Source organism: Xenopus laevis, chromosome 3L (genome assembly GCF_017654675.1).
Source record: "Xenopus laevis strain J_2021 chromosome 3L, Xenopus_laevis_v10.1, whole genome shotgun sequence".
NCBI classification, from domain to species: domain Eukaryota; kingdom Metazoa; phylum Chordata; class Amphibia; order Anura; family Pipidae; genus Xenopus; species Xenopus laevis.
In genome coordinates, this window is record NC_054375.1 from 97,140,199 (window position 1) to 97,212,287 (window position 72,089).

Sequence of the window (72,089 nt, forward strand, 5' to 3'; positions counted from 1 at the left end):
ATATCTAGCATATTTCTGGGTGAAATTTGCAAGGCATACCACATTTACTGCAGTTTATAACCTTCTCTATCACCACCTCTTCTTTAAAAATGCACCTGTCTGGGTAATCAGTTTAGCAGCATGCAATGTACACCACAGCTATCTAAGAAATGAGTTTTAAGAGATTGTTTAAATATGGAGAGTTTAGGAGAAAGTCAGATAAAACATAGTAGGGAATTCCAGAGAAGGGGTGCAGCCCTTGCAGAGCCACCAGTATATAGATGGCAATGGAAACAATATGAATTGATTAATTTGCCAAGGCAGGAAATATACAGAGAAAATAGTAAGGACCGAGCCTTGAGGAACCCCAACAGAGAGAGGTAAGGAAAAATGTGATACTCTGTGGTAGGAGACAGTGAAAGAGCAATTGGAGAGGTAAGCGAAAAACCAGGACAGGGCAGTGTCACAAAACCCAAGAGAATGAAGGGACTGGTGGAGGAAAGGGTAATCAACAGCTGGTGAGAGATCTAGGAGTATAAGTAATGAGAAGCGATTTTTTGACTTTAGTTGATAATAGGTCATTTGTTAGCTGGGTTGGATAGATCCCTTGATGTGGTACTTATCAGTTTCTATAGGAAGTGTGGGATAATGTACATTACATTGAAAAGAGGGGTGTTGGCAACAAAAGTACCACAGTCACTGGGAAGGGCCTTAAAAAACATTTTTCCCTTGTCCTTTAACTTATTAATATTAGTTCCTATGCTGAACCATATTCTCTAGCTGCATGTGTATGACCTATTTTTTATGAAAATCAAAATTAGTCAAAAATATTATACACGCTTTAAAATATATATCTATATTTGAACTAGTTATCTTTATTGATACTGCAAGTATAATGTAAAATGGATTAATTAGTTATATGAATTACTGTCTGATCCCTAGGGATATCACCAAGTGGGAGGAGGCAGGTACCCAAGGGCTGCAGTCCCAGTGGCTACTTTTCTCTATCATTACATAGAAAAGAGGCTAGATAAACTACAAACTACAAAGGACCTTTACAAATAAATTAAAGACAAGATTTAACAGAAAAAATATATGAGTTCATTTAACTAAGCTTATTTAGAAAAGGTGCACTATCTGAGCTGCAAAAAAAGTTTTTTATTTTACAGCAACATACCTGATTCCACAGATTGAAAGGAAATCATGTTACTAGTAAGCACCATTTCCCAACAACCCTTTAGGGTTAGCAGTATTGAAAACTTGTACTGTAACTAACATCAAAGATGACTAATCAATAGGCAGTAAACAAGTAAAAAAATGCCTAAGATATTGCTTGCATTATAAACACTGACTTCTCAAAACTGCAGAGAATATTGTGAAGCAGATGAGTTTACGGGAGAGGCTGAGAATAAAAGCAGATGTCTCACTTGCACAAAGCTAAAAGAATATAGGAAAAACATATCATTGAAAGGGTACCCTTGCCTACTTTTAAGAATGTAATTTTAGTGCCATTTGACACTATGGGTGTTAGCACGGGGGGTGTTAGCACCGGCTGATGGCAGTACTATCCAGTCATCCACACAGAAAGTTAGCTTGTGTAGAAAGTTGCTAAGTTATTGCAATTGTATATTACAGTCACTGCCCTTTCTATGCAGGAATATGATCAGTGGTCATATGCCTAAACTGTCATAAGGAATGTTTAGCAACCATGTTTCGGTATAGGTAAATCTGTGTTCACCGTATTCAAGAGAGAGCGCATAGCATGTTTATGATTGTTCATTCTTTCTTTGTAAGTGGTCTTAGCAGTCAAAGGGTAGTGGTCACAGGGACACCAAATAAAATTAGGGATGCACCGAATCCAGGATTCGGTTCAGGATTCTGCATATGCAAATTAGGGGTGGGGAGCGAAAACACATGACTTTTTGTCACAACACAAGGAATTAAAAAATGTTTTCACCTTCCCACCCTTACTTTGCATATGCAAATTAGGTTTTGATTCGGTATTCGGCCAAATCTTTTGCAATGGATTCGGGGGTTTGGCTGAATCCAATATAGTGGATTTGGTGCATCCCTAAATAAAATACAGTGCCAGTGCATGCAAGGGCTGGCCAGGTGGCAACCCTACACCTAGGGTTGCCACCTTTTAAAATAATCTTTACCGGCAGGTGGAAGGGGCGGAATTAAAAGGGCGGGGCCATGATGATGAAGGGGCGGGCCGTAACGCGATATTGGCTGGGTTGTGTTGTCAAAGGGGGCGGAGCCAAACATGTGAATTTGGCAAGAAGCCCAGGAAAAAAGGTAAGTTTGGAGCAGGCTGGGGGCAGGCCGCAGGCTTTTTTTAGGTGTATTACAAATTTACCGGCAGCTACATTGCCGGTAAATTTGTAATATCGGCCTTGGCTGGTGTTTTACCGGCTAGGCCGGTAAAATACCGGCTGGGTGGCAACACTACCTACACCTAGGGTTGCCACCTGGTTGGTATTTTACCGGCTTGGCCAGTAAAAATGATGGTTGATCCCAATGTTATTAATAGGGAAAAAAGAGAAATATATAGTAATTCCGGTATTTTTTTCCAGAAAAGGTGGCAACCGTACCTACACCTTGCCAGTATTTAAGGTGGCAACCCTAAGAGCTACATAACTCAAAAACCACGAATAATAAAAATCAATTGCAATTTACTATCACTCTCTAGTATACATCATAGTAAAAGGCAATTTAAATTTAAATAATTATTATTTTTGTATGAGGTATGTGCCTGTCATTGTTAAGCATCTTATTTCAAGAGACAATCTGGTTGTGTTTTTTACATATAAAATAAAATGACAGTGTAATTTCAATATTGACGTTTAACGCCTCAGAGTGTTGCTAAAGCTCCATATTGTAGATTTGCCCACAATAAATATGGCCGCAGCCGATCTCCGCACATAAATAACCAGTGCAGTTCTGCGGAAACGGAAGTGATTGTTGTGTTGTTGATGGCCACGCGTGACAGACATGCCTGTAAGTGACAGCGCGTCACAAGTTAGGCGAATAAGCCGTTTTAGGAAAAAAGAAGGAGACTATGAAGCTAAAGGTTTTCTGAGAACAGGAGGGCATGTCTCGCTACGGAGTACAGGGAGGGTTTCCGTACGGTTGGGATTGAGAAGAAGGCGCTTTCTGTCTGGTATTATGGACTGCGTGACAGCAGATGGGAGTCGTGTTTTGCAATAAGAGCTGTTTGGAAGTGTTCGCTAGTGGCATGGTTATATTGCATGTATTAGTGTGAATGTGTTTAGTTAGTGCGAAATACTGCGCAGTAGTTAAATTGCAGTAGAGCCCTGATTAATGCAGCCTTTCCAAAACACTGTGGGGGTTATTTACTAAGCTCTGAAATCCAAAAAATTCAAGAATTTTTTGGAATTTATTAAACCCCGAGGGCTGAGAAGGCCGAATATAAACACACAGCATCTTAAACCTGTCGAGGTTGCATACAAGTCAATGGGAACAGTCCCATTGATTTTTGGTTGTGTTGGGGGTTTCGGACAATTTCGGAGCTTTCGGGTGAAAAATTCTGAGATTTCAGTGAAAATTCACGAAAAAATCATGAAAATCTGAGCTTTTCCCGCAAAGCAAATTTTCAGAAAAATTTAATAATAAATAAACGTTAAAAACCCGAGCAGGTTAGATCGGAGTTTGTAGCAGCTGATATTGAGATAAAGTTCGGACCTTGATAAATAACCCCCTTAGTGTTTGTGTGTATGTGTGTGTGTGTGTGTGTGTGTGTGTGTGTGTGTGTGTGTGTGTGTGTGTGTGTATATATATATATATATATTAGCCATTTAGCTTTTGAATGAAATCAGAGAAGTTAGTGTCTATGAAGATTTTCATTCATCCAGGTTGTGAGCTATAGTATCTAGTCAAATTAAATCTAAAGCAACTCAACTTTCCTTGTAATAATAAATAAATGTTAAAAACCCGAGCAGGTTAGATCGGAGTTTGTAGCAGCTGATATTGAGATAAAGTTCGGACCATGATAAATAACCCCCTTAGTGTTTGTGTGTATGTATGTGTGTGTAGGCAATGAGTAGTACATAGGCTCTGTCGAGTAACTGCCGATCTGCACGCTGGGATCTTTGTGTTTTATTATTTTTTGCAAATGCAAACTAGGCATTTCAATTGAATTTTCTGTGTACTTGGAGTGTGATGTAATTATCAGGTTAGGGGAGAAATACAATGCTCAGATATGGTTAAAGGCTAACAAGATGCACTGTCCATTCCTGGGTGTCTGTATATTATTGCTGCAGCCAACTTGCCAGATGTAAAATTAACTTCCTAAAACCATCAGGTTTCCTGCTTTAACAGCATTATGTAGCTGCTAGCAGGGATCATGTACAAGTGTGGGACCTGTTATCCAGGACCTGAGGTTTTCCAGATATGGGATCTCTCTGTAACTTTGATCACCACACTAAGTCTGTTAAAAAAAAAAAAAATAACCCCAATAGGATCGTTTTGCTACCAATATTGATAAATACAGCTCGGTTACAATGAACTACAAGGTTCTGTTTTGTTATTACAGAGATGGAAATCATTTTTAAAACTTCAAATTATAGTGTCTGTGGGAGATGGGTCTTCCAGTAATTTAGAGCTTTCTGAATAATGGGTTTGTCGGAAAATGGATCTCAATTGTAAATAAGAAAAAGATTTGGACCCCAAATAGAAGAGCAACAAATTGCTCTCTATTTAAATTTTAAATCATGCTCCGTCATGGCATGGGGTTGTTATAGCTAGATTGTGAATGTGTTCTTTCACAGAAGGGGAATTCGTATTTTTAGCTGTTTTTGTTTTTGTAGTTCTTGTGCCTGCAGGGAGGGAACGAGTCAGAGCTGATTAGTATGCACAGCCACGTGTAAAATGACCTGTGTACCTTTCTCTACCAGATACCACACCCTAGGTTTTCTCAGCAGTACAGAGATGTTCCATGACCTATGTATGTTTTCCTCTGTTGTAATTACAATTTTTTAAACTTAAAGGGTATAGCATTCATTTAAAGGGGCTGTTCACCTTCAAGTTACCTTTTTATTATGATGTAGAGAGTGATATTCTGAGACAATTTGCAATTGTTTTTCATTTTTGATGAAGGTGATCTGAGGTTTTCAAGTTAGTTTAGCTTTTTATTCAGCAGCCTTTAAGTTTGCAATTCAGGAAATTCCAAATTACCCTAGCAATCATGCACTGATTTGAATAAGAGGCTGGAATATGAATAGGAGAGGGCCCGAATAAAAAGGTGAGTAATAAAACGTAGCAATAACAAATTTGTAGACTAACAGAGCACTTGTTTTTTAGATGGGGTCAGTGACCCCCATTTCAAAGCTGCAAAGAGTCAGAAGAAGAATGCAAATGCTTTAAAAAATCTCAAATAAATAACTATGACTAATTGAAAAGTTCCTTAGAATTGGCTATTCTATAACATACTTAAAGGTGAAGGATTCAATGAAGCTACATCAGTGCATGGACATTTAAGTGCCAGGCTAAAACAAAGATACTCCTGGCATTAAAGCTTTGGCTTCTACTGGACAAAAAAAAAACACGTTTTGTCCTCTTCACCTAGCACCTGGTCAGTAAATGATGCTTGATGCAACTGTCATAAATGTCAGACATCAGGGTCTGCTTCCTCTATAGTAAAAAAAACCCCCTCCCCAGCTACTGTCCTATCTGTGGATGGGGAGCCGTGTAGTTCTCTCTCTCAATATTATTAATAGGGAAGAAAAGGAAAAATATAGTAAGGCCAGTTATTTTCTAGAAAAGCTGGAAACCCTAATGGCACAGCACTAAAGAGTGTAAAATGTGTCCTTTCATTTTCCTGTGATATAGTCTCCTCCTCCTGTAATGAATCTGTTCTACTTTGAATTTTTTTTAGTACCAAAAAGTGCAGCTAGAATGAAATAGAACACATTTCCAGAGCAAGCCCTTTTTAGTGGGTTTACATTGAAGGGAGTCCTATTTTACCAAATGGAGCAAATTCATTGCTTGATTTGGAATTCAGACTGTGATATTTATAGCACATAAGCATATTATAAGCTTATACTTTTTCATGCAAGAAAACATTGCTGCCAATTATAATAATTGTTTAAAAAAAATCTGTTTACAATAGGTTTGTCATGAGTGTGTAGCTGGGGGTTAATGCATGTCTTCTACAGAGGAGTGTGTTGCAGTACTCTTCCTCAAAGAGCCAAACCTCCAGTTTCTCTAGCCTAAGATATGTTATTTCTGGTGGATATAACTTATTTTTGTTCTACAGCTTTATCAGTATTTCCATCAGGGAATGTAGTGCTAAGTACCTTTCCTTCTTTCAAACAAAAGATGGTTTCCTCTCTCTCTAAATGAACCAGGAAATTGTTCTGCCTTCTTCCAGAATCAGAATCTTCATCTGACCAATAGCACATAAATTTGGGTTAAGCCATGGGTTGAGGGATCCAAGATTTTCTCATAAAATTCATTTTTGTTTACTTTACTTCTATAGTTAACTTGGTATATAAAAGACATTTTTTGGTATGTAGTGGTAGCGCAGGATTCAGATCTGCTGCAACCTCTCGAGTCAAACTGCAATGTAATGCCTGTTTGAGCCGCTAAACGTGTTTTAAAAAAAAAAAAAAAAAAACTCTCTCTGTATACTTACAAAGGATATTTTCTTTTCTTGGTGAACCTGTTTACCAACAAGTGAAATACATTAAATTGTTACTGTTAATTAAGATATAGTTGGAGAATGTTCATTGCATTTAACCGTCTTTATACTTAATTGGTTTTGGACTCAAAATTGTGCATGATGAAAGCAAATTTAAATTGAAGGAACTTTTTGATTTGCCATTAGTAAGATATCATGGGTTAAGTTATCTGTACTTGTATTTAATAATAAAAGTAGTATCTGGTCTTTTGTTATTTACTATTAAAGGAATTGTTCAGTGTAAAAATAAATAGATAGGCTGTGCAAAATAAAAAATGTTTCTAATATAGTTGGCAAAAAATGTAATCTATAAATTCTAGAGTGAATGGATGTCTAACATAATAGCCAGAACACTACTTCCTGCTTTTCAGCTTTCTAGGTTTAAACTGACTGCTCACCCTGGTTACCAGGCAGTAACAAATCAGAGACTTGAGGGGGCATCAATAGGGTTAGAAGGACCTAGAGATTAGAGTTTACAAACTAAAGGTTAGGTACAATAGAGACATTAGGCTTATATAAACACTTTGTCATTTTTGATACAGCAATGATTAAGGTACATCGAATAAGCCTCTTTAAACAGGTGGGTCTTTAAGGAGCGCTTGAAAGTTTGGAAAGAAGGAGAAAGTCTGACAGCTTGTGGCAGAGAGTTCCAGAGAAAAGCAGAAGCCTGAGAGAAGTCTTGTAGACGAGAATGGGCAGAAGTGATGAGAGGAGAAGTGAGGCGAAGATCAGAAGCAGAGCGAAGGTTTCGTGAAGGAGTGTATTTGGAGATCAGAGATGAAATATAGGGAGGGGTTTCATTATTTAGGGCCTTGAATGTGAGTGTAAGTAATTTGAATTTGATTCTAGAAGAGATTGGGAGCCAGTGAAGGGACATACATATGGGAGCAGCTGATGTTGAGCGGCGAGCTAGATGAGTCTAGCGGCCGCGTTTAGAACAGATTGGAGTTGTGAAAGGTGATTTGTTGGAATACCTGTGAGGAGTAAATTGCAGTAAATAAGGCGGGAGATGATGAGAGACTGAATCAGTGTTTTAATTGATTCTGAACTGAGATATGGTCGTATTCGAGCAATGTTGCGCAGTTGAATATGGCAAGATTTTGCAAGTGTTTCTGATTTAAAACATGTTTAGCAGTTTGTGAACACTGCACATGGAGGGGCAGACAATATTTGATTGACAGCTGCTGAGATTAAGGGCTAGTCCACACGAGGAGATTCGGGAGATTTTGTCGCCTGGCGACTAATCGCCTCGTCTTTTGCGAGACTATCTCCCCGAACTGCCTCAGTGTTTTTTCCCATAGGCTGCAACGCAAAGTCGCCTGTGCTAATGCCTCAGTGAGGCAACTTCGGGCGATTATAGAAAACGCATCGCCGCGTGTGCATTAGCGCAGGCGACTTTGCGTTGCAGCCTATGGGGAAAAATGCTGAGGCAGTTCGGGGAGATAGTCGCGCAAAAGACGAGACAATTAGTCGCCAGGCGACTAATCTCCCTGAATCTCCTCGTGTGGCCTTACCCTTAGGGGGTTATTTACTAAGCTCTGAATACCCAAAATTCCCCAAAATCTGAAAAATTCGTGATATTTTTTTTTTTATATATAAAATCTGACTTTTTTTAAAAAAAAATAAAATAAAATCACGAATTTTTCGGAAATTATTAAACCCCGAGGGCTAAAAAGCCCAAATGTAAAAACACGGCATCTCAAACCTGTTGAGGTTGCATAAAAGTCAATGGGAACAGTCCCATTGATTTTTGGTTGTGTTGGGGGTTTCGGGCTATTTCACAATGGTTTCAGAGCTTTCGGGAAAATGTAATAATAAATAAGCATTAAAAACCCAAGCGGGTTAGATCAGAGTTTGTAGCAGCCGATATTGAGATAAATTCGGACCTTGATAAATAACTCCCTAAATGTGTTTACAACAGCTATTAATGCTTTAATAGGAAAAAAAGAATTTGGATTTCATGTTTAATTTGAAAAATACTTTTTTTTTTTATTATTATACAGCTTTTTATGTCTGGATGACAGACAAATTTTTTTGAAGCATAGGCAAAGAAAGCTGCTGGTCACTACGTAGGTTCATGAAGTTACCTAATTTAAAGGGGTTGTTCACCTTCCAACTCTTTTTTTTCAGATAATTTACCAGAAATAAAGACTTTTTCCAGTTTCTTTCTATTTTTTTTTGTCTGTTTTCTGGGGTTTTTTTTGTGTAAAGTGTAATTTTTCACCTTATAAACTAAAGCATCTCTGGGAGGGTCGCCAACCCTGTAAACTGTTCTAAATTGATACATTTAGTTGATACATTTCTTAACTTTTGAGCAGAATCCCTGAATTTCATTAAAGCCAGCTGTTAGAGTTGATACAATAGTTGCTAATACGCCAGAGATGCTGCTGAGAAATGTATCGACTAAATGTTGCAAAATTGTAACAGTTCAGAATCTGCACCTGAATTACTGAGCTGTCAGACTCAAACACCAGAGACAGGGAAATTAAACTTGCTTATATTTAGGGAAAAACTTTAAAAAAAAAAAAAAAAGGAAAGTAATTGACAAAAAGCCTTTATTTCTGAAGAACAATCTGAAAACAACTCAACTGAAAAAGTGTTTGAAAGGGGAACAACCCAATTTTTCATCTAAAACCATGCGTAATATACAAGATTAGATGACAGTGTTAACTCTGTGCATGACTCATTTATGATTGCTCTTTAATAATATTGCTTGAATAATATCTAACCCAATATACTTGGGCATGAGACGTTAAATGTTTTTTTCTTGTTCTCAGTTGGCCAAAGATTTACTGTTGCCACCCTCTGAGGAGGAGAAGAGGAGACATAAGAAAAAAAGGCTGGTCCAGAGCCCAAATTCTTACTTCATGGATGTTAAATGCCCAGGTATGGAAGCTTTGCTGTACTCCTACTACAGTATGTACTAGTGTCACAGTAGAGTACATTCTCATATTTGTGCAAACATGAAAAAATAGCTACAGGCCTAAAAATAAAAGGCTAATCTAATAGTCAAATTTGCTAACGTGTTTTCCACTTTGATTTTCTCAGCATGTTTGTTTGTTGTAGCCTCTGTTGCATGTGTTAGAGCTGAGAATCAACATCACTGCACTCTATCCTCCTGTCATTTATACTTTGCTTCCCATAGAAATGCTCAGGGCTTCAGGGCATGACCTCCCATTCTCTTTTTTTTTAGTTTAAATACTTTATACCCTTAACAATTTCATCTTTTTTTTTTTTTTCTAGACATGGTTTGACATCCAAAAAATTACATTTGCAACTACTTTACAAATAACGTTTCCTATTCAGCTCTTTGCTTTACTGTTGCAATATTGCTTGCTCAATTTTTAGCCATCTCCACTAACCAATCCCTCTCTAGTGCATAGAGGCTTTATGTAAAGATATTTTTGCTGTTATCTCGCCAAATATGTTTATCTTGTATTTGCTATGTTTGTAAGTCTAAGAACTTCATCGATACATGCAATTGTCCATTGCAGGCTGCTACAAGATTACCACGGTTTTTAGTCATGCTCAGACTGTTGTTCTCTGTGTAGGCTGCTCTACGGTTCTTTGCCAACCCACAGGTGGCAAAGCCAGGCTCACAGAAGGTATTTCTTTATCTTGAACTTTTTCTAGCAAACCAGTTTCCAAATAGTTGCTCTTTTAAATTGTGTTCACATATATATATATATATATGTATTTAATTTTTACAATATACACTTCATATATCATTAAAGGGTTAGTTCACCGGTTAAGTTAACTTTTAGGATGTTATAGAATGACTGACTAATTCTAAGCAACTTCTCAATTGGTCTTCATTATTTATTTGTTATAGTTTTTGTATTTGCCTTCTTCTGACTCTTTTCAGCTTTTAATTGGGGGTCACTGATTAATAAAAAGCACCAATAACAAAATTCATAGCCTTACTCATCTTTCTATTCAGGCTTCTCCTATTTATATTCCAGTCTTATTCAAATCTGTGTGTGGTTGCTAAGGTAATTTGGACCTTAGCAACCAGATTGCTGAAATTGCAAACTGGAGAGCCGCTGAATAAAAAGCTAAATAATTCAAAAACCACAAATGATAAAAAAATTGCAAATTGTTTTAGAATATCCCTTTACATCATACTAAAAGTTAACTCAAAGGAATAGTTTGTTTTCACAAATTGCATTTTAAAATGTAGTTTTCTTTTCCCAGATTCTGTATCACATTAGCAGCTCAGTGACCTGGACTCTCTAAACTTTTGAAAATGTATACATTAGTTGCTGTTATTTCTTACTGAGGCCTCCCTACATTACAATTTAACGATTTGTGCCCCAACCTGTGGACTAAGTCACAGACTGGGACTAGACTCCACTCCATTTTGTATATATTTATATTATTATTATTTAAATAACACTGCTTATGTATGCAGTGTTGTACAGCAGAAAAGTAAATTAATAGAACAAATGGGTCATTACAATAATAATCTTTAATGTAACTGTACTTTGTATTTAAGAGGGAGATCCCTGCCACATACAGCTTACAGCTTAAGTGATCATATATGATATAGATAAGCTATGGAGATGGTGATTCAGAATGACCTTGTTGCCTAGGTGGCCAGGGCAGCTGGCCTCTTAAATTGAAAGTTAGGCCAAGGGCAAACTGGGCTAATTATCAGATAAACACAAGGCGAGAATCTGCCCCTACGCTTAAGCCAGGATTCTGTGTCTGCACCTTAAACCACTGCGTTGACCTGGGTACATATGGGTATTGATTGGTGCATAGGGGCCGATACTCTGCCTGCGTTTGTTCCCAGACTGAGAATTAGCCCAGTATGCCTTTGGACTTAGGGTCTTATATAAATCATAAATGTTGACATGTTCTAATGAAAATAAAGCTAAACAATTTAGAACTCCAGCACTGTTCTCTTTTCACGCAATGGGAAAAAAAGTTGCTGTAATAGGTGAGAAATGAAGCTGCAAGTGACAAACTATCATAACTACTTTCAGCTCTGATTACTTTTAATAGAGCCAGAAACAGCAGACCCTCATTTTAATCAGCAGAAATAGCTACAATATATGTTTTAAGGCCACTGTATAATTTTGCAAAGCTGTATCTTTATTTTAGTAACTGTATACAAAAATATTTTTGTTTTTCTGTATATACAGGATGTTCCTTCAGACGGAAGCAGCATTAGCCGGTGCTAGTTCCTTGCTTGACATGATGCGGATTATAGAATATATTCTCTGCTTCTCAGAATGATTTGCCTTATACCAGATTTCAGAGCGCCGTACTTACAATGGTACATGCAGTTGGCTCTTCTAATTCAGGGAACAATTTTGCTGCTGGAGTTTAATTATGTGGAAGCAGTTTCCTAAATAAAGTTAAATATGCAATTGAGCTACCTGTCTGAGTAGTCATTTTGTTACTTTTTCTTTGCTTTGAGTTATAAAGAAATCATTTAATTGTTTGTATGTTGGGGACATTAATTTCCCTAACATGCATCCAATTTTTTAAGGTGATATCTTTGGTACCATGCTAGCCAGTAAGACCATTACAGTGTAACACAATTGAAATGAAAAAATAACAAAAGTGACGGAAAGGTGATACCTTTATTTGGTAGCAAAGGTGATAACCATAGCATGCTTTCAAAACATTCTAGTTTTGCTTGGCAACAGTATGTTCTGAAAGTTTGCAATAATGCAATTACTTTTACAACGCTTTTTCATTCACCTTTGGCGGCCGCTATGAATTTGTCACCAAGCAACTGCTTACAGCAATAGAACGCACCTATTTGATATATGTTTTTAGAGAACTCTATACTTTTATTAATGTTAGTGTCATCTAATATGTGTCATGTATTTGGTGATGTAGTTTTGTGCAGCCTAGGGACTTTAATATGACACAATAATGAACCTATAGAACAGAATATAAAATCCACAATGTTTAGGGTTGCTGTTACTGGTTTTGCCTTGAAAGCAGCATTTTTTTCATTTTGGATATATATCGTTCTCCAGATTTATAGGCTATTTGTGGGCTACATAAAACAAGCTCAGTGGGGCTCGTTTATCAATGCTGGGCAAATTTGGAACTCTGCAGTAACCGATGGCAACTAGTTTTTTTTTTTTTTTTTCTTCAATGAAAGCAACAATTTGATTGGTTTCTGTTCTGTTACTGCCCAGGTGCAAATTGTGCCAGTGTTGATAACTTGGCCTCAGTGCATTGTGTCTGGACCATGCAAAGTGTCACCTATCAAAATTGTTGATAGACAAGGTGAAGATCATCTTCGGAACAGTTTTTATCAGGACAGGACAACAGTCTATTATATTTTCTAACTTGATAAGTAATGTCCTCCCTACTTCATAATGTAGTTTTAAAATAGTTTACCATCCAGACAGTGTGGACAATTTGATGTGTTTAGTCATCTTCCCTAGTCACTTCCTCCACTTCTTAATTACTAATCAACCTTATATTGTGACATTTATATTATGTGTACTATATATTGTGAGTTAGTGCCTAAGCTCAGTAACTGACTGCAGCACAGAGCATGTGCAGTGAATCAGCAGAAAAGAAGATGGGGAGCTACTGGGGCATCTTTGGAGACACAGATCTTCCCTCCTAAAGGGTTGTGATTGCCTTGGGCTGGTACAGATGCCCAATACATAATGTACAACATTTCAAGCCTTTTTTTTTAGTTAAGCTTTACTTCAAGTCACCTTTTGGCTTTATCCAAGCCAAGCTTTACTTCTCCTTTAAGTAACTTTTTGGCTTTATCCAAGCCAAGTAGATATTCTCTTTCAGGAAAAGGAGTGATGAATTCAGTCGGACGCAGTGGGTTGCTGCAAAAACTGTGTTTTTTATTTTAACACAACATGTTTCGAGCTGTGCTCTTTGTCAAATATTCTCTTTCATTAGGCAACATTTTGTGTTTGTAACATTTTTACAGCATTGACAACATTGCAGCAATATGCAATGTTGTCAATGCTGCCGAGCATCAGGCTGGAACTAGGGGGTAGGCAGAAGAGGCATGTGTCTGGGTGGAGGGGCAGTAGGCAATAACATCTTCTGTCTACATACCCCTAGTTCAGTTTGATCCTTTCTATAACTCTGGCAGCTGCTGAAGGAGTAATGGAAGTTTTTGCACAGACATTGACAAGTGGGTATGGAGTGATGATTGGTGAACAGGGGTCATGGAGATAGAAGGGTTGAGTGCTTGCTTTGGGCACCCTTGAAACTTGGCATGGCACAGCTGATAAATTCACAGTACAGCATTGTATGGGCCATTCTTGTGTATATCTATATGAAGGCTATGTCCATGTTTTTATTAAGAAGAAGGAAATAAGCTCTGCAGGCAAAGGGACTAATTAAGGCAAATGTTTTTGGGCTTCATACTGTCATCAATCAACAAAGTTTTGTAAAATAACATGTGCACTGGTCATGTATAAATAGTACTGTTTTGTATGCATGTATGTGTATGCACATCTGTCCTAGCTGGATTTCAGACTTGTCTGCTTGGCATAGGTGCTCCCTCTTTCACTAGTTAAATTGCATACAAAAGAATTGACCAGTTTCATAAACCGTTTGTATATACCTATGTGACACATTTGCTATATTTTCCATTGAAAGCTTCTACTTAGACTTTGTGTTTGGTGGGGCATCAGAAGAACTTGCCCACCTGCGACGCCAAATGTGCCAGACTTTATATAGATCAAAGCCCTTAAATTTCCATCACTAACATGAAACTGTTGTGAGAAACGTTGCTTTTTTCATAAGAAATAACAAGTAGCTTAATTAATGAGACGCAACGTACAACATTATAGATGCAAAGCATCACTGCTAGTTAGCCCTGTACTTAAAGGGATACTGTCATGGGAAAAAAAATTTTTTCAAAATGGATCAGTTAATAGTGCTGCACCAGCAGAATTCTGCACTGAAATCCATTTCTCAAAAGAGCAAACAGATTTTTTTTATTTTCAATTTTGAAATCTGACATGGGGCTAGACATTTTGTCAATTACCCAGCTGCCCCATGTCATGTGACTTGTGCCTGCACTTCAGGAGAGAAATACTTTCTGGCAGGCTGCTGTTTTTCCTTCTCAATGTAACTGAATGTGTCTCAGTGGGACATGGGTTTTTACTATTGAGTGTTGTTCTTAGATCTACGAGGCAGCTGTTATCTTGTGTTAGGGAGCTGTTATCTGGTTACCTTCCCATTGTTCTTTTGTTTGGCTGCTGGGGGGGAAAAGGGAGGGGGTGATATCACTCCAACTTGCAGTACAGCAGTAAAGAGTGATTGAAATTTATCAGCGCACAAGTCACATGACTTGGGGCAGCTGGGAAATTGACAAAATGTCTAGCCCCATGTCAGATCTTAAAATTGAATATAAAAAAAATCTGTTTGCTCTTTTGAGAAATGGATTTCAGAGCAGAATTCTGCTGGAGCAGCACTATTAACTGATTCATTTTGAAAAAATTTTTTTTTCCCATGACAGTATCCCTTTAACATTAACCCACTCCACTTGCCCCACACTTTACCTCCTCTAGCACAGGGGACTAATCTCCTTTGAACTCTTCCCCACCAGAAATAATGTAAATTGCCAGTGGGAAAACATACAAGTCGCTTCAGCTTTCTCAGGTTGGCTTGCAAGGAAACTTTGCCCAACTTCAGTGACCCGTATGTGTTCCCACCAGTGATTTACATTATTATCAGTGGGAAAGCATTCATAGGAGATTAGTTGCCTGCACTAGAGGAGTAATCAGAGGCCATGTGTAAGGCACATTTCAAATGTTGCTCATCCCTAGCTCACTCCTATGTGCTCTACACCCAATATAGCAGGCTGTAAACTTTGCCATTTTAATTTGAGAAGCATAGAACACACTACCACTCATTTAATATTAATTAAATGAATGACTAAAAAGGGAACAGTTAAAATTTAAGCAAGTAATTCCTGTATGAAAATATTTGGCATCGTATATGCAGCTTTCCATAAAACATCATCAAGTGGATTATTTTACCATAACGCCCTTCTTTTTAGGACAAACCAATTTGAGAAGCCAACTACAAGCCACTGCCTTTTATGCAAACCAGAAAGCTGAAGGCAACCATAAAATATAGAAAGACATTCAAGATAAGTTCATATTCTCCCAGCTGAAATGGGTTCATATGGTTAAATATTTAAAATTTTGCAAAGGCATGGAAACATCTACATATTTTTGAACGTAATAAAATTCGAATTCACCTATAAAAACGTTATCTATAATGGTGGCCTTGCCTTCATTTTCAGTTACAGAATTCTAAAAGATTACAATTGTATTAAAATGAATGAATGGAGTGGCTTAATGTTTGCTGGTTTTTAAAGTCAATGGGGTCATTTAATAACACTGGGCAAATTTGCCTATGGGCAGTAACCCATGGCAACCAAATAGTTGCATTCATGGTTCTACCCGCAGCTGGCTGAAGAAAGCCAATCACTGATTATTTGCTATGGCTTACTGCCCGTGAGCAAATTTGCCCAGTGTTGATAAATGACCCAAAATGTCTGCCACTGTACTTAGAGCATAGTGGAGGCACATTAATAAGCACCCTTAGTGGTCAGAAGGACTGGCAAAAGACATATTTTTATGAACAAGACTTATTGTCTTTTTGAAACTCTAGTGCAATCTTAAGTGCTGTGCTGTTGAGACCAACACCCTGCATATTATTGCTACCACAATCCCATTTGGCGGTGGTGTCCTCTCATTGGTCAAATGAATGGTATTTTCCTCTTCAGGCAGGATGAGTATAGCACTACTTGCTGCTACTCCTCCTGTGTGCGACACATAATGCTTTTGATGCTTGCAGTTACCACATTCCTGCTTCTCTTCTACTGTTCCCCAGCCCATGGCATACTTGCCATCTTTGTCCCAGGACATCTCCGTATTTTGGACTTGTTTAAACACCATTGACAGGGTGTCTTTTCAGAAACCCTGGCAGACGAGAATATGTTGTAGAAGCTTGATAGCTGTACAGTAGAACATTACCAAAGGTCAGAAGATCATCAGTTGTTGAAAGGAATCCTTCTCCTGCCCATTTGCATGAATTGTCCACATATGGTGCATTTATGAGATGCTTCTTCTCATTAAATGTGTAGAACCTGCAAAAGTCCAAAAAAATAGCTTGAGTTCCATTTAGGTAATCATTTGGAGAAGATTAGAAAGGTTGTGGGCAGGCTGAAACACTGTACATAGATAAAAAGAACACACTTTGCTAAGGAAGCTAATATTACTGAACACTGTTTGAATGCTGAGTTGATAGGAGCACTTAGGCACAACTTTGCAACTAACTGCTGGGATCCTTTTGATTGGCCCTTACTTAAGTCTGGGTCATACAAAATGCAGGCTGTTTTGTCCCAGTGTGCAGAGTACTTGATGCACATTGGAATTCCTTGATTAGAGAGCAGTGCACTGCACATGGAGTAATGGAAAGACTATGGCAGAGGAACTTTGAAGGCAAGTATGGGTTGACTACATAATCATGAGACTGCAAACAGCAGTTCTATGCCCTAGCAGTGGTTAAAAAAAATCATGATATCCTGTGGCTTGAATTGCGCTTAAAAATATATTTTTATAGGAATTTGTACATTGGTTTTGAAATATGCATATTAACAAGAGGCCTGTGATTTTTTTTGGAGGGGGTCACTCAAGGACACAAATTCTCTGGTCATTCTGTGGTTTCTTAACCATCTCCCTTTGCATTCCACAATTTTGAATCTCACACAAACATCACTCTTGAATATCTTATTACTGTGCGTTGAAAAAGCTGGATTTATGTAAGAAATCTGGCACATTCAGCACTTCTGAATCTTCCATTTCTCGCTGGGGGAGGGGGGGGGGTAAGGTCTCTCTATTTAGAAACCAGAAAATGAGAAATGTGTGCAATACTGAAAGTGAACAGTCTAAACAACTTGTGACTGCTAGCGACTGGGTTGGGGGGGAGAACATATTTGGGTCCTAATATATCTGTCACATTGTTTTGCCAGACAACATACAAACAACAGTTCACTTTTCTAAAAAAAAAAAAAAATAAAAACCCTTGCAAAGATCACTGAGCTTGTCACATCCTTCTGCATAAACACAGGGATATTAAACATCTGGGAGAATTAATCTGGTTATTCTTAGTCTCTGTATATGTGGCAGATAAGCATAGACAGTGACATCTCAACATAGAGCATGGTTTTACATCTAGATTTCTGTTCCTTATTTATTTACCAACAGCTAAGCAAACTCGGCCAATATACCAAAACAAATCCTTTGCTTAACAGGGCTATCCCAAGTTTCAGCAAACTCTGTTAGGGAGAAAAAAAATCTGATGAGACAAGTAGGACACTGGGTGGATATTAATGGCAAATTGGATGTTTTGATAGGTGTGACATTTTTGACCTGAGGAAAAATATCCACCCAGTTGTTGTGTGGCTCCTCTGAAGCCTTTAACCCTCCTTAGCACAGTAGCCATTTTTGCTGTATTTGAAAGTGAAGTTGCTATTTATGGTGAAGCTGGACCCATGACAAGAACCTGCACAAAGCAAAAGGAGATTTGTTAAGATTTTGATTGTGAAAATTTGCTTTAGGGTGCATGAATGTTTTTTTTAATGTTTTTTTAAGGACAGGCCTATGTGATTTAAAGTTGCTAAAAAAAATGATATTGCTAAGTAAAATTTTTTTATTGCTCTTTAGATCCCCTCTTTGTTCATTAATATTAGACCCAAAACCATTTTAAGAAGGTTGAGTAAGGGGGTGATCCTGACCCCTCTGCCTCCTGCTGCTGCCTCCCTCACCTGAACTCACCCTTTTGGCACCATAGGGGGTCCAGGGGTGGTGCCGTCACTAGTGCAGAGACCGCAATTTAAAACAGGAAATTCAGTTCCAGGACTAGGTTTTCTCATTATTAATTACACACTGTGTAAAAATCATGCATGCACATTATCCTTCCTTTACTGTGTTTGTACCTTGCTCTGTTATAAATAATAGATTCCTGTTCCTCTGCTATCGTGTCCTTCATCCCCATGTCCTTGAACATCTTCATATACTCCCAAGAACTTTTGCCCAGATGCCCGCTCCACTACAGCACTTTGCAAGGTCCAGGCATGTGTGGAATAAAGGAATCGTGTCCCTGAAAGAAGACAAAAAATGTGTTTGGGAAGCGGAAGATAACAAATGGCAAGGGTAATACTGGATGATGACATTTGGGAAGACAAGGAAAAGGAGAAAATGATTTTGATTTATTAAAGGTCAGCATTAGCAGAGGCAGACTTCTCCGGAGGCCAGCATCATCCGGCACCCCCCTCCTTCCCACTGGATTGAGCGTATGTGCATCCTTTTCATACTGGAGCACAAAGCACCTAGTGTTCAATGCTCCAGAATCGAGCAAACTACACCTACGACTGGGTGGCATGCCTCCCCTTAACTTATGCCTGAGCATTAGCTGCATCTGGAGAGTACAATTAAGTTATCTGATCTGAGGTATTTTGCAGTACAGTTGTGTAAATCTGCAACATACTAGAGCCTTGTAAAATAAAAACCTCTGTTTTGTGTCTTGTGTACCCACCTAGTTTAAAGAACAAAGGATCATTTTTGAAGAGTTCCAGTGCATCTATCACAGTCTCAAACTTTTCCTTGATATCAAATTCCTCAACTTTATCCTTCTGACCTTTCTGTGCCCCAGAAATATCTTGCTCCTTTGTTCCACATGTTGCTTCAGCTTTGAAGGCTTCCTTCTCATCACCTGACTTCTCAGTAGTTCTCTCAGTGGATGTGGATTCATGCTGTGAAGATTTCTTGGATATTTTTCTTTCTGACTTTATGGATATCCTTCTCATAGTGCCTAATCCCACTCAGGTGTGAGACCAATAACCTTGTAGTTATTGTCACCTTAACAGTAAGGGTACAAAAACTACATTTTGGAGTGATACTAATATGTCCAGAATAAAAATAGCAGCTACATGACTACATGCATTCAAATTAGCTGGGACAGCAGAAACGTATCAGGTACAAAGAGGCCAATAGAACATGCAAAAAACAGGCAAGCCAAAATACAGATGGAAAAGGGTATTGCTGCGAGGAGTGAAATAAATCCAAAATTATCTTTTAAATATGTTAAAAGTAAAAACAAATTAAGCAAAAAGGGGTGGGACCCTTATCAGATGGAGGTCAGATAGCTAATGAGAACAGGGAAAAAGCGGAGATTTGGCTCTGTCATTGCCAAACCTCTTTACTTCATTTTTCAGAATTCCTTGAGGTCTGGCTTGGTGCAAGAGACTAATTGCTAATGTGGTGCCACTATTCAAAAAGGGATCCCATTCTCAGCTTCAAAGCTATAGCCCTGTATGTTTGACATCAGTGGTAGGAAAGCTTTTGGAAGGGGTAATAAGGGAAAAAAATACTTGAATACACCGAAAATCACAATACTGTGTATCTGGTTTTATGCATAAAAATTCTTGCCAGACTAATTGAATTGCCTTCTAAGGGTAAGGCCACACTGGGCGTTTTGGGGAGATTTAGTCGCCTGTAATCGCCTTGTCTTTGCAGCGACCACTCATCCCAAACGCCTTCCCTCACTCTGCGCTGGCTAAAATGAAAAATCGCCGGCGCTAATCACACGCGACGATACATTTTCCAAAGTCGCCTCGTGAGGCCCAGTTTGGCCTTACCCTTAGAAGAAGTGAGCAGGATCCTAGACTCTGGAGTGGATGTGATCTACTTAGACTTTGCTAAAGCTCAGCAATCTTCATAGGTTCATAAATAAAAGTTGCCCACGTTTTTCTATGTTACAAAAGCTTGTTTTGGCAAACCGAAGATTGCAAAGCTTTTTGCAGAAAAAAAACACCATTAGGAAACTCACTTGGAGTTTATAAATGGGCCCCTAAATATTAGTGTGTTAGGGTATCCTTAATTGAAAAGGATCTAGGGAATTTTGTGGATAACAAGCTGTGCCATTTAGTGACTACTACAGAAAATATTGTACGGTCTTGCAATAAAAAAAGGACATTAACTTGGGGGATGAAAACTTAATTTTGCCTCTTTAAACTGTAGGTCTTTGGTAAGTCCTCACCTTGAGTATGCAGTGCAGTTTTATCCTCCAGTTCTTATGAAGGATATAAACAAGCTGGAGAGAGCACAGAGAAGTACAAGAACTGGTATAAGGGATGAGGACTTTGAACTAAAGGACATATTGTTGCATTTTTTTTGCTATAGTGTAGCAGCTTTGTAGATGCTGACAGGTTTCACACTGAGAAACTGCAATAGTTGTGGGAAACTAAATAAGGTAAAGAGCACTAGGTTAAAAAGCTGGCTACGAGCACACTATCACAGCCCTGAGGCTCTATTAATTTAAGTGTTATATGGAATTTTGGGTAATTAATGTACATCTGCGGAGGTTAGGTGAATCCCTGCAATCTGGTAACTAGTATGGCTATTTCCTATATTGTTTAGCAATGAATTTTCTGGCACACAAGGTTGTAGCAAAGGGGATTAGCCTGTATGACTTTATTATGCCAAAAGAACACAACTTTTCAGGGCATGTCCCTTCATCAGGTGATAAACAATGAATTAACCTACCCCTATTTAACTGTGGAACAACCCACCCTGTCGTTGATATGTAAATCAGTCCAAAAATCCATATTATAAGTCAAGCATTAAGTTCAAAAAAGCAGAATCTTTTACTTTTAATATCAGTGGTCTGCAGTTTGTACAAGAGGCCGGATGAGGAGCTAGGCCCCTTTTCACTTCCTCCTGTGTTGAAGCACCTGCGGAATATGTTGGCAATATATACAGGATAACAATAATAATAAGGCTAACAGCACAAGCACTGGAGTCATTCCAAAGTCAGTTTCAGAAAAAGCCACTTGGACTGTGGAAGAGAACATTTTTCATGCGCTATATACAGTAAATAATAGAGCTGGATGCAAACAAACACATAATATGGGGAAATTGACAAAATGTTGTAATATAAGAATCCCTAGAGTAAGTAAGAATGCAGCCCCAGTGAGTGCCACACAGATCCCCCAATTCACCTTTATCCTCCTCAGTAATTCCTGACTTCTCTCGATGGCTCTACTGCAGCAGGCTCCAGGGCCTTTCCTGTTTCTCTGCTATTTGAGCTGCAGCCATTGCTAAACCAAAGCCCAACACCATACCAGGCAGGGCCCAGCCAGGCCACAACAACCGTGACAACATTTTGCAACAAAATCGCAGCAGCACACAGAAAGCACTCGGCGCAAGGAAAACTTTGGAGGTTGGGCCTAGTATCCTCCTCCTTAGGGCTAGTCCACATGAGCCCTTTAACACCAGCTGTGCAGAGCTGTCAATTTCAAAGTAGGAGAGATCAACAAAATTTTCAGACCCAATAGTGACATTGGGAGAAACACAAGTGCGCCTGAAGCCTGTTGCTCTCCTGGCTACAATCCCAGCATCCTCTTGGTGTCCCAAAATGAACACAAATGACTCTAGAATGCCTTGTAACATCATGTAGGGAGGTTCCATATAGTAAACAGTGATTGGCTCTTATACATTCAGAAGATGGTGCCTTTTCTGTGCTGTTTCATCTGGGTGTAGTTATGAATAACTGATCATGTATGTGTGTTGGGGGGGAGGCAGTTGGCGGGAGCTGGGAGTTATAAACCTAGAGGTAATTCATGTTTTTAAAAGATCAATTCCTTTAGGCTTAGCCTGCACCAAAAGCAGCTGAGCTACTTTGGGTGGCCACGCCAGAAATTTGGCAGAATTTGCCTTTTCTACATGGCCCCCAGAGCCTTGACCTCATGGCTGGAGTGCTTGCCCTCCTCCAGGCACTGGCAGCACACTGGCATCTTACATTGCATGCAGTACATGTGATTCTCCAGCTCATGGATCGGTACAGGTGGAGATCTTGCAGAGACTCAGCCTTCTTCTCACCTGGCCCTTCACAGGGGCACTAGGCGATGCTTAGCGAGTGGGCCCCCAAGGCTGCTGGCTCTGCATGGGACTCTGAGTCTGGGGTCTCCACAAGGATGTTCCTGGCACAAGAAGACAGGCACAGGCTGTGGGAACAGGGCAGGATTATGGGTTCCCGGTAAAAGGAGACGCGCACCGGGTACTTGAGTTCACAGACGAGCTCTGCCGGGGGACCAGAGGCAGGCTCTATGCTGATCCCCTCCCGCCCTGCGCCCTAGGTTCGTAAAAAAAAATCCAAGATGGCCGTGCGTTCCACAGCAGAACGCACGGCCCTTCGCCAGTAGCAGGAGATGCGCCAGCAGCAGATAGGCAAAGACGATGGCACGGAGCCCTTCAGGACTCGGGCCCCCCACATTGCGGGGTCTGTGGGGGCCTTACTTATGCCACCCTTCAGTAAAATCCTTTCCGGGCCCCCTCTCCTCCCGGGCCCCCCGCAGCTGCGGGGTCTGCTTCCTCGGTAGTTACGCCAGTGGGTAGCTGCTTGCTTGGCCCTGCAAACAACTGGTCATTAGATTTCACTGTGACCGATGAAAATTTTCTAACCTGCCGATTTTCTGACGAATGGCAGACGAATTATCCTTGGATGCACGATCGTTCAATTCCCACTAACCTCACGATAATTTGACGGATTGTTTGGATTGCAGTATAATCAGTTGTTCATCAAACAAAAATCTTTGCATCTATGGGGGCCTTTAGTGCTGCTTTTTTTCTGCATTCCTGTGATACAGTTCCACCCCCCCTCCCTCTTGTCATAAGTTCATTCTTGGCACTTTATGTGTTAAATAATTAAAGGCTGAAATGAACAGAAGAAAGTGAGAGGGTAAGAACTGAAACACACAATTTCATTTTCGATTTAACTAGTGATTGACTGTTTCTTTGGTTGGGGAAAATATTTTTGCCCAATAGGTGCCCTTTAAGATAGTAGAACACGCCAAGCTGACACTTTCATAGAATTGTTAGCACTGCTGCATTGCATCACTGGGATCTTTGGTTCAACGCTAGCCTGGGCAGAACCTGAAGGAAGTCCTGTGCTCATGTGGGTATCCTCACACTACAAAAAAACATACAGCAAATCGAATTGGTTCCAAATAAAATGGACTATAGTGTGTGGTACTCAGGTACTGATATATAATCTATGTAAAGTTTTGTGGCACATCAGTGCTATACAAAAAATAGCATATATCATGTCTCTATGTCTTAGGCACTGTTCTGTGTCAGCTGCTTTATTGGAATAAAAAATGTGTGGTGGGCAAGTGTCACTGTAACTGTCATGGTGTGCGCTCATAACTGACACATTTGAAAACCAAATTAAAAGGATTCATAGAGATACAATAACTTGAAACCATGGGCACTTTTCATTCAGCACTTTGTACAGTAGAGGTCACTGCACTCCTCACTTTGTGTACTTGTGTAGCCTGTGCATGGGCATCAGATGCAATATTTTAGTGCATACACAAGATTTTGGGGTGATGCAGAACTTGTCTCAATACCAGTGTCCACAAAATGTTACCTGCCTGTCTGCTGTGACTGTGAATTCCAAGTCTAAATGAAATATAATGTAAATAATTTAAATAGTATAAATCACGTTTATTTCGCTCATGATCACTTATATGATATAAAATGATATGGAATTATTTCTTAGGGTGACAGGGCCCCTTTCACCATGAACTGAAGGTTTATAGATCGGTTATTGTTTTTGTATATAATCTGTAAATTCAATGTACAAATCCATTTATTCTATAGCTGTGCAATATGATATCATGGATTATATGAATACTGGAGAAATGTACTTCCTTTGTACAATAATCACTGAGGCAAAAAATCTCTAATAGTGTAGGTCTTCAGAATGTACTCACAAACTCATCCGGGTTGGAGATGGATAGGACATCACCGTGAATTTGTTTCTCTTCACTTTTCAGCGGAAGCCTCTCATAAATAAGTAAAAGCCTATGTCTCTTTCCAGCTGTGGTCCTTAAACTAGGCAGGCATTGCATAAGGAATACTAACCACACTAGTTTTCCTGGGTGGAGCACAGGACTGCTCATGCTCACTAGTCCAGTCTATCTTACTTGTCTGTTACTTGCTAAGATTCATTCACAGGGTCACTGCGTCTTCACCTCCTGCTATTATGGAGTACATAAAAGAAAAGTAAGAACAGGTTCCATCATCCTTTTATACACTAAGGAACCTGGAACTGATGAAAAACCCTTAGACAAATGAAGGACACAGGGCATAGATGACAGTGAAGGACTTCCTGTGAAATTAGGAGACATTAACTATCATTCCCCTACTCTATTTCAGGTCCTCTTAACTAAATTATGCATTTCCCACAAAAGGCAGAACCCCAGTTTTACTTGGCCAAAAGAGCGCTACAATATTCTTTTGAGATTTTTTTATGGCCCTTTTAATTTCAAAGAACCATACGACACATGCATGCTATTTATAGTCAGTACATGTCCAGGTACGGTAGGGGTCCCCAACTTTTATTTTTTTTTACCGGTGAGCCGGGTTAGAGAGCAACCCAAGCATGATAAATGTAATTGGGTTGTGCAACCAATACTTGCCTCCAAGCCTGGAATTTAAAAATAAGCACTTGCTTTAAGGCTACCGAGCACAATCAAACACATTCTGTGCAGTTCCATGCCAAGTTCTATTTGCGTCAAACCCAGATCCTTACAGTAGATCTGCAGCAATACTGTGCATCTGCAGAAAAAAAATGTCAGCACAGGGAATGAAGACGCTAGGCAAGATGCGACCGAGAAAAACGGGAATGATTTAGAAAGGCCAGTATGCCAATACTGTAATGATTTGGTGGGACAAATTATAGCAAATCAATAGAATGTAAGCGGGCAATCTATATAATTTCATTGATTATCTACATTTTATTCTCTTCTAAATCCACTGTAATTCAATATTCTTTGATAATAAAACTTCCAGGGGTGAATAATTTTTTTTATAGGCACGTTAACTGTAAGATTGGATTAGTGTTTACTGTATGGGTGAATACAATTTAAATAAATACTAAAATATAGCCAAGTCCCAAGTACATAATGACAGCACAACTGTCAGTAGTCAGAAAATACAAAACCACAATGCACACAAAACTGCTATGCATACAATGACAAGAGTATAGAAAAATTTCAAGTGTGCATTTTATTTCATATTACAATGTTGTACATTTTTGGTTGTAATCTTAAAAACTAGTGTAAAAAAAAAAAAAGTGAGGCTTCGCAAAAAATTTATATCCAAATCAGGTATAAAGCTAATTTCTCCCAATTGTAAATTATTCTGGGGTTAATATGATTTTTTTGTTTAACTACCGGATCAGAAACAAAACAAAAAAAAGTACAGGGAAATGCAACTAGACCATACAAGAACACATGTTGTAAACTTTGCCGATAAAGGATCTGAATTTCGTTTTGAACCGTCATAATATAATTTTACACCACTTTTCAACCAGCTTCATATTAATAAAAACACTGCATATTTTAAATCAGACAAACCTTTAAAAAAGATTTTGCAAACAACTGTACAAGCTTTGTCAAGTACTTTGAAGATTTCTGTAGTCTCTTGGTTGAGCCTCCAAAACGGTAGACAATTTTCCTTGGTAAATAAATTCAGCGTTTATGAAAAGTAATTGTCATATTGGTAAATATTGGCTTTCCCCCCCAAAAAGAAAATCTGTTTTTTTCTGCCTCCCCACATATATTATGCTGCTTCAGAAACCCTTACAATTTAATGATATACCTGAAATTTTACCTTGTAGCAAAAAGCTACAGAAAAAGCTGAATTGTGTTGCATAGATTTGTCTAAAAAACAGGAAACAAATTTCCAACAGAAGCCTATTGCGACAGTGGCGAAAAGGGAACCTGCATCATCAGAATTTATGGCAAATATTTTATTTAAAACATACAAAACACTTGCTGTTTAGACATAAAATGTTTATACCTGTGTGCAATTTTTTTGGTCATTAACAAGAGGCTTTGTTTAATTGGCACCATGTCTAACTGTATTCAGATCACCCATTGTCCCAGTCCCCACTTTAATTCCATCGGCAGAATGACACCCATTCTTTAGGCTGCATAAATTAAAAAAAAAAAAAAAAAAACAAACAAATAAACCTAACCCTCCCATTCCTTCCCCCCAAAGATTTTTTTCTTTAATAGAAGCCTTTGAGTGCTAGAATGGTTCAGCAACAACTAACAAGGGGCTGATTCAACTGGCACTCAAGAGCAAGAATTTTGACAACCAGGGACTTGGAAAAATCAAGAGGAGGAACACGCCGATGTCTTTTACATGTTATTTAATTCCAACAGTGTCTGGTCCAACATCTGATGCATATTTAAGTTTTCCTCCTTAGCATGTGCCACTTTCTCTGTAAAGAGATAGAAGGAAAAAGTATTAAGTGTAGAGTAAGAACAAACGTTTTGTCAGTGACTAATTTAACCCCTGTGGCAGCACTTTGCCCAGGGCACTTCAATGAACAAAAGAGTTGGATCTATTAGAAGAGTCTCTGCAGTTTCCTTGAATTAAATCAGGTATCTGAAACCTTTTGCTGAACTAAACTGCAGCGGATGGGGAACAAAAGGCTTCAGATGACTTATATGAATGTTATGAACAGAGGAGTGTCAACCTTTTGCATTCCATTAACCAGGCAGTGGTTTAAATGGCAGACTGGAAGATGAATAGAAGAAACTAAATAGAAAGATACTCTGATTCAAACAAGGCAAGGCAAGGACTGGTGCTCAGGGCCAGATTTACATAGTGGGCACCCCTAGGCTCGCTGACGTTTGTTGCCCAGTTTGTTCCAGAAGCCAAGTATCCTAGATAAAAGAGGGGATGATAGGAGATTTAGTTCCACAGCAGGTGGAATGCAAAGAGGATGGAAACTGCAGGAAGCACTCAATGTTATATGAACTCCAATATTAGTAGCAGATTAAGTTTTACACATTTTAAAGAGTGAAATTCCTCTTGAAAACAAAACATGACAGAACACGCAATTCAAAGCAAGTAGCGACTGCTGTATTTTTTGTAATGTTACGCTGTAACAATGGTTAGCATGTATAGTAATGTATGATATTGTACGACTGTCCATGCATCCTATGAATTAAGCAATGGATTTCACTCAGGTTCTGTTTAAATGCACAAGCATGCCAACAGTTAAGATTTGATTTCCAATCCATATAATTACGGTTAAGTTGCAAAATGCTGGTTATCACACAGAATATTTTTTTGGTTAGATAAAAATGAACCAAGAACTACAAACGTTATACAATACCTTAAGTATGGAGACATCAGTAAACATTCCGCATCATGGGAATTGGTGTAAATAATAAAAATTTTTTGGAACCCAAAACACAGGAATGTCAAGATAGTGTGCTGCAAACTGAGCAGTGGGTGGCTATAGTATTTGCCTCCAAATTAACGCATTCCAGTAGAAAACGCAGTACTTATTGCCAGGCCAAGAGTACAACGTGCCACATCTCCATATGTCTGTTGAGATCATGGTTGATCTCACAGTGTGAGCAGGTCTATCAATTTGAGATGAAATAGTCCAGTGTGTCCAAATGGAGGCTTTTAGAGTACAAGTGACCCTCTATAGACCTCTTTGTCGGATATACCAGTAGAGTAATAACATGGCCCACAAACCAGTGAGATAGTGGCTAGCTGGCCCATGGAATAGAACATTTTGGGCAGCACTGGTATAAACAATACCACTAAATGGACAGACAGACTGCAATAACCAGACAATCAGTATTTATATGGGTGTTGATTAGCACACGACTGCGATGACAGTCACTGGAAGCAAATGAAGACAGACTGCAAATGCTGGACGCTAAAACAGTTTGGGATCTACAGGCCATTGAACTTTACGACATTTATTTTCCCATGGGGAGACTATAGGCTACTTGCCCCACAGAAATCAATGAGATACATGTCTAGCCAGTGAAAAGTAATAGGCTTATATCACACAGGGAAATTACTATGACATAGCTAAATTAAAACAAAGCACCCCCCAAAACTAGTATAATCAGAGAGAAAAACGAAAACAATGAAGTTCTGCCTCCCAGCATCGTTGAAACCGCTATCGTGTTTTAATGCCCTTCTGTTCCTTCAGATTATATGGACTCTGGAAAAATGGATTAAGGGCATGGATCATTTATAGAAATTATGAGCAAGTGCCTACTATGCTTGCAGACAAACCTATATAACCTCAGCACAGGCAAAAAACAAGAGTGTCAGCCAATGCCCTGGCTCAACACCAGAGGTTTATCATAATGTGGTCCATAAAAGATATACCATGAGGAATAAGACATTACATCCTACACTGCAAATACCAATGTTCTGCTAGTAACACACTTCCAATGTAAAATCTGTAATCATTTATAGGTGTTGTATGTACCATATTGGGTATTTTGGGTATTTTGGCTAAACAAACTAGTGTATTTCCTTGAGTACATGTGGAAACAAAAGAACTGGTAACTGAACATTTGACATTTGTAACGTGCAGAAACTGCAACAAAATGTAAACTTTTGTTATAGCTTTACTATGGTTTCCTTTAAATAAAATGTATTTAACCTCTCACACTGCAAGGGTGGAGCTGTGCTTACAGATAAAAAATATCTTGCAATGAGTCAACATCTGGTTGCTGAAAAGAAGTGAATCACTAGTATGCTGCCCATTCACAGAAAATCATGCAGTTTAATTGATCTTTAACAAACTGTATAATTGCCTGAGACTATACCAAAATCCTTTTCCTCTATACACCGACTAGCTTTATGCTCATAAATATACGGAAAAACACCTTTTCACAATTAATTTAAATATCACACTTTATCATGGCACTATTCTATTAAGCCAGATTCTGTGGCTAAAACAAGCCAAATTCACACTTTTTGAAAAATACTATTTCTTTTGTATTAAAAGTAGCAAACTCCTTTAAGGCTTAGAACAGACGTGCCCAGGCCTGGACTGGGAGTCAAAATAGACCCTGCCATTCCAAGTACATAGAGGCCCGAGGAGCCCCCTACCAGCCCACTATATGGTAACTTTCTATGGAACCATACAGCAGCCCCTCTGGCATTTGCCAGAACACACAGATTGCCAGTCCGGGCCTGGACGTGCCTGTACAGTTTAATTGTTCTTGTGCATCCCGAACAAGGGATCATAAAACTACATTTTCCATTTGACTTTGCTGTATACGGGCAGTAAATGCCTAACTGTGTAAATGGTGCACCCATATGTATCCAAATATGAACAGCTTCTGAAAAGACTGCCAATTTCCTTTACAGACAGGGTAAATAAATAGCAGTTTTTCTGGTAAGTGTAAATTTCATGACAATGATTGCATAACTAACTGCTTCTTTGAGCAATGGCATGTGCAAGGTTGCTCTAACAGAAGAATACATAGCAGTGTTACTGTGGTGTTACACACTTAATGCTTGATTTCTAGCTCATACTGCAAGTCACCAGTACTCCAGTAACGAATGAAGCAGAAGTTGCAAGTCTAGGTACCAAGAATGCTGCCTGCATGGTTTACTAGCACTGTGCTACTCTAGGCACATTTTCTGTTCCAATCATTCAGCATTAAAACACCATGAAAATAGCACCAAACCCTAGAGACATTACCTGTTAGCAGTTGTACAGCAATAGCACAATAGCTGGGAATTGCTACACAATTGTACTAGTCACATTTTCTCCAGTCTAGCTTTGACCCAGTGAAGCCCAAGTTAGCTCCCTTCCCTAGGCTTGCTTTTCAATTCCACTCTTTACATCTAATTGCACCGTTGCAAACAATGGAAATCCACATAAAGATTTCTTTATTTTGCCCTGGCAGGAAACAATTTATTTAGTCAATTGACATGCTCAGGGCAGTGAGTTATTTAGTTTGCAGTTTACCAACTACAGATGTGGGATCTGTTCTCCAGAAACCTACTATCCAGAAAGATTTGAAAAGGGCAGCACATTTACCTATGTATGCCTATGGCACACAGCATTTTCAACGCAACGGCCAGAAAACAAGGGGCAGCCAGGACACTGATGTCGGCCTGTCACTAACGTTAACGAATCAGTTTGAGTGCAACTGAGCAGAGGCAGCCACCTACACACCTTGTGCTTCACACAGGGAACTTCTGCTACATCGAGAGTAGCAACACATTAAGTAGATGCCACTGTCCTCCACCAGAGGGCAGCTGCAGTAAAACAGTGTGCGTACCATAGGCCTCTCTGACTGTTATTTAGCTAGGTCACCTATGTGTCAGGAAAACTGGAAAATCCTGTTCAGCAAGAGCCACATTGAGCCATGGATTCAGTCCTCTGATGGCAGGTCAGTACAGGTTACTATGTGTTTAGCTCTTTATGGCAGTGGCCGACCGGTAGATTTGTCGCCCGCGTTAAAAATGCACGACTGCGGGCGACTAATCTCCAGAAAATGTGTCTCCATTGGAAAACTGAAATCGCTGGTGGTAAAACCAACGCATTGCTTCGTTTGCCTGAAATCGACCTAAGTTGCCTTCATAATATATTGGGTTTTACTGCCAGCGATTTCAGTTATTTCCAGTGGATGCATTTTCAGGTACTTTTCGCCCACAGTTGCGCATACAAATATCCCCGTTGGCCACTGCCCTTATTCTGTGTACTAAATTCCATTTGCTCAATTTAGCCTACCATCTGGGTGGCCGAAACATGCAAATGTGCTTGTTTGGCAATCTCCTAGGATCTTCCAGTTCCAGTAAATGGCCATCTTTAGGGCAATGGCCTGCCACAATCTCCAGCAAATGCTTTCCCACTGGCAGTAATGTAAATCATTGGCGGAAAAACAGTTTTCCAAAGCGCCGCACAGGTTTTCACACTGGCGATTTATATTTTTGCTGGTAGGAAAGCATTTGCTGCAGATTAGTTGCCTGCGGTAGTGAAGATATATCACAGGTGACCAATCTCCTGGTGTGCCATTGCATTTAAGATTTAACAGTCAGATATGCAGACCCACTGGAGAGGAATGCCCCTATTACCCAACGTGGTGCTCATTAGTCATGTATTGATCAGGTAGTGCATTGATTTACCTTCTGACTGGATGCTGACTCAGCAAAAAGTGGCCAAGTTGGCAGTAGGCTTGTATATGGCAAGCTTCTTTTTTTTTTTTTTTAATGAAATGGGCACCCAAAACTTTTACACTTTTAGGTGAGTATAAAGCAGATACAAAATGTACTCAAACTACCATAGTCTTTCTGAGGCAGAATAGCTTCAAACTAAATGTAGAGGTTTTAAAAAAAAAAGAAAAAAAAAAAAAACAACCCTTAACTGTACAGACCAAGTTACTTCTAGGGAACATATTGGTTCCGACTCCAGAACACAAAACATCTGCATACACACTTGTACGGGGGGGGGGGGGGGGAAATAATACTATGAAGATAGCCTGATGGCCATTTAAGTACGGTAATTGCTCTGACTTAATGACTTGTATAGAGCAATACATAATATGGAAAATATATAGTGCCAGCAACGCACCAAATAAAAGTTGAACACAAAGAGAAATGTCCTACAAAATATTAAAAGTATAGATCTGCAGTTTTATTAAATGTTCTATTAAAAGATTAAAGCAATAAATAATGCAGGAAAGGCGAGAGAAAATACACAGTGGGTCCTTTATTTTACAGAGTGTCTGTACAACAGAAAAGTGATTCTTGTTTAATGCAGCAGGACAGTTTGAAAGGTTCCCAAGAAGAGACTGGGATAAAAAGGACAGCTCAGAGAGGATTATCCAACCCAGGTGGGATAGAGGTGACCATTGGAAGCAAAGCATTTTATCTGCGAGGAGAAGGAAAAGATGGAGAAATAGTAAGAAAAACAAAAAAATATCAGACTAATGGCAATGTGAAAGAAACATGCAGGCAACACATGCTAGAACATCCGCTCTGTATGAGGACTTATGCGGTTCATGTTTAGTTTAGGGACTGGAATGTGTGACATTGAATTTAGATTAGTCTGTTACAGCTGTATTGCTTTTTCAATAAACCTCAAAAATGAATTCATGTAAACACACTCAAAATGCTTCCACCAGGCTTTTAGCTCATAGAGTCAGCAACCCTAAGGTTAACCGAATACAGGAAGTGCATTGAAAGTACAGGGATGCCGACATTCTGACCTTCTAAGAGAGCTGTGGAAAACTAAGAAAGACTGCTAAAATCTTGAACCACAAAATATAAATTTCAAGTAGAGTGCTCAGGACCACTTTAAGTTTACATCTTTTCATTTTTGTGAGTTTAACTCTCCTTTAAAGCTTTACTCTTCATGCAACACTGGGGCATCCCTAATACCTACATACTGAGTAGTGCAGTACCACTTGCATTTCAGTTTTTCTTAGGGGTCCGTAGTATTTTGCTTTACAGTATTATAAGGCTACCCTTTCAAGTAATGTCAGCTGGCCCTAAGAAAAACCTAACTGTACAACTGCAAGGACATTGCCAGTTACTTCTTTGGCCTTTTGGGTACAGTTAGCAAGAAGCACATAATCTTTATATACTCATTTATAATTCTGCCCTAATCATGTAATATTACTCACCCCCCCACCTTAAGGCAATGTATACTTACAGATGTGTAATACAGTATGGATGCATTTGGCCTATGACGTGGTCTATCTAACTAGATGAACAGGACACCATTTCCCCCTTTTCATTTTTTTTTTTTGTTTAAAGCAAAATTCATGGTTTATTGTTCAATTAATTAATACGGTTTTCTTGTAAAGGAGTAGCCATCTGTCTATAGAAGTGTGCATACTGCTGCTTTAGGATTTACTTACTTTTATTTATTTTGCAAACTGAACAGTCCCAGTCAGCAGATATTGCTCAAGTCCTAGCAGTCGCTATTTAAAGCATACATCAGAAACGGAGCAAGCACATAATCTCTTAGGTCCCCGATAATGATGTCCAGGCAGACTCAATGCATTTGGGGCATTTCACAACTGCCACATAGAACATGGCATGGACAGTTTTCCCTTATGAGTATTAAGAATTATAAGAATTCTTGCCCTGTATGATAAAGCAACAATATGGGCATCTACCACATATGTGTAATTTCCAATTATGGCTCCAACTTTCTTTTATGTCACTAGCAATGTTGAAACCAGTGATAAAATAAATAAATAAGAAAAACAGCTTTGAATATCTTTAAAAATATATCCTCTGGGTTAAAACTGCCAAATAGTTTCCCCTATTGGGCTCCACAAGGATCTAGTGGCAGAAGCTGGGAATTACGGGAGCTACAACATGGAGTTGCTATGCGGGTGTGACTTTCCCCTTACCAACTGGTCAGCAATCTTTATTTGTGCTCCAGAGCTAAACTCTATAGGTCACTTGTAACATGTGTGTCCTTACTTAGGCCTTACTAGAACTTTTTATAATTTTGGAATTAGTCAATTAGGAAGTGACTGTTGATAATATTACGCTACACTACGGGCATTCGGCCTAGTTTAAATTTGCTAGCAAAACTGCAACAAATAAATAATTGGTTGGCGAGATACAACTGAACATCCATGATTTTCCTGTTGAGGTCAGGAATTCACCCTCCTCTTAACAGATGCAGGCCCCCATCAGAGAAGCATCTTACTTTTCAGCAAATAGCATTGCCTAATAGCAGTTAGTTCTTTGCACTGCAGCCCTTTGTAGCAGAACTATCATCGATCATAGACGATCAAAATCCATATAGTGGTGTAAATTCTTTTCAACGTAAACATGAAACTAGTCGTTTAGATATATTAAAGGTTTAACAAAAAAACGCAACAGATTTCAAACATAAGATTAAAAAAAAAAATACCACATGCATAAATGGCTCCATCCAAACTTTTAGTGGATGTACTTGACAATTTCTAAAATTTGGCTTGTACATTTTTACACTGAGACAAACTTGCTATGAAACAGGACAGGAATTTACAAAAATATAGATCAGCTCAGGGATACTTGGGCTTTAGTCATTTCCAGAATCTCTACTGGTTATGCTTAAGCCAAATGGGTGTTACTATGTTGCTAGAGAATTGTACAGATAGCAGTCCCTCGCTGACTTTGTATTGTTAACTGGTTAAAGAAACAGGAACACCAACAAATAAGAGTTTTAAAGTAATGAAAATATCATGTAATGTTGCCCTGCACTGTTAAACCCCGCTATGTTTGCCTCAGAAACACTACTATATTTCATATAAACAAGCTGTTGTGTAGCAATGTGAAAATTAAAAAAGGCTATATGGCACAGGTTAAATAGTGGATAACAGATAACACCATTATGTTCTACAGAGTTTATCTGCTATCTGCTGAGTAACCTGAGCCTTTTTCTCCTTTGAATGGCTGCCCCCAGCAGCAGCTTATTTATATAAACAAAAGTAGTGTTTCTGAAGCAAACACAGCAGTTCTACCAATACAGGGCAATACTGCATTATATTTATATAACTTTAAAACACTCATTTTTTGATGGTACTGGTCCTTTAAGCATTGAGGTGCTGCTTTGCGGACCATAAAACAACATTAGTCAGGCTTGGGTGTCAGCCTATCAAATGTAACATGTTTCTGTAATGTTCCATGGACTGCTAAGCTACTTCCCTCCTCTGCCTTTATCAACTTGCATAAGCAAATACCATACTAGGCAATATAAAGTTGATCATGATTAGCCGGCCATAGTGAGTAGCCAGCTTGTTCTTTAGAATGTTCCATGGACTGCTAAGCTACTTCCCTCCTCTGCCTTTTTCAACTTGCATAAGCAAATACCATACTAGGCAATATAAAGTTGATCATGATTAGCCGGCCATAGTGAGTAGCCAGCTTGTTCTTTAGAATTAAATTATTCAGCAGTATAGCTCGAGTGCTTTGGCCAACCTCTCTTGGAACCAAGTAACATTTTGTTTATGAAAGCAACCCATGGAATGGAACCACAAACAAGTCTTAAAGGGTTTGTTCACATTTCTGTTAACTTTTAGTGATGACGTAGAGAGTGATATTCTGGGTCAATTTGCAATTGGTTTTCATTTTTTATTATTTGTGGTTTTTGAGTTATTTAGCTTTTTAATTCTGCAGATCTCTGGTTTGCAATTTCAAAGCTATTAGGTTGCTATGATCCAAGTAATCCTAGCAACCATGCATTGATTTGAATAAGAGACTGGAATATGTATAGGAGAGGGCCTGAATAGAAAGAGAAGTAATAAAAAGTAGCAACAACAATACAGTTGTAGCCTTACACAACATTTATTTTAGGTCAGTGACTCCCATTTGAAAGCTGGAAATATCCAGAAGGCAAATTAAAAAATAAAATAAATGACAACCAATTGAAAAGTTGCTTAGAATTGGCCATTCTATAAAATACTAAAAGTTAACCTAAAGGTGAACCCCCCCTTAAAATATAAGGCTGTATATATGGGTTTGATGATATTTCACATTTACTACCACCACAGGATTGCTACATTTAACAAGAGAGTTTGGGAAAGCACATCATTGCAGGTATGTCTGTATTGATGATGATGATGATGAATATAGCTGCATAGTTATTTCTGGCAATCTGACATTCTTATGTATTGCTTAGCTGATTATTATAGACATATACACTGCAAATGGAAGGCACATATGTGTATGAGAAGAGGCATGCAAAGCGGATTGGTAATCACCCATTCGCCTACAAATCCTGAAGATACTTAGTTGAACTGCTGAAACTTTAGGTATAAAAGGACAGCCATCATGTTAACATGTTCCTAGTTAAATTTTTGGGAAAGCGTGAAACAAATATTGGCATTTATGCAGTCTTGTTTTCTGTAGCCTTTAAAAGCAACAATTGTGCAGGTGTCTGTATTAAATTAAGACATAATTGTTATGCATCCTACAGAAAAAATAGGAACGGAATTTTGGAAGGAGCCATTAGTGTCCAATTACTGCAATAAGTATACAGCAGGGCTTTGCTTTTCTTTAAATTAGTGTGCAGCGAAAAACACGTTTTTATACACAGGAAAAGCAAAATTAAAAAAGGATGTAAGAAAACACTGAAAGCAGATTTTACGACTGTTTAAGACACTGGCATTTTTGTTGAACATTTTACTTGCAATTTAGGATATTTCATGTGGTACCAGACTAGAGATTTATCCTTTACGCTAATTAAAGAGATTGCCCAAGCTATTATAAAACATGTAGCTGCCTTTGGGCAGCTATGATAGAATAGCAGCCTAGAACAAAAATTGATTTGCTATAATGGATATGTGGATAAGAATCATAAGTAATCATATTGCCAGATGTCTAAACAGGGGTAAAAAACACCCAAAAGGTGAGCAAAGAAAAAACTGAAGGTGTGAGGGTAGGACGTGAGTTTTATTAAGTGGAAAGGGTACGGACGTAAGCGAACACACAGAAAAGTGAATTTACATTGAAGTCATGTCATTGAGAGCGTGATCCAGTTCTTCACTGATGGCTTTGTACTTCAGTTTCTGAGCATACAGCTCATCTGCTCATAGTGAAGGTGGCACAAAAGAGGAGGGTAGTAGGGGCAAAAAAATGGAGGGGTAGGACAAAGAAATGTAAAGCAAATAAAATAATTTAAAAAAAACGAGTAGGGAAGGCAAAGGTAGGGAAGAAAATTTCAGAGGAAAGGGTTGGAGACATTGGCAAGAAACCACCATCCAGGAAACAAGATGAGGAATCAGACAGCGTGGAAGAGAAGCGGTGAAGCGCCCAGGTCAGAGAATAAATGGTGTTTAAAGAGAGAGAGGAAAAAAAATTAGAAGGAGAAAGGTAGAAGGTATAAAGCCTGCAGAAGAGATAACAGACTTTTTTTTTTTTAAAGCATTAGGCAGTTTCCATAAGAAATTCAGAACCCAGATTATAGTTTAAATGTATGTAGCTCCTCATTCATACCAATATAATTTGTGATTTTTGGAATCAGTAAGACTGTTATTGCTAAAGTCCCTTAATTTACTCCAAATAATCTGACAATAGTAACAAAGTAACTAGATTTAAAAAATAAATAAATAAATATTGCACATCTGGATATACAATCACCAGATTTTTTTTCCCATCGCCCGATACAGAAACCCCAAAGATAATCCATATACGTAGACCGAAAGTTCATACCTTCTAAATCATCAATGGACTTTTCCAACTTGGCTACTGTCCTCTCTGCAAACTCAGCACGTGTTTCAGCCTGAAGGATAAGCGGAAACATGGAGTATATCAATTTAGCTACTTCTCCAGCACTTGAACATCTTATGTACAAATTTCAAATATGTAGAGAATAATGCACTCACCTCCTTCAGTTTATCTGTAAGAACCTTAATTTCCTCTTCATATTTGTCCTCCTTCTGGGAGTACTGTAAGCAAAATAAGAATAGTGTGAATAATCGATGTATGAATCCCAAAAAGCCATATTTATATTTAAAATCCTCTGGTGTAATGTCTATAAATGTTCTCTAGAGTTATACTCTGCATAAGATCACATTCTCTAGATTGCCAACATCCTAAAACAATGTCTGGCAATTTGTATAAGTCTGTCCAATTGCCACTATAATACATAAATAAATACATACTGAAAGAAAATAAAAGGTTGAGTAGGTCAAAATTAATGCAGAAGGAATCATGATCAAGGCAAAATACTAATAGATTCCACATAAGAGAAATCACGACAAAGAATAAAGGAGAGGGAATCTACCACCAGATAATTGCAATAATTGGAATTCAAAATCAGGGATTATAGCGCCAAACTTCCATTCACAATATGGAGCTTGCAAGATTTGCCATCCAGTCACTGCTTTGCGGAGGATGCTGGTTACACAAATTCAGACCTGAATCCACTTGTAGGTCATACTACCATTCTAACTATACAGAATATAATTCATTTTAGCTGCAGCACTAGGTCTAGGAATATTGGATGTTTATAAAGTTAAACCACTCTTTAATGAAAAGCTCAGACTGGTAACATCACTAAGTGCCATTATACCTTGGCAACTACCGTAAGTTAAAGTGAATAGTCTACAAATTTCTGGACGAATGTCATGCTGTTATTTATTTTGCACCCTGTGAATATGAATTAGAACTGCAAAGTAACAGAATTTGCTCTAAGTTCCATTTTCAATGGTGTGGCCAATATAAGTGAAGTGCATCTCTGAGCTAATTTCCCCATCCTACCTTCTCTGCCTGGGCCTCCAGAGATTTCAGGTTGTTGGTAACAGTTTTCAATTCCTCCTCAAGCTCGGCACATTTGCTATTTGGATGGGGCAAGGGAAAAAGGCAGAGGGAAAGGGAACATATGGAAAAAGGCAAAAGAAAAAAAAAAAAGAAAGAAAATTGAAAGAGAAAAATGAAAATTGAATTTGAACAGGGGAAATCCATCAACAAGCTACAATAAAAAACTGGTGAAATATAAAATGAAAAGCAGGGCTGCATTTACCAGACATTATGCAAGGGAAAAGCTTTGCCAATTGATTTCATTTTAAAACAAAGGCATTTTGGTTGGGGATATTTACTATAAAATATATTCTATTAATACTGTTGATGCAACATAATTTAGCTGTGCAGGTCCATTAAAATACACATGGTAAATGCCCCAATAATATTTTATATACTCAGCTTTTTACAGATAGCTCAAAAGATTAGTATAGAAGTAAAAAAAAAAAAAAAAAAAAAAGTCTACTAGAAGACCACAATAGCCAAAAGGAAAGTGTGAATACTACAGCAAAGCAAATCAGGATTCGGATACCCAGCAGCCAGGAGAAGGAAAGGGCACAGACTAATAGCAATACCTTCTCTTCTGAAGCTATTAGTGCTTTCAGCGTTTGGTCCATTATTCTCTGCTGATCTTCCAACTGCCGGTAATGGCTGTTAATGAGTGAGTAAAATAAAAGGGGAACGAGCAAGCCATTTGCAACACGTGGAGCATGCAAAGAAAAACATACTGTTATAAAAGGTAAGGGTGGCATATATACTACAGAGCAAAGTGTATAACCTGCAAGGTGCTGGCTCTAAAGCAACAGGCTGTAGATTTTTAATACAATTTAGGGTTTAGTAGGCTTAATGTATTTTAGGATTTAGTAGGCTACAAACTGGTATTTGTTCTCAGTATTTTATTTTTACAGAACTTATTAATTTTAGATCTCACTTACAGTATACACTACTGACATGGGTGGTGGTCATATTTCAGTAGGTAACTGAAATTTATTTATCGTATTGAGTTAGCACCACAACAAAATTACCACTTTGGCTTAGTAAACTCCTCTATAAGATATGGTGGATATACGATTTATTTTTGCCTAACATTTGTAGATAGGACCAGATACAAAGTTGGAACCCTTAATACACAGAAAAAAGGTGTAGTTATTGGAGGAGTAAGCTTAGTATAATGTATAGAGAATAGGGTTTTGTAACCCAAATATAAATGGATTCCACCATGTAAATAAAAAAAAAAAACTAAAAGCAACTATTTATTTTGGTTATTAGTCTATGGTATAATGAATATTCCATTATAAGAAACCAAATGTTCATCACAACTGATAACAGCAATTTTGAATGGGTGCTATTTAAACATTAAGGGGCACATTTACCTAGGGTCGAATATCGAGGGTTAATTAACCCTCGATATTCGACAGTCGAAGTAAAATCCATCGATCGAAGGATATTGTTAGAAAGATAATTGTTAGGAAGCCTATGGGGACCTTCCCCATAGGCTAACATTGGCCTCGGTAGGTTTTAGGTGGTGAACTAGGGGGTCGAAGACATTTTTAAAGAGACAGTACTTCGACTATCGAATGGTCGAACGATTTTTATTTTAATCATCCGATTCGAAGGTCAAAGTAGCCCATTCGATGGTCGAAGTAGCCATATTCAGCCATTCAAAATTCGAACTATTTTTCCTCTATTCCTTCACTCGAACCAAGTAAATGGGCCCCTAAGTGTTAATGTGCAGTGAACGGCCACAACATGCATGTGTTAATTTTCTTTTGTCTAAAAGGAAGAAACATGCATACCTTTCTGAAAGTTCAGCACGTTCCTCTGCACGTTCCAGATCACCCTCAATGATCACCAGCTTACGAGCGACCTATTGAGAAAGACAACAGAACACTGGTTCATTTGGACTATAGTACAAAATGGCAAATACAGAATTAGATGGGTTCCTCCTATTATATTGGTTCAGGCCAAGAGTATGTTCTAGGCAAGTATTTACTTATCTTTAAACATAACAGCCCAGGATATGGGCAGAATATCTTGGGCTGCTTTATACTCTTTCCTTTGGGTCACTAGATGGCTATGAAGAGCTTATCTATTAACAGGCTTACCTCTTCATATTTGCGGTCAGCCTCCTCAGCAATGTGCTTGGCCTCTTTCAGCTGGATTTCTTGCAGCTCCATTTTCTCTTCATCCTTCAGGGCTCTGTTTTCAATGACCTTCATACCTCTGAGATAAGAAACAAAATAGGTTGGATAATCTTTATGATCACCAGCTAACTTCCATACAGTAATGATTGCACAGTTGACCCCTAAAACAAATGCTGGTATACTAGCTCCCTAAATAATTCACTCGTTTAAAAATAGTGGGTTAAACAATAATTTACATATGAAAACTATTGATAATTGTCAGAGTTAGCCATTTACGTGTATTACTTTTGATAAAGCCACCCACCTCTCACTCTCATCTGCAGCCTTCTCAGCCTCCTCCAGTTTCTGAAGAGCTGTGGACAGACGCTCCTGAGCACGATCCAACTCCTCCTCTACCAGTTGGATGCGCCTGTTCAATGAGGCTACATCTCCTTCAGCCTATGGGAATACAACAGATCACAACAGGTTAAGTTACCAGATAACCTCCAATTTCACCTGAGCAAGAAGAAAAAAACCTTTTAGAACCAAAAGGTCACAGGATACCTCTCAGCAGAAGACAAACTTTATTTACAAGGTTCAAAAACAACAGTATAGCAAAGTAGCACTGCATTTCTTCAATAGATACACCAGAGTTTTCTGATTTCTAGCTATAATGGGTCACTCATTCATACAAAGTGTTCACAACAACAAGAACAAATATAAGGAATGGGAGACTCAGTACCAATCCACCTTGAAATAGATCAACTAGTAATTGATGTTTTTTTTCTGGTTGAAAAACTCAAAGAAACAGCTGCCTGATTATTATGTTCAGAGTTTTAGTACATCAATTGGTGGTGGTGAGGTTACAAGTGGACCACCCCAACCATAATGCGATTATTAGATAATGAAATATTTTGTAGAATGGAGAAAAAAAGGAGTACAGAGTTGTAATACAAATGCAGGTTTCACTACGCGTTGATGTTTAATCAGATGACACGCCTAGAAGAATAAAACATTAGCGAAGAAACTGTACAAGGGAGTGTCTGTAGAAGTGTGCATAGCACATAGGATGTGGTTAAACATTTTTTACTATAGTTTAGAAAAAGAATTTCTACTTCCTCTTTCTGTGAAAAAGATGGGAGAAAATTTGTACCCTAAATGACACCCTTCACTGAAATGCTTTAAAGATGGATGGCAATGCAAAAGTACAACAGCTAAACAGTCAATCAGCTGGTAACATGCCACAAACTTGTGGGCATTTGCGAGGTCATCCACTGTACTTCATTTTATCGCTAAACACAAACAAGAACTGAAGTACAAATACAATAACCAAACCTATGGCAAAGAGGAAGCAGACTACTAGCCTGACTTCCCACAGTCACATAGAAGCAAAAAGAGTTCTGGGTTGCACAATGCAATCGATCACACCCAGTATGATCATATAAAACATATCCTCAATGAATGGCCAAAGGGGATGCAATGAAGTGTTTGCAGAGCAGTGAGGAACCCGCCCTGTATAGTTATGTGTGTGCAGTTACCCATTAACCTGTTATTACCCGCAACTGCTATGTTCTGCTGCAAAGCCAAACCTATTTCTTCCCCAGAATCCCACCCACAAAATCCCTGCAGCATTCTCAACTGAAACACAAGTTACAAGTGACATGATTGAGTGACATTGTACACACATATAATAAATCCAGCAGGGCCGGTAAACTGCCAGGCGTGTTTACTCATGTATGGCTGCTCGAAAGATCAATGCAACTTGTCATTCAAGGCCAATACCCTAACACCTGCTCCATTAGGGATCTAGAAGACATTAATATTAAATGGAATTCTCACTGTCTGCAATGTATGGGACAACCTTTCTAAATGTTTTTATGATAGGAGTCTCAAATTGTTTCAAAAGCAAATGAAAATATGTAAGACAGTGTTCTCCCTGGTGGTTCCACTTAGTGGCCCTGACCTTGGTAAGCCAAAGGCTGCAAGAAGCACTGGGCTGGTTAGACAGAATTTGCAAAGTTCATGCAAAATGCCAGAGCCAAAACGGATGCTATTACTGTAGTACCTCCCAGGCCTTGATGCATACAGATTTGCTTTTGAACTAGAACATATTTGCATGCAGCTTGTACTGTTTAATCTACCCTATATTATATTAACCTTTTCTTATTAAAAGGAAAGCAGCACTATACCAGGGCCTCCTTCAGACCCACACTACCGGACTATTAAAGGTTTGCAGTGTAGGTATCACTGGCCAGATCTGCAAAACATTGTGATCTACGAATACAAGTGAACAGAAACCAACAATTCATAATACAAGTTTTATAGTGCTGCTTTGCACTTTGAAATAGAAAAACGTGGCTGCAGAATTATTAACACAAGGGAGCATTTCCTCATGTGTCACTGGAGTAGTTGTGGCCTGTAGAGGGAATGACACTTTCATACAGACATGACAGGGCAGTCTTGTGGCCTTATAAGGCAAGGAAAGTTCAGAAGATGCTATCAGCCAACTCCCAGCTGTGCACAGCATTTTGACTACATCTTCATACACAGACAGCCAGCTCTCACTGCTGTACAATATAAGCAAGTGTTTTATTTACTGTACAAAGATAATAGGATAAACTAGTTCATCCCAAGTGTTGTAAACCGATGACTACAACAGAAAAGAAAGGGAAAAGTGCATGACAGGCTAGCAAACTCTGCCAGTTTCACTTGTGCAGGACAGAGCAGAAGGCTGTTCATCTTTGCTATACACACACTTCAGATCTGTTTTTTAACGGGGTAGTTCCTCAGAGTTTACTTTTAGTATGTTATAGAATGACAAATTCTCAGCAACTTTTAAATTGGTCTTCATTTTTTATTCTAGTTGTTTTTTAATTTTTTTGCATTCTTTCCAGATTTACACCGACCCCAGCAGCCAAAAACGATTGTTCTGCAAGGCTACAAATTAATTCTTATTGCTACTTTTTTTTTTTTATTACTTGTCTTTCTATTTGGTCTCCTATTCCAGCCTCTCATTCAAACCACTGCCTGGTTGCTAGGGTTCTTTTGTTCAGCAGCAGAGCTGCTGAACAAAAAAAGCTAAATAATTCAAAAAAGCACTGAAAATTAAAGGTGAAGACCAATTATAGCTTGTCTCGGAATATCAATTTGTACATTATACAAAGTTAATTTGAAGGTGAACAACCCCCTTAAGTGCATATACTGCTTGCTCAATACAAGCGCCTGGTCATACAGTCCTGGGGCATTCTATTTGCAACAAAAAAACAAAACAAAAAAAAAAGTAGATTTCATGCAACACATAAAGCAAGTCTACACTCTAGGAAAAGTGAATCATTTTTCACAAATGGCTGTGGCTAATCCCACACTGGTATTTAAGTGGCTGCTACTTGTAGCTGGCTAAAAGAAGAAATACTGGTTTTCTGTGGGGCAAGTAGTATTTTATGCCCTCATATGAAACCTTTTTCAAACTAGTTTGCAAATGGGATTTTCTCGCTTTGGTAAAGCAAATTCCCCCCTGCTGTTTCCGTAGATTTAATTAGTCAATGCCTAATTGCACTTTTTGGCCTGAAAACCTCATCCTCAGAAACATACAGCTGTTTTTACAATAGCCTTTCAATAGGAAGCCAGCAGCATCCTTTATATCAGCTGATAATCATTTTTTTAATGATATCAATAAGAGATACCTTATATTTCCTGTATATGCTAAATATAAATTGGTGCTATTGGTATTTGAGTATAGTTACACTATAACTACATAATGATATATCATTCCTCCTTTTTCGTCACCGTTGCATATTCAACAATGCACTGTAATTAAATTTGAACATGCGTCAATCTGAGTTTCTGTTTCTTATAGTATATATATTGTTTGAGTGAGTGGCCCTGGCCTGCTTCCATATGAATGTGGACTTTGCTTTCAGAAAGAATCAAGAGCACGGCAAGGCTGATCACATGCACAGGAGAGAGGCCATTACTTCTATTGTGCAGCACCCTTCCTACCTGCTTCAATACTGCACTTGGGCTTTACCAGCGTAATCTGTGCAAATGTCATGCACTTGCTTTACAAACAAATCTTACACACTATTGTGGAATCCCATTTTTCAAATAATTATGGCTTAACTAGTCAGATGAGCAACACCCTACACAGCAGCAGGCCAGCCCTGAATATACAGCAAGAGCCACTTTCCCAGGGAATTCTCCAGCCAGAACTCAAAGTGCAGGGCTGAAAGTGTTAATATCTCTTAGACCAGATGAGCCCTGTTACATGCTTGGAATTCCCTACCACATTCACAGCCCCTTGTCCCCTCCCTACCTGCCTAGATACAACCTGCCTTGGGGGTGGCTGGGTAAACACCTAACAATTTCACAGTAAGCACAGGAACGCAGTAAAAGGGTTACAAACACACAAAGCAAGACTTGCATACTTGGTAATGCTAAAAAAAAACCTTTCAGACAACCAGATCCCTGAAAAATACTGTTTCTTTGGGGGTAATTTTGGGGGCATTTATAGGTTTTACTTTTCTGCAACTTCTTGCCACACATTCAGTTACCAGGAGATAATTCCCAGTACAACAGTAGGCCATGCCACTGGATCAGATTGCTGTGTAGCAGGCCTCAAGCGCACGTCACTACATTTAGGGACTATTTCCCACTGTTACCATTACAAACTGATGGAAACTGCGCGTTCTTTATCCATATATAGAAATAGGTGGAAAGTCAGGTTATGTCAGGTTAAAATGGGGGCATAATGTGGCACACAGAGTTGTATGCTGAAGTATAAAGGGAGAGGCCACAGAGCCAATGTGATTGTTAGATAAGGACACTCACTGTAAGTTTGGCACATGGGAATCTGCCATTGAGACAGGTGTGACCAGATCATTCGAATGTTGATGTGTATAAAGTAATGTTGGCTATGATTATTTAGGAGGGGTCACTAAGAGAGAGGGGTTAGTGGGAGGAGGACCAGTGACACACACAGGAGAGGTACAAGTTGGGAAGGTGTACAGAGGCCCTCATATACACATTGTATGTAACGGGACACCCTGTCTCATACTAAAAAGCACAACGTATTATGGGTTTTGTGGGCAGAAGGGATGCCAGTTGTACCATCACACACACCTACAAGAGCTAGAAGTACTAGGGGGAGGAGGATTAAAGACGGGGTTTAAAAACTGCAGCCCAGAGTGTGAGGGCGCAGCGGGATATAGTACAGGGAATGAGGGAGGTGTAAGCTTCGCAAGTGAGCCCACTAACTACTATTAGTAGATGTCTTGAATAAATCTTACTGCTTCTCTGAGCTTCCTTTCCATGTCCCGCTCCCTCTGGAGCTTCTCTGCCCTCTCCTCGGCCTCATCTGCCTGGTCCTGTAGGCATTTGATCTTTCTCTTAACGGCCTCCAAAGAAGTTATTCCGGCCATTTGTCTCACACAGCAGTAGCGTCCCTTCCGCCTACTTTCCCTTCAGCCCGGCTGTACAAAGCTTGTAATCTCAGTGCTTCCCCTGTGTCTGCTTGTGACTTGCTCAGTGTGCACACAGGAAGTCTCCTCCTTACATAGGATCCGGCCCCTTCAATTAACCCTATCATTAAATAACTGCGCACATCTCACACACCTAGAAATACCTGCAGCCCCACATCACTGCCCTCCGACTGTACCGCGGGGAGCGGAAGGTGGGCTAAGTGCTGTAAAAATATCTTAAACGAGAGCACAGCACACAGGGAAAAGCTACACAGGGTTCCTAGTTACACAGGTAAGGGGCTGCTGCTGCCGGCTGCTCGACGCCTAGTGGCTGCTTAGTGCAATTACTAAACCTTCCAGCTCAAAGCAATTCTTTCTTTTACCACAACGTCTTCACAAATCACTTCATACTCCCTTCAACTCCATAAAGTTATTTGACTTTTCTTTTGAACTTGTGAAGCTGTTTCACTTACTAAAACACCACAGATGTGCCATTCTGTTTCTCATGGTAGAAAAATACAGGTACCCATAGGTATCCAATCATAAATCCTCCAAAGGAAAGTAGAAAATAACTTGAAAGATTAGAGCACTGCTGGGAAACAAAGTTCACCTAAAACACATAGACAAGGGCATAACTACAGAGGACGAATAAGGGCACCCAATTCATATACAAGTTCAATAAATATTGGTAAAATATAAACAAATAATTTCCTGTGGGGCCCATTAATATCTACTTACGCCACTGCTTTCCAGCCAGGCCTGGGGCAATTTTGACTAAATCTTGAAATGGCATGGATTCTGCCCTCATTCTCCTGCAAGTATTCCTCTATATTTATAACAATAACAAGTTTCTGTAACTAATTTTATGAGAAATCTCTCACATTTCAGCATTAGCTTAACTGGAGATAATTCAGAAGGTTTAGTCCCTTGTGCCCTTTATCCTTCCCCTATTCTGCCATCTTTTTTTAATTTCCCCTCTGCCTATATTCCACATTCCAGGTTCTCTTTTGCCCTTTGTCTTCCTTCCCCGCCCTCTCCCCTTTTCTCTGTCCTTAGTATCGTCCATTTTGCAGGGATAGAAATAAAGCCAATAACCTGCATGAATTCCAGAACCCACTTCCGGGTGTCATGATGTTCTAATGGACTTAACATGAACTTCACTGCTTGCTAGACATTATATAAGGCTAATTTCAATAAATGGTCTATTTGGCCTTGCATTTTATATGTGAGTGTTCTGAGATTAAGCTGGCCATGCATGCGCTAACAGGATCCGGTAGTTTGGGTGCCATCTGCTTGACTATTGGTGCTTAGTCATGTACTTCAGAAGGCGTTTTAAAAAAGACTGTCCTTGTGGTTCTCAAACTGCACAAGGGAAAGAACTTTGGCTGGGGTGCCTGGCTAAATACCAGTTAGGGTGAGATATTGGGTGAATGCCTATTTGCTCTCTTAGATAGAAGCCCAGCTTGAAGGTCAATTAGGTTAAAAATATGGATGAACCCTATACTATGTTCTAGATATTCTTAGAACTACAACTGATGCAGCAATATTTTCATAAGCCTGTGATATGAACTAATAGGGATATCTTTGCCAAATTTAGGAACTGACCATTTTTAGAACTGGCTGTCAACTAGGATGGTCAAAATAGACAAAATCATAAGATATCCTAATCATCAGCTGTGTGTGACTGCCTATTTCGACTTCATTTGTACAATATAGTTATTATAGTTATACTTTAGAAAGAAAAGCTAATTCGAATTTTATTATGCCTCCTATTGTTATTTTTGTTGCTACTGGTTCATGCAGGATCCCAGTATTTTTACATTAGACTGTACTAACATTATAATATTATTATTTATTATTACATTGGTGTTTCCTGTTTGTTTCTTGTTTTGCTATTACTGAAACTAGTTGAAATCAATAGGAGCCATTAACAAGTACCCTTACAGTATTACTGACTTCAACTCCCAGAGTGCAAAGGGCAGCCAAAGCTGAAGCCAAAGATAATTTTTCTACAGCAATATATGAGGTGAAAATAAAAGTAGGAATTTAAGGTGGCCATTCATGGGCCGATAAAAGCTGCCGACAGACCAAGTCGGCAGCTTATTGGCCCGTGTATGGGGGCCCCCGACGGGCTTCCCCGATCCAGATCTGGCCGAAAGTCGGCCAGATCTCGATCGGATGGGACTAAAAATCCTGTCGGATCGCAGTCCCGCAATCCGCTCGCCCATTACCATTTGTTAGGATCCAATTGTTGGGCCCTAGGGCCCACGATCAGATCAGCCGATATTGCCCACCTCAAGGTGGGCATATCGTTGAGAGATCTGTTCGTTTGGCGACATCGCCAAACGAGCGGATCTCTCCGTGTATGGCCACCTTTAGTGGGTGTAACAGGTATGAAAAACAATAGCCCCTGAAAGAAAGAAATCAGTTGGTAGATAAAATCCATTCATACTGCCAACCACCAGCCAGGGTAGTGGATACAGTAGATGGCGCTTTATTTCACAATACAAAGGGCAGCTACACATGGAACTAACTCTTGCAATCTGGGGATATACTACTTTATCTGAAGCTGGCATGACTAACTGGTTTCTAGAGGAATGTACATTTGTCTATATCATAGGGATGCACTGAATCCACTATTTTGGATTCGCCAAACCCCCAAATCCTTTGTGAAAGATTCGGCCAAATACCGAACCGAATCCGAAGGGGAAAATGTTTTTACTTCCTTGTTTTGGGACAAAAAAATTACACGATTTCCCTCCCTACCCCTAATTTGCATATGCAAATTAGGATTCTGATTCAGTTCGGCCGGGCAGTAGAATTCAGCCGAATCCGAATCCGAATCCTGCTGAAAAAGGCAGAATCCCAAACTGAATCCTGGATTCGGCGCATCCTACTATATCACCTCATTTTTGTGGTCTTATATTATTTTGTAGTTATTTCTGATAATGCTTTCTAGGCTATTGAACTCCATTACATAGGAAAGGAAAATGGAGGATTTTTAAATATTCTATTATCTTCCAATTTCTTATTGGCACACATACATAGGGTGTATATGTGTGCCAATAAGAATAAGAAAGATGTAATTCATGTGATGTAGTTGTATAATCACAGTTACTTTACAGTGCTACGCAATATGTTGGCGCTATATAAATACATGTTAATAATAATAATAATAGAATAAATTCTAAATAAAAATCTAGCATAGGAAGATATCCATTTCTGGTTGTGGGATATCGCTAATTACCAGCAACCAAAGAGCATTTAAAATTTTAACTTACAGAGTAGCAGAGTAGAAATGTAAATCATTAAAAAAAACACAACATAGAGTAGAAAACTGTAGTGTCTTAATATCAATGTCTATATCACAATAAAAATGATCTCTAACATGAACTTCTTCAATGGACATAGTTTACCCAAAGTCTAGTGTATGCTTATACTTTGTGCTTATTTGTCACATGCATTAATGAAAAACATATAATTCTAAGTAACTTACATGAGTTCATTATTTTTAGTACTTATTATTTGTAAATATTATTGCTATTGGAATCAGCATGCAGCAAATGTTACAGAATTTAGCTATTTTCTAGCCAATGTTTAGATTTCTATAACACTTGCACACTTCTGTTGGCATCCATATTACCAGGTATGTTAATCACAGCACATTCAAGGCATTGTGAGAACTGAATTCTTAGCTGAAGGAGAGCTAACTACCAAAAATATGTTTCAGTGGTTGGAGTAGTCAGAACAAGCAGTATAAGGAATAATAAGAGAAAGACAACCTTCAATAGCAATTGAATTTGCAAATAACAACATCATGAACCATTTTCACTCATATTGAGAAAGTTGCTTAGATTTCTTTTTCCATTAAGCAAAAACATTGGGTGGACATCCCCTTAAACAGGAAAAATGCATCCACATTTCTTATTTTGTAACCTAGATTATAATTTATTCTGAGATGGCAATAATCCTGACTAGCAAATTCTGATTAGAAAAGTGATATCTCACTGTCCATTATTTATTTATTTATTTTATGAGCAGGGTTTATTTAAGTACCAATAGAATCATTTTGAGCAATTTCATTTTTGAAGCTACCATATTTTCTTGTAATAACTGTTACTATTGCGTTTAAAAGTAATTCAGTTTTAACATTGTTTTTTTTTTTTTAATCTTTGGTATAGATAACTAATATATACTCACAAATGATACAATATGATTTTCCTTAAAATCTAATTATAATTTAGCAACAGTCTTATTTTAGTGTGAACCATTTATCTATCACTATTTTGCTTTGATTATAATAGTGTTCTGCAGAAGCTGTGGAGCAATCTTTTTTTTTTTTTTTTTTTTTAATTTATGGTCTCTTTTTAAATTTGTTTACAGTTTACACAAACCCAGGACCCAAAATTCTGAGGAAGGCAATTTTTTTATTCAAATCACTACAACGCATACTACACTACAGCATAATACACTAAATCACTAATCTACTGACTCTATGTGCTTTATAGTGACTGCAGCCTAGAGGTTCAGGGAGCCGTGGTTCCAAAAAAAGGGTTTTCCATACTTATTTGTGAGATTACTTTTATAAATGTTGATTAAGGATCTGGCACTAAATATAAAGTAGTACCAGTACATTACCTAAATTTGTATATATACCACCTGGTATGTATTCTTGGTGAGATGTATAATAATATCAATGTAATAACTCTACATGGTCTTTTGAAGATGTATAATAATAATATTAGTAATTTCCAAACACTGTCTTTTTAAAAAGAAAAAATCACAGTGTTATAAAAAAAACTAAAAATATAAATATAACATATAATCATGTTATTATAAATATAAAATTGTGTGCAGATGAAATAACAGAATAAAATCCCACTATTGTCTGACCATTGTTTAATTACCCAAAACTTGTGAACTAATAGTTTGAATTCCCTCACAGGTAAAATCCCTTTTCTATTGTTACAGGCAGAACGTATAATTAATGTGTGGAAGATCTTATTCAGACTGTTACATATCCTAGCTCTAGGCTATCCTGCATAATTATTTGATTCATTAATGCAAGCCTCTGCATGATTTCAACATTAAACAAACAATAAAAGTGCTCTGGGTTTTTGAAACTTCCGAATGGAATCGCCTCTCCCTTCTGGATTCTGCATGGAGAGCGATTTCTAAATCGTCAGCATACTTTTCCTTATAAGGAATATCTGTCTGGAATCCATATGCAGCCCCTGTCAGGCCACAATACAGAATGTTTCCATTGTATCACACAGTACAAATCCTGCATCTATACCCTGCTCACATTACATGCATTGCTGTGTGGCTGAACCGTTTTTTGTAGAGACACTGATATTACTATAGTTGCAATTGTTAATATATATTTTGAACTATTTAAAGGGACGGTGCAGTTTTAAAGCACTTTGCTCTAACATGGAAGGCTACATTGTAAGAGTTAAACACACACAAGCGTGCACACACACACACATATATATATATATATATATAATTCCATTTCCATAAATTTGATTGCATTTAAAAGATATGACAACTTTTGAACTAAATTTAAAGGGAAATCTTTCTTCCTATTCTGTCAATGGTACAAGCAGTAAGAGCAAATGTGGATTACTTGTTACAAACATACAAATCAGAATGAATATGAGCAGACTGGCAGACTATATACAGGTATGGGACCTGTTATCCAGAATGCTCGGAACCTGGGGTTTTCCGGATAACAGACATTTCCGTAATTTGGGTCTTCATGCCTTAAGTCTACCAGAAATTCATTTAAACATTAAATAAAGCCAATAGGCTGGTTACAATAAGGATTAATTATATCTTAGTTGGGATCAAGAACAAGGTACTGTTTTATTATTACACAGAAAAAGGAAAGCATTTTTAAAAATTTGGATTATTTGGATAAAATGGAGTCTATGGGAGACAGCCATTCCGTAATTCGGAGCTTTCTGGATATCGGGTTTCCAGATAGGGGATCCTATACCTGTACTTATAGTAACATTCTTTGACTTTTAGAAAAAAAATGCATTTGGGTAAAATACACACACACACATATATATAGTACATAAAAATACCTTTCAATTACTCATTTATAACCTTTATCCATTTATGCCTCTGTAATATGTTTTTTTATAAAATGTAATAATAATGTGCATGAAAATATATAAAAATTTTAAATGGGTGCAGGTTTCATATCTAAAAAGCATTTTTAAATTGTTGCAGATCATTGTGTTATTCAACCTATATCACTTGTGTGAGGTGGGACTAAAGTTACACAGACGACATACAAAGAACCTTGTAAATGTATAGGATCCACCCTAGAATGAAGTTATTTCATGTGTGACAGGGGGCAGACAGCTGGGGCTGAGAGCCTTGAGTGTATACCATATAAAGCTTGGAGTTATATATAAACCAAGAGTGTTCCTATCTCTGTATTCTGCAGGGCCAGCAAGTATCATTTTCCTCCTTCCTCCACTGTAAGTACTAGATTTCTCCTTGGCAGGAGTATGACGCCATGGGAGAAAGAGGTCACTGCAAATTTTAAACTGTTACAGTCACAGTGACCCCATTGACTGAAAGTAGCTAAAGCTCATCATTCTTCTACCTACTAAAATCTGTCTGTGGGTCCCTTCTTCTGGCCTATACCTTCTACTAAGTTAACTTGATGGCCTGACTGCTAGGCTTTAAGTAACAGTACATCTAGATCTTATATCTGTATTTAACAAAAATGTACTTAAGTTTTAAAGTAATTTCTTCTAAAGGTAGGGACATTCACATCCTAGCTTTATCTCCTACCTGTAGAGAGGATTTGCTCTTTTTCTCTATGATTTTGTATAACAATTTCTAAAATATGCAGAAAGTACAGTTTTAAGCTGTGTTTGTCTCTCTGTAAAAACAACCATCCAACAACATACATCCAGTAATTTACAGGGTACACGAGATACAATGAATCCACTTCTATGCCAGTTACCCTTTGTACCCCTATTATCCCTCCCACTGGTATGTGAACAGCTAAGTTAAAAATAAAAATGATCTAAAATCATATTGGACAGCGTGCGGAAGTTCTAACTATGAGTATAGCAATATCTAACACATATATTTAAGGATGCAAACTTGTATTTCTCTTTTACAATGCTAAGTGTGTTTGCCCATGCGTCTGTGGGTTCATGCAGTGATAATGAGGTAGAATACATGAATGGATGGAGTGCAGAACTACAGTGGGCTTGCATAGAGAACAATGTGTTGAGGGAAGGGGCAGGGACATAACTTACATCAGTGGCTTTCTTGTCGGCAAGTTCTAGCTTCTCCTGGGCATCTTTCAGGGCTTCAGAGTATTTGTCCAGCTCATCCTCAGTACCTTTTAGTTTCTTCTGCAATGCTACAAGTTCATCCTCCAGCTGAGGCAGGTAGACCAGGTACCAAGGTTGGGTAGCGGGTATATGGACAAGGGGGGTGCCAGGAGGGTGGACAGTAACGTGTGGCAGCAGGCAACAGAGGTGCAGAGAGACAGGACAGGTACCACAGAGAGGGAGAGAGAGAGAGAGAAAAAAGAGAGAATAAAGTTAGACAGCTTCAATGGAGCAACCCAATACCTTAGTGGCCTTTTCCTCAGCAGCCAGGAGGCTTTCTTCAGCATGATGCAAATCATCCAAAATCTTATCTCTGGTATCCTCAGTCACCCGCAACTGCTTTTCCAGTTGGGAGATTTCTTCCTCTAACTAACGAGTTTGTAAAGGTTAAAAAGAAAAACAAGCTATATATATATATCTGTCTGAGGGAACATATATACTCGTATTTATCATTTGCTCAGGATTTAACATATATACAGTTCACCAGAAGCTATATGGTGAATATATATGGTTGCACTGAATTGAACTCAATAACATGAATTTTCTAATTAAGGAAAGAGGATGGGGAACATAGTCCTTAAATTAAGATTAATGGGGCTGACATTTTCAGCAAACGATCAAATAAGCTGGTAGGTGAGTAAAAGGGGTGTCTCTGAGGACATGTACAAACATACATTCTACATATTAACCCCTTCAAAACCATAAATGACAGCAGCAGCTCCATTTGCTGAGTGATAATGCAGAGGGCACTGGTCAGGCTCTAATACAGAGTTGGAGCAGAGGTTCTCCCATGCACTACATATGCCCCATGATCTGTTTTTTCTCATTCATTAACTATTAAACTGCATTATGCAGGTATACAGGACACAATTTCTAGATCCCTAGAAAGAAGATATTTGTAGCAAGGTAACAACAATGCCCTCATGCACAACATCAGTGGATCTCCAGCTGTGGCTAAACTACAATTCCCAGCATCCCCTGCCAGAAGAAGCTGGGTGTAGTCTTAGAACAACAGCCAGAGAGTCACTGGTTTGGGCTCAAGTCACTCGCTGACGTCTGCCTGCAAGTGGTAACAGTACACACTCTCTCTCTAAACACAAAGTAATTCCAATTATCGATGATTAGGGGCAAGGTAGAGTCACAGCGGGTCCTTGGGGGATTAAGGTGGGACAAGTTCCAGGACTGGCTAAACGGGAAGGTAGTCTTGGAATAAAGGGATTCCCAACAAGGTGCAGACCTGTTTGCTCTTGTCCTCTGCTCCCTTCTTGTCTGCTTCAGCCTGTTCCGCTCTGTCCAAGGCATTTTCCTTGTCCAGTTTGAGCATCTGCATCTTCTTCTTGATGGCGTCCATGGCTGCTGGCTGTGTGTGGGGTTAGACTGACAGAGAGAACGGGACAGAAGATACAGGGAGAGGGATCCTTCTTAGTGTGAGCCCTGGGCTGAAGTGCAAACTCTCAGCTGTTCCAGCCTCACAAATATGTAGTGGGGAAGGCAGCGAGGGGGGGCACACACATTCCTCCGGACACCCAATACTTTTTTGGGAGCCTTGCCTTTCTGTCCCACTGCTGGCTTTTTTTAAGGATGGCTTCTTCTATTCGCTGCTGCCGACCATTTGACTGCATTTGACTATATAAGGGGTGTGATGGGCAGAGGCTGCTGGGGTGGGGGTGCTGCTGCGGGGGAGAGCGCCGTGTTCCTATTTCTAAACTTCCAGGCATGTGTCTGGGAAGGGAGCTCTCGATAGCCAGAGTGGGACGTCTCAGGATAACACTTCTTGGACTAGCCACTTTTTTCTGCCAGAATAAGAACAGTATGACTCCCAACCAGTGCTACAGGGAATTTTAATTGCACACCAAAAGTAATTGTGCTGCTGTGACACTGCCTGGGTATCACACTCACCTGTGTTGCTCATGCCTCTGTGGCACCCACAGTATCACTGCTTACTTACACACAGGGGTGTAACTATAGAGGAGGTATAGGGGCCTCACAAGGCCCTAATTCATATACAGTTTTAATAAATATTGGTAAAACAAGTCAACCACTAAACATTTTGGGGGCCTGAAAAATAATTCGCTATGGGGTCCAGTTTTATCTAGTTGAGGGGTCCCCAACCTTTTTTACCTGTGAGCAACATTCAGATGCAATAAGAGTTGGGGAGCAACACAAGCATGAAAAATGTTTCTGGCTGGTTCCAAATAAGGAGCAGCGCCCCGAGGCCGCATGTCACAATGCTGGACGCTGCGCACACACGCGTCCCCCGTGTCTGTGTGGTCCTAGCGCCGGACCCTTAAGGAAGAGAAGCTCACTGTGCGCATGCGAGTATGCTCTTCAGCAGCGGAGCACTGGGGAGCTTTAAGTTCCCAGTGCTCCTCAGGAAGCGGCTGGGCGGCATGCCATCCCTAAAATGTTGCTGCCCTAGGCCCGGGCCTGGCTGTGATTGGCTATTTGGTAGCTCCTTTGTGGACTGACAGCCTACAGGAGGTTCTGTTTGGCAGTACCATTGTTTTTATTCACTAGACCAAATAAATGGCCTGTATATGTAGCAAACCGACAGTCTGCCCAACAAATATATGACTGAAAATTTACCAAATATTTATTGGGCATGTTTTAATATAACACTAACCTAATTCTTCAGGACCGCTCCTGACTAATCTGCTTAGGTCCTTATTAGACACTATCATTGTCATAATAGAAGACCAAACCATAAGATTGGCCCAATTTATGGGCTAAATTCATTAAGTCTTCTGGTGAATGGTCGGCTCAATTAAGTGGTCACCGATGATATATTGCCAACTTAGCTAAAGAAGAGTTAAAAACAGATTGTACAGTTTGGGTAACATTTGTGCTAAATGCTTACTTGTTCTCCTGGATCTTCCTGTAAGCCTAGACTTTTTCAGCAGGATTTGGCTGAATCCAAGTGCCTGGCTGAACAGAATCTGAACTTAAAATCACATGATGTTAGGTGACACGATCAAGGCAAATGGCAAAATTTTTCCCCCTTACTTAGCCTACTTTGCATATGTTATGCATATGCGTATTGTAAAAGGAAAACTATACCCCCAAACAATGAAGGTCTGTATAAAAAATATCTAGAATAAAACTTCCTATTTAAAACCCTGCTTCATGTAAATAAACCATTTTCATACAAATATACATTTTTAGTAGTACAGTATGTGCCATTGGGTAATCATAAATAGAAATTACCATTTTAAAAAATAAGGATCCTAGGATTCATGTTGCACACAAACAAACCATACATGTTAGGTCACATGAGCCAATTAACAGAAAGAGTTATGTGTTTTGCTTCCACACTTTTTTTGTAGAATTTCTGGTCAGGTGATCTCTGAGGCAGCACACAGACCATTACAAAATGGTGGTTCAAGGCAAGAGATGTAAAAGGGCAATATTTACTTTACTTTATATCATTGATGACGATTTCTGGCTAAGGGAAAACCTATAAAGCTAGGTTCACAAGACAATGCCAGGGAATATGTCTCTAAATCTTAAATACCAGGGAATATGCTTTAGGTCATTTGGCAAGTCATTTCATCTGAAATCTGGCTAGTCAGGCACTGTTTTGCAGCCTGTGTATAACATGTAGCAATGTTCCCTGTGCCATAGATGGTAAACAAAGACTGCACATGAAGGGGAATAAGGGACCCCCATAAGGAACCATGTTCCCCTGCTTGTTCCTCCATGTTCCTCCTACTTATGCAGAGCGAGAGAGGTGGAGGAGCAGGGCGATTGTGGGTAGTGGAGATAAATCTAGGCAAACCCCAAACACAGACATAATTTGGATTGTTTAACAATCATGCATCATTTTGTAGGAAAATATTTTGTATTATCAAATATTATTCACATTCAAAAAGTGTCTTAATTGTATGGTACAGTGGGTAAAGCCTATATAATATTCACTATGTGCTCTTTCTGTTTTCAATAGTACAATGTTCTCCTGACCACCGTTTTAGTGAGTTGCTTTTTTTTTATTATTTCTTGTATGTCTAGATTAGACCCAGCCTGTAAACTTTGCTTAGCCAATCAATTAAAAGGTATCAGATTGTTAAAAGAATGCTAGTGTAAATATATAAATATGGCCATCAGGAATGTCCTTTCTCTATCACATTATTTGTCCAATTATTTATTGGGCCATCAGAGGTAGAGTTTGGAATAATGCTCAGCAGTGGGAAAATATCTGTGCACTGATCCATATAACAAAAATATATCATGAGTACTTAGGTTTAAAATAGCCTCCTGACTACTAGGCTGTTTGGGTTTAATACACTTAAAGGCCTGGCCTCCAGGCAGAGAGCAGTGCAGGCAGATATCATCTATCTAGTTTGGCACTAACAAGTATATGGCGTCAGGACGTGGGTTATTTGGAAGAGCATAAGGAAGCTTAGGGTTTTCCTAACAATAGTATTGGTCTTATTGTACCTAATATATTTTACAGAGCATCTTGTGGTCCTAAAACTCAGCACCTCATTGGCATTAACTCTTTGTCCTCATTAATTAGTACAAGAGCATGTTATTTTAGATATATTGCACTTATTTTATACTTTCCTACTGCCTTATGGAGTCTCTTCACTCTTATTTAAGGTGCTATTTAACATGCCACAGTTACATGACTGCAAATGGCATGTAATCGTCCTGTTGATAGCTGTAGATGATTTTTTCAAATTAAAAGAGGAAGTTATTCTTTGTGTTAAATGGGCTGCATACTTGGCCACATATCCTACATTTTAAAACCTGTGGCAAACTATTGACTTAATTTCATAGCATGATTGAAAGTAACAAAAACACAGGGTAGCAATTTAAAGTTCATGGGTCTTTCTTCCTGTTATTGTTATTATCATCACTTATTGATAAAGGGCCAATATATTCTGCAGCAGTGTACATTAAATTGGTGTATACAGTGAACATACAGATTTACATACAAAGCAACCAATAACTGTTACAAGAGGACCTGGCCAATGTGCAATCTAATTAAACAAAATATTTGTTATGAAAGGCATGAATAGAAAATTTACCACAAAATTCTGTAAAATATTCCCACATACTGTACAAGTACATTTTGTAGTCTGAGGGTTTTATGAATTATGAATGTATGTAATTTCTCTGGAAGGAGCCATTTGCAACCTGAATTCTCCTTGTGCCTTGTGGCTGAAATGCCCCTGGTTGTTTCTGTTCCACTACGTGGAGATATTAAAATTCCTCAATATAGTAAAAGGGTATAACTATAAACAGCCTACTGTAATTGCTGTAGGGTTTCTGGTCCCTCACCAGTCCCCACTGCTGTAGGCCTACTCAATCACTGTAAAGACCAGCTGCCATGCAGGCTAAAAACTTGATTCGTGGGCACAAGTGTGAAAAAGCAAATGCAGAGATAAACAGTAATCTAAAGTAGCAGACATATTAAAGTCAGACAAACCAGTGCTCTGAATGATATCATATTGGTGGAAGAAAGATGTTATTCTACTGCCAACTGGTAACTCCTTCAAGGTGGAGCACACAAAAAGACTGGTGTAGTTAGTAACAATGAGCTAAACACAGGAGATTTGGTAGGATGCTGTGGGTTCATAGTAGCATAGTAAGTTAGTTTGAAAAAAAAGACACACTTCCATCAAGTTCAACCCTTTACCTCTATTTTAACCTGCCTAACTGCTAGTTGATCACTCCAAGGCAATCTTCCATAACCCTGTATTCTCTCACTTGCTAAAAAGCCATCCAACCCTTTCTTAAACATATCTAATTTATCAGCCTGTACAACTGATTCAGGGAGAGAATTCCACATCTTCACAGCTCTCACTGTAAAAAACCCCTTCCTAATATTTAGGTGGAACCTCCTTCCTTCTAATGGGTGACCTCTTGTCAGCTGGAAAGACCTATTGGTAAATAAAGCATTAGAGAGATTATTATGTGATCCCCATACATAGTTATCATAGTTGGCCAGTCTTTCTTCATACCTAAGATTTTCCATACCTTTTACCAGCTTAGTTGCCCTTCTCTGTGCCCTCTCTAATTTGATAATATCTTGTTTGAGCACTGGAGACCAAAGCTGTAGGGCATATTCTAGATGGGGCCTTACCAGTGCACTATACAGTGGAATAATGACCCCTTCCTCCCATGAATCTATGCAACTTTTAATACAGCTCAAAACCTTATTTTCCCTTTATGCTGCTGACTGGCATTGCTTGCTACAGCCAAGTTTATTATCTACAAGGACTCCAAGGTCCTTTTCCATAATAGATTTGCCTAGTGCAGTCCCATTAAGGGTATAAGTGGCTTGGGTATTTTTACATCCCAGGTGCATGACCTTACATTTATCTCATTTGCCACTTTGCTGCCCAGATTGCCAGTTTGTCAAGATCCTGTTGCAAGAATGCCGCATCCTGGATGGAATTAATTGTCTGGATATTTTGTGTCATATGCAAACACTTATAAATTACTTACAATACCCTTCCATAAGTCATTTATGAACAAGTTAAATAAAACTTGACCCAATACCGAGCCCTGAGGGACCCCACTAAGAACTTTACTCCAAGTAGAGAATGTACCAATAACAACCACCCTCTGTACCTGATTCTGTAGCCAATTTCCTATCCATGTGCAAACGACTTCATTAAGCCTAACAGTTCTTAGTTTAGAAAACAGTCGTTTGTAGGGCACGGTATCAAATGCTTTGGCAAAATCCAAATAAAGCACCTCTACTGCACACCCACTATCCAGCATCTTACTTACCTCATCATAAAAAGCAATCAAATTTGTCTGACATGTCCTTCATAAAGCCATGCTGATTGATGCTCATAATACCATTCACTAGGACAAAATTTTGAATGTGATGCCTTAACAAGCCTTCAAATAATTTGCCCACTACAGATCTCAAACTTACTGACCTATAATTGCCAGACTGAGATAGTAATCCCTTTTTAAATATTGGAATTACATAATTTTTTCTCCAATTCATAGGTACCATACCAGATGAAAGTGAATCTGAGAAAATCAGAAATAGGGGCAGTTTTAAAGTGAACTAAGCTCTCTTAGAATCCGGGGTGTATGCCATCTGGCCCTGGAACATTGTATGCATTAATTTTTATGAAAGCTTTATGAATCATATTCTAAATCTGCCACTGACTAGATTGAACTGATGAGTGTTCAATAGATCGCATTCCAAAAGTTGGATGTAGTTGCATGAGTTAAAATATAATGGGAAAATAGAAAAATCTGATGTGTAAACTACATGAAAGGATTGCCATCTGACACAACATGCCTGTCAGAAGGCAATGCTGCATCTCATGAACAAAACACACCATCCTACTTTGGGCCAGATTCAATTTAGTGAAAAAACTTATCTCCTGGTTTATCACTTGAAAACTCATGGAGGAGATTCAATTTGAGCAGAACATTTTCTCCTAATCAAGTTTTTTTAAATTGAATTGCATCTCAAATTGAATCATGTCCATGATCTTTGATGCGATAAACCTTTTTCTCACTGAATTGAATCTGGCTTTTTATCTGATCCGACTTACATTACAACAGTGGGATTCAGTGTGCTGCTGCGTGGTGTTGCATGGCAAGATCAGATAAAACCTGACCCACAAAATATGATCAACATCTCTCTTGCAATTTAGCCCTAATGGATTCTACAGAATTTACTATAAATGCATGACTTTATCCTCATACGCTTCAATGGATGTTGCCAACTCCACTGAAGTGGGAAATTTCGGTGTACATTCTCTGTGCCAAATTGCTGTCCTAGGCATGGCCCCTATCCAACCCCCTCACCTATGTGATCATTTGCAGGACAGTTCATTCGCTTGCATAAATCACTTGGAAATGGGGTATCTCCTCTTCGCTTGGCTAGTGGGATTTTTAAAAAAACAATATAAATAGCTCCCATAGAACTGTATCCCAGGGCATGCGCCTTTATAGAACATGTACATTCTGCTGTAACTTGGACATATACACTTTTATAAATAGAAAACCCACCTAATGATTCAGAATTGATGCAACAAAGGATGTGTTTGTAAAAGAGCTCATTAGAGTGTTATTTTACTGCTGATACAAATGAACCCCACTGTATCTTGCTGGACTCCATATTAGGCTGGGTGATCTCAAGCCTCAAACTTTGTACCAAAGTGCAAATTTAGGAAATATATGTCAGCTGTCACTTTAGAAACTGCCTCAGCAGTCCATTTGCTTAGTAAACTGACCCTTCAAACCAGTGAGGCCATGAATCTCTGACGGTGGCCCTCCAGCACACTCAATTCCTATTTTCTTCAGTTATTATGTTGGCAGTTGTAGTTTTAAGCAGCTAAAGTTTCACATGCTTGATTTAGTCTCACTAAAGGAAGCCTTGCCTAAATTCCTACAATATCAAAATTATGTGTTACCAAAGCCTTTAACTAGGCCCAAATGCCAAATAAAGTAGGTTCAAAGAAACATTACATTATGCATAGAGGGCAAAAGGTATTGCTCAAATTCATATTGGGGATGGGTTATTTCACCCATTCTTATCCTTTGCAAGTCTAACTGTTCATAATCCTGCTAATTTAAGGTAGAAGGGTTAATTTGCTTTGCTGAAGTGCCTCCTGTGCAGTGTATATTTATAGCGGTTGGTTGCACCTGCTTCTCCCTGTTACCCCCTACTGCATGCTGTGACATATGTTTCACTAGAGTACAGAGAAGTTTAAAATAGCCTGAGAGAGACTGGCTTGAGGAATATTAATTCATGACTTATCTGCTGATATAAATACTTAACCTATCCTCAGTCTGTAATGGGCTGCTTACATATGTGTGCCATTGTTATATGCAATCATTGATTTGCATACATTTCAGAAAACAGAACGAAGTTTAGTAGCGTATTGCCAGGTAATAATGGGCAGCAGGCAACATGCCAATAATTATGTAATCCTACGTTATAAGATCCTTATAGATGTATGATTTGTCAGATTGGCCATGCAAAATGATGCTTGGAAGACATAGCCAGGTAAAATTAATACTATGGCCAGTATAAAAAAATATTTAATAGCTCCTTAATTATTTTTATCTTTTATTTATATAGTTCTGCCAGGGTAGGTAGTGTAGAGGTAGATTGTATTACATCAGATTCCCATCAGTCTCTCTCAGCCTTTCACTTGCTAACCCAAACCTTTCCCTGGTTTCCCTATAAATATTTTGAGGTCCCTGCTACCCCCCTACATGAATTTGAGGATGCAACCCAAAATGCACCAATATGTCCACCACATTACATGTACCATGCAAACCACCCCACTGCCAGTTTCCCCCCAAGCCCCACCCACAGTTGTCTGTCGGTATGCCAGTGCTTATAATGTGATAGCCTAACCCCAGTCATACAAGCACATCTTCAGTCAGTTTGCCCAAGTGCCAGGAAATTCACCAGTACATTTTTAGACTGTGGGAGGAAACTAGAACAAAACTAGACAAGCAAAGCATACAAATTTCATTCAGATATTGCGTTTGCAAGGTCAGGGGGCTCAGGGGCATCCTCATGTGGCAGCCCTGGTGGGTCCAGCTCCCCCAGTCTGATGCTGAACAAATGGAGAATGAATAAGTTGGATTATTTGAGCAATGCTAAAAAAGTTGAACAATAATATGGCTTTATTATAATATACCTTCCAACTGTCCAGTTTTTTGCATGACTGTCCTGATTTTGACAGCTCACAGTCCCGGATTGTTACTAAAATGTCCTGAGTTTCTTTTTGATCTCCTGTACTGACGGCAGAAAAAGATACCATGGGGGGAATATAATATTGGTTGCTAATACAAAAATCAGTCACAATTAGTTTTCAATACGAATAAATGTTTGCAACGTGAAAAAACTTTGCGTTTGTAAACACTTTGCCCCTCACATGACAGTAGGATAGCGATTGTGAATTTTATTGTTTGCGATAGTGTGCAGTGTATGTAATAAAACATATACCTTAACATGCTCCTAAAGTTTATGCTACCTTAAAGCAGGTGTTAGAGGTTTGCAATGCACAATTAAGATTTGCAATGCAATAAAAGCCTAGTAAAGAATATTACATTTCGATATGCAAATGTTTATTCTCAAAATTTGTGCTCTTTGCGAATTGAATTACATTTCCCCTAATATTTCTGAAATATAATTAAATAAGAGTCTTTTTGCATTCTCAACTTACTATATTTACAAAATTGGCTATGTTATGTGGCAATGTTTACACACAGTGAGGAGAGGGAGGGGGATTCCATCTTAGTTAATTCATGTTATATGAACAGAGTGGAATATACACCCAAGAGGGCCGATTTATTACAACTAGGGGGAAAAGTGCAAGAGCACTAATGGGTGAATGTAATAAAAGTTGCAAAGAAAAAAACAATTTGTACTAATATAAAAAGTCACATCTCACAATGTAATAATTTTACTTAAAATGTTATTGCATTGTAAATGTGCATTGCGAATTTTAATTGCGCACTTTTAAGTGCTTGAAGATGTCGTAATCCGTTGGAGCAAACATAATTTTTTCAGTGAGAAGTTTTAATTACATTCTTGCTGTATTGGTGCAAACTATAAAATTTGCTGGAAGCGGCCACTAAACAATTTCCATGTTTGCAAAAGCAATATTAAATCTGCACAAAGGAAAATTTGTTCACACAAACACATAATTTTATCGCATTGGGAATAGATTTCCATTACTGACTTTGCTCAAGGGGGAAGCAGCAGTTCTCTGCGCAGAGACCTCTAGAAATTTGTGTGAAAAGTGCACATTGCACCTGTTTTATGCTCTTTGCACAGTTTTTTTAATTGTAAATGACACTTTATGACAAGACTATACCACTATTGCTACAGCAATCCATTTAACGCAACCTTATTTCAGACTAACAAAATGCAACCTTTTAAGAAATACATAGCATAATATCTAGGTTTTTGCTGAATGATCTCTTTTGCCCATTTCATGTTTTAAACGTATGTGCTTTATTTCCCTTTTTGTAATATTCTGCCCTTTCTACCATTTTCACTTATTCTAAATTCGCCATGTTCGGAAAAAAGGAAATGATGCATATGTTTTCATACTGGCAATTTACATTATTGCTGGTGTGAAATCATTTTACGAATATTAGTTTCCCAGTGGTAGAGGAGATTAACCCTTAATCTTGCCTCCAGCTGTTTTAGTTTTCCCTTTATTTCATCCCTAACTATAGCCCAATCTATTTTCTCATGACTTTTCCATTTCCTCCCTTCTTCTCATTGTCAGTTATGTACTCTCCCCTTTGGTTTCTTTTTATCCTACATTGATGTAAAATATTTGTTGAAATAAACAAGAAACCTGTTTCTCTTGAGAGATTAATTAGCTCAGAGCAGGCTGCTTTTGCATGGCAAGTGCAAGGCAAGTTGCTACTAGTAGAATTACAACTGATATGAGAAAAAGATAAGTAGAAACTTCTGACTGGAAGGAAATTGAGGTTAAGTGATTAGGGTCATGTGGACAGACTGAGGTCATAATGTAATCAGGTTAGTGAAAGAAAAATGTCCAGGTGATTTGTTTATCAAAGTATATTGTGTTGGTTTGAAGATCCACAAAATACTTCATGTAGCTAATGACTATATAAATTAAAAGAACATCTGGGGTGGCTTTTTCATGTGAAAATAGACTTGTCCAGGGTACCAACCTTTGTCCACAAGGTCTACAAGAGATTTCATCAATACAGTACCAGGTGAATCATAGATTCTGTGCATATTATAATGATGAGCTAGCAGGGAGATCTAACTCAGTATTACACAATTTTACATAATTTTTTTCTGGCTCCTTGAAAAATGTAAAATGGTGGTTTTACTGTATGTAAAAATGATCCTTAATTTGCACATAGGCTGAACATTTTTGGGTATTTGACCATATCCAGCACAATGGACATGTTTTGTAAGATTAATTTTGCTAATTGTGAGTTTTTGGGAATTATTTTTTTTTTTAACTTGGTGAGTGGTTACAGTCACATATCAATGTATCAATCAACTTATTTTTCATAACATCGTAAATATCATAAATCTGGCACTAAATAAATACTGAAAACCAAAAGCTTTCCATAGATATGGAGAAACAACTCTCTGTTAGCCTCCTGTACATCTAAGGATCCAAAGATTTACATTTAGTAAAGCTCTTTAATGTTTCATTTGGCTTGATGGAAAATGCTTACAGTGATTTATACTTAGGAATTCAAGTGGCTAATACTGAAGGAAACCCCAAACCGTCTTTAAGATCTTCTTTTTACTTCTTCTAAATTTTTTGTTGTTGTTTTTTTTTTGTTTTATCAGTAAACAAACAACGAAGACTGAAAACACAAGTTCAATTAAGAATAAAATAGAAGGAGAAGAAAGAAGAAACAGGTAATTTTGTTCATGGAACTGCCCATGCCCACTGGCTAATCAGGTAGAAACCAGTGGGGGTTTAAATGTCCACTTGTTAGAACCTTTTTAAGCAGAGGTCTACCTGTCATTGAAACTTTTTTCATCAAACTTTTTGCTCTAGAATTACATTTTACTTCAAGTGGGAGCCTAGTACCTTTGGCAAAGCATTAACGACATCCCCAGACCACTATTCTTCCTCTAGCAAACTTTACAGTTAGCCTTGCACATTCAGACAGGTAGCATGACTAATGTCTAAGGTACAGGTATTGGAACATCATTATGGTAGGCAGATGGAATTCCTCACTCAGCTCCTGAAAGGACTCAATGGATCCTAGCAGTGAAATACTGCATGGAGCCTTAACAAATAAAAATATGCACATAGGCAAACAATTGGCTGTAACCCCTGGAAGGTGAAAATGGGGACCAAGATTGCGAACAGCCCCTATATCCTTGATATTATTTTTAAGACATCAATGTGGTCATATTTTAGGAAGAAGTCTGAAGGCTATTTTGCCTAGGTGGTGTAGATTGCCACAACTTCAGTGACTGTCTGATTTATAGAGCCTGGTCTTGACCACCAGAATGCACAGACAAGCTGGATTGCATGAAAATAGAGGGCAGCTTGGAAGGGACAGGCCTTCTCTTGTCAACGGTCTCTGAACTTCAGGATCTATTCATATTTGACAAAATTCTCTCTCTTCAAGAGAAGGGAAACTTGGGGCATTTTATTGCATTATAGCAAAAAGGAAGAATTTAAAGGGGATGCGTCTTAACGGATGGCACAAGCCACTGCTGTTGTCAGACAGTTATTGTGTGAGACATACTCCAATGGTATCGCTACGGAGCGCCGATCAAAGCAGTCACGGAGTCAGGCGTTTCAATATCAAATTATTGGCTTTATTAAGCGCATTAAAAGTACAGTGGAGGGGGATTACAACTAACGCGTTTCGTGTCAGCAAGCCTGACACTTCATCACTCTGATCACTTCATCACTCTGATGAAGTGTCAGGCTTGCTGACACGAAACGCGTTAGTTGTAATCCCCCTCCACTGTACTTTTAATGCGCTTAATAAAGCCAATAATTTGATATTGAAACGCCTGACTCCGTGACTGCTTTGATCGGCGCTCCGTAGCGATACCATTGGAGTATGTGTTAAGCCGGCTAGAAGGAGCCAGAAGTATCGCGAGAGCTGCGACCCAGCAGGAGCCGGCGTACCACGGGTGAGCTCCGCCATTAGCCGCATCGTCCTTGTGTTTGTTGCAGTTATTGTGTGAGACATGCAATCTGCCAGAACCAAGCACACACTTGTTTATGTCACTAACAGAGAGCTAGATACCAGGACTTGACACTTAATTAAGACTTTTGGTATAGCACTGGTAAATATTTCAAGTAAGACCAATTAAGTGTAAAGAAACATGGGGATATTTATTTTCAGTCATCACTTTGACCCTAGAGGTGCATATCTTAATGGTGGCAGAGAGCCAAGCTGCAATTATCATCATGTGATTGGTGGAAGAGAATGTTCAGCCTGGAGCGTAATGTGCAGTAGATGCATAACACATCAGCTGGGTGACATTATCAACATAAAATAAATAAAATATTGTAAAATAATATTTTGTGTCTATTTTTTAAATGTTAATTTGCTTGGAGTCTGTCTGCCATTCAGAAATTATCTGTCACCTTGCACATTTCTTTAGTTAGGGGACCCAAGTAGCACATTTCAGCTGCAAAGATGCAGACTTAAGAGCCAATGTACCTTCTATTTCCATCTGTATTTCTCAAGTACACCTAGACCATTGTCTAGATTAGCAGGTCACAACCTTCCATATCACATTTTATAGCTCCTAATGGGTTACAAAACCCTTCAAAGAAGCTAGAAAGGCACATGGACTGACAAGTCCAGTGGGTGTGTTCTGGTGTAACTGTGGTCTTGTCAGATAAATTATGTCATAAATGGCTCTTTCTATAACCTGAACATCTGCCTATAGAGCTTGTACAGATAGATACCATAAAACATCTCAATACAGGCATTTAAGTACACCAAGCACAATTCAGCAGGACATTACTTGTATGTAGCTCAGTTTAGACATGAGACACATTAGCCTTTAATTCATTTTGGTGCTCTGTAAATCATTCTGTAAATACTAAAGTTCCCTATGGTATGGCAGATGAATGTGCAACTGTCGACTGGGTGTTTTCAGGTGCAGGCATGCTATACCAAATGTGGTGGTTTTACTTGTCCACAATGGAATTGATGCTAGTAAATGAAAAGCCCCATAGATCAACAATAGTTGGGATATCTTGACCAAAATTCTCTAGATCAAGCATGGGCAACCACCACCCCTCTCCTATGTGCTGAAATTCAGCAGTCTCCCCAAAGCTAAAGGCTGTGATGGCATATTGGGTGCTGTAGTTAGACAACATCTAAAGACTGCAGATTAACCAACCCTGCTATGAATACTTCAATATGTTAGTATTCAACAGGTATATCAGGGTAGGAAAACAAATGTATATCCATCACCACATAAATGATAATAACTTTTATAGTAGTGTCAGGGTATGTTGCAAAAGGAATTCATCTGTTTCTTGCAGTATCTACTGGAATTTCCCCTTTCAGCAAATCCTTTTTCCAGGTCTGCAGGGATATAATTCTTATTTGCAGCAGAATGTCCAGCTGCTGAGGTGAGCTATGCAGCAGAATAATGAACATAAGTTTAGCTTGAAAATATTTACCAGTGCTTTACCAAAAGTCTTAATTAAGTGTCAAGTCCTGGTATCTAGCTCTCTGTTAGTGACATAACCCAGTGTGTGTTTGGATCTGGCAGACTGCATGTCTCACACAATGACTGTCTAACAACAGCAATTGCTTGTGCCACCCGTTAGACGCACGCCCTTTTGTCCTTTTTGCTATACTGCAATAAAATAAAAGGAGGCAGTTTTTCTTTGACGTTAGTATAGGTATGGGATCTCTTCTAGAATCCTGATATCCTGAAAGCTCTCAATTACAGGAAGGCCATCTCCCATAGACACTATTTTAAATGGAAGGATGCAGGGCAAAATATGTGTATGGTTAGTATATGAAATTCATGTTGTGCTTTGTACAAGTATTCACTTGTCACCCACGGGCCCCTGTATAAAGGAAGCAGACCCTGCCCCCCCTTGCAGCTGTAGTTATGCCACTAACAGATATTTTTAAAAACGCTGGGATTTACTTTTGCTGTAAAATATGGGGAAATTGGTGGGACCTCAGGAAAAAAAACTTGTAAAATGCAGGAACATAAAATAGAGTATTGACTGTATTTTTAAGTTATTGTTTTTGTAGACACTTTAAATGAACTTTTGGTCTAAGCTGTATGGCACACAAGGTGTTTTGACTATAGCAGTACTTTTGGATAACACAGGAAGTTGACACATCTAAAACCACAAATAATTGCTTCTCATAACAAGAATGTAAATGCTTTGTTTATGGAAGACACTAATAGTGGCAAGAGGGGCCTACTTAGGAATACCAGAGCAAGTGTATTTGGGCAGCACTATTCTTTCACATCCTTTGCTTGCCATTTGGAAAGCATTACCCCCGGCTTTGTACAAGAATCAATCACAAGTAATTCAGGGTGTTTTAACAGTGGCAGCAGCAAAATGTCTGTGTACTGACTGGCATTTATCCGTAAATCTCTGGCAGTAATGGACTCTACTATATATTCAAATATTTGCAATTTATTCCAGTCATAACAGGATTCCCATTCATATGTTAATGAAATGTAACGCTGGTCTTGAAAGTGCATTGCTGTTTGCCAGTAACAACATCACATTTCATGCCCCTGAAAATCAGAATACAATGGGAATTGGTGTCATCCTGTATTAGATATAATAAAAAAAAAATAAGACCAGCTGTGGAATCCAAACCTCTTGCAGATTTTGACAATAAAGACAATACAACATATTAAATGTAAGAAATGCATGTGATTTAGGTGTTTGGCACTTGTGTGTAGATTGGTTCATGGTAATGGCAAAGGAGAAGGGAGAGAAAAAAAGACAACTGGGTCAGAGAAAATGGAGGACACAGAAAGGTAGAAGAACAGTACAAATTAAACTAGTGAGAGAATGTAGGGTCAAAAGGTGGGCTAGTGGAGTATGTTGACAGAGGAGATGGTGGGGGAAAGAATTAAGAGATAGACTCAATTATGAGGGATACAAACAGGACACAGAAAATGGAGTCAACATATTCTGGGAGAACTGAAGACAGTGACGTTTCTTGCTATTTTGCAGCCCTCAGGCCGACCCTGACTAGAATTAAATTCAGCTTCCAAAACTTTGAAATAATCCTACAATGCCTATTTATTAAGGACATTATGTTGTTTTGCCCTTGAATCAGTGGCAGAACTTCCGGGGGTGTAGGGTGCGACTGCACCAGGGTCTGCACCCCATCAGGGCCCGCCAGTGGTTTGCTAAATAGCAAATCCACTGCAATCTCCGCTTCCAGAGGGGGGGCCCGGCTGCATAGCCTGCCACTGGGTCCTGCGCCTTGTAGTTTCTGCCTTGAATTACCAGTTGTTTATCTAAATAAAAACAATTTGAAGGTTGTTTTTGCAATAAAAGTAATTCTATTATTTTAACAAACCCTTAAATATTGATGCATTTCTTTTCCAACACGTGTGCGTGGCCCCCGTATACTGTGTTGCAGCCACTTTTGCTAGCAGGGTATTATCAGGCAATGATGTATTACTCATTTTCAGACAGGAATGGGTGTTTTTATTTGGAGTGATAACATCTTGTTATTTAGTCTAATGCAACACTAATGTGCTACTGTCACTAGGAAGCTAATTTAAATGTCAGGGGAATTGGTTGAGTTTGTCACCTTGCACTGACACATGCCTGTTCCGGATGTAAAAAAACAACTATACGTCCAGAAGTCTCTTCCTGTGAACCCCTCAAAGCCTGTTAACACCATGGATAGTAGAAACACATGGCAGAGCAATATATTTATTCTCATTCTGCCAATGAGTTAAAAAGGAATCCTTGCTGACACAGCCCAAATCGATATGTCTCCCAATACAAAGCCCCCCTGGGTGTGGATTTCACCCCTCCCTAATAAGTCCGGTGGGAGCAGCCTCAGGGGCCAAAATTAGACTGCTGACAAGAGGAATAACTTTTCTGTCCCCACCTCCCACAGCACCACTACATAACCAACATCAACTTCCAGTAGGGAGGGCAGAAAGCAAAAATGGCAAAATCGCAGCTCACTTATAAATCGGCAGGCTGGAAAAAGTGAACTCTATTTCAAACTCTGTTCTTATTGTATAGCTGCAATGTATATAACTCTGTGTATGTGACTCTGCTTTTAGAAATGCTGCATTAGGCACTTAGGCAGGGACATCACAATTGGGAAGCAGAAGCTTCTACTGCTGGGATAGGGCAGTTATATCCTGTCTGACCTGTAATTTTAATATATTAAAGAAGGCATTTTGCAAAATGTTGAGCATTCTAAAACAATCTTGCACTAAGACTAAATTTGCACTAGGACTCAGTAAATTTACATCCAGGTATCTAGGACAGGGGTAAAGAATAAAGTTGTCATCTGAATTCTTAAAGCCCCAGATTTATAAAACTGACTTTAATTAGACACAGACAGTTTCTGCCAATAGATCCTCTGGCTTCCCCTTGCTTAGTCCCATGATATGACTATGATGCGGCCTCTGTGTCTCAGTGGCTCTCAAGCTCCTTTTATTAACTCCAGAGTGATTTATTGCTCCCTAGAAATTATATCACACCAGCCCTTTCCAGCACTGATTTATTTAGTAACCCATGCCAAAGCTTTCCAAAGATCCTTTCTTACACATTTAAAATTATAGTCCCATCCAGATGGGTCCATAGTTTAGGATTGTTACAAATATAAATACACTAGTCTTTCATTAATCTGGATTGAAAATCATCAGCTACCAATCAGGTGTTACC

General features: G+C 38.7%; 2 protein-coding genes and 1 pseudogene across 4 annotated transcripts; 1 reads left to right on the forward strand and 2 right to left on the reverse strand.

The window, feature by feature from the left end:
- Window positions 1–2,160: 2,160 nt before the first annotated feature.
- On the forward strand, window positions 2,161–12,058 carry rps27l.L (ribosomal protein S27-like L homeolog). 3 transcript variants are annotated; one of them, XM_018252878.1, is made up of 4 exons: window positions 2,161–2,277; window positions 9,457–9,565; window positions 10,174–10,284; window positions 11,827–12,058. In XM_018252878.1, the coding sequence occupies exons 1-4, from the start codon at window positions 2,176–2,178 to the stop codon at window positions 11,853–11,855; spliced, it is 351 nt and encodes a 116-aa protein (XP_018108367.1). In that variant the 5' UTR covers window positions 2,161–2,175; the 3' UTR covers window positions 11,856–12,058. The 3 variants fall into 3 exon arrangements, with proteins under 3 accessions (XP_018108367.1, XP_018108369.1, XP_041442597.1); XM_018252880.2 differs by lacking the exon at window positions 2,161–2,277 and adding an exon at window positions 2,853–2,979; XM_041586663.1 differs by lacking the exon at window positions 2,161–2,277 and adding an exon at window positions 3,002–3,142.
- A 3,080-nt stretch (window positions 12,059–15,138) lies between these two features.
- On the reverse strand, window positions 15,139–20,179 carry LOC108711289 (annotated as a pseudogene).
- A 12,019-nt stretch (window positions 20,180–32,198) lies between these two features.
- Window positions 32,199–55,145, reverse strand: tpm1.L (tropomyosin 1 L homeolog; the record flags this gene model as incomplete). Its single annotated transcript, NM_001135076.1, is given in 10 exon segments — window positions 32,199–32,431; window positions 37,012–37,090; window positions 37,717–37,786; window positions 37,890–37,952; window positions 38,767–38,842; window positions 40,602–40,672; window positions 40,911–41,028; window positions 41,254–41,387; window positions 53,674–53,799; window positions 54,989–55,145. Coding segments are annotated over 10 exon segments (855 nt in total).
- Window positions 55,146–72,089: the final 16,944 nt, after the last annotated feature.

Bases quoted from the DNA above. Each gene is read 5' to 3' on its own strand.
- rps27l.L (XM_018252878.1), top strand. From the start codon at position 2,176: ATGATGATGAAGGGGCGGGCCGTAACGCGATATTGGCTGGGTTGTGTT. The intron at 2,278-9,456 runs GTAAGTTTGGAG...TCTTGTTCTCAG, and splicing joins CAAGAAGCCCAGGAAAAAAG to TTGGCCAAAGATTTACTGTT. The intron at 9,566-10,173 runs GTATGGAAGCTT...TGTCCATTGCAG, and splicing joins CATGGATGTTAAATGCCCAG to GCTGCTACAAGATTACCACG.